Raw genomic sequence first — 70,543 nt, 5'->3', positions numbered from 1 at the left:
AAAGTGTCTTTCACTATATGGGTTAACACTCACAGGTTCCAGGCATTAGCACCTGGGCATCTTTGGGGCCATTATCCAGCCTCCCACAGCCCATATAGTCTTTTTGCACCCATACATTCACGCCCAAGTGTAACGATCCAGTTTTCTCTCAAAGAGTTCTCCGGAGTAGGTTTCTACCATAGATAGTATCAGGCACTTATGTAAAAATGAAAGGCTAGGTTTACCACATAATTCACAGTCAATCTGAACAAACATTCTATCTCATGATCTCATTGTTTAAATAAATGAAACCTCTGAGAATTAAGTTGCTTCTGGTCATCACAACATAAAACAAAGATTTGGCAATTACCTAGAGAATTCATCAATGTGGACATCAGATCCCCCGATTTTATCTGGTGAGGCTGTTTATTTTACCCAATCTTTTTCTCCTTCACTGTCACAGGGCCAACTGGCCCTGAGACAATAACTTTTCATGGTTTCTAATTAGAAATTAGAGCTTAATGCGCTAAATTGATATCATACATAATCTCCTTTATGACCAAATTTTAAGACTTACAGGAAATTCACTAGGCACCAAAAAGAAATTGAATGCAGATGAGCAGATTACCCAGTTGTCTAGATCTCATTTTCTTGATTCTTTACTTTCAAAAAAATCTTATTCTTGATTTAGCCAATTTAAGTATGTAGAACACGGGGGGAGAATTGTGATGACAGCCTAGTTTTAGGGCATTGATTTGATTGTGTTATAAAAAATATATCTTTTCAGAAAGAATGTGTTTGTTCTTTCATTCAGTCAATATATATTTATTAATTTTATTGCTATGCCAGTGTCTTAGTCCATTCATGTTGCTATAAAGGAATACCTGAGGCCGGGGTGGTGCCATGTTGGCTGGGGTGGTGCCATTTGGCTGGAGTGAGCAGAGAAAGGCATGTCTGAGAGGCGACTGAATGAATGAGAGCACAGGCTTGTACACATCTGGGATAAGACCAAAGAGACCTGAGGATTGAGCCACGGGCACCAGGAAACACAACAGCCCTGAGGCAACTGTGCTTAGATTTGAGGAGCCGTAGGCCGGGTACAGTGGCTCATGCCTGTAATCTCAACAAGTTCGGAGGCCGAGGTGAGTGGATAACTTGAGGTCAGGAGTTTGAGACCAGCCTGGCCAACGTGGTGAAATCCCGTCTCTACTAAAAATACAAATATTAACTGGGTGTAGTCGCACACGCCTGTAGTCCCAGCTACTCAGAAGGCTGAGGCACAAGAATCACTTGAACCTGGGAGGCAGAGGTTGCAGTCAGCTGAGATCAAGCCCCTGCACTCCAGCCTGGGTGACAGAGTGAGAGTCTGCCTCAAAAAAAAAAGATTTGAGGAGCCGCAAGGAGGCCAGTGTGTCTGGAACTGGAGTGATGGGAGAAGCTCATGTACCATTTTTATATCCTTGCCTAATGCCATCCTATGCTCTGTCAGTTTAAAATTATTTTAGTGTGCCCAGATTTTTTTTTTTGAGACAAAGTATCACTCTGTCACCCAGGCTGAGGTGCAGTGGCATAATCTTGGCTCACTGCAACCTCTACCTCCAGAGGAGTTCAAGCAAGTATCATGCCTCTGCCTCCCAATTATCTCCGATTACGGGTACCTGCCACCACGCTTTGCTAACTTTTTGTATTTTTAGTAGGGCCAGATCTGCTCCCGTGTGCATCCCCATCACCTGGCACCAGGCCTGCCCATGTTCAGCCTCCATACAGTTGTTGGACTAGAAGGTGACATAGGGTACTCAATTTCTCCCAGTCATATGTCTTCATGAACCAAATGGCAGTGCAGAAAGGGAATGTCTGCAGTTTCAGAGGGTCTTTCTGAGGGCACTGCAGGGCACACTTCCCCAATCAGGCCCTTGGTGGACAGAGGAGTGGGAGGTGCAGAATGGGGTGTCTCCAGAAGCCACTTCCAGCAGCCGCTACCACCAAGGGTGGCTCTGAAGGTCTGGTTTTAATGAGTCCACTAGGGAAGTGCATGTATGACTGATTCGACCATGATGTTTCTACCTTGGCAACTTTCCATGTGACTGACTCAGACCTAATAGCAGGCTGCTCCATGAGCCAAATACATTTTCTGCTCATTATAAATTACTCAATCTGGCCGGGCATGGTGGCTTATGCTGTAATCCCAGCACTTTGGGAGGTCAAGGTGGGCAGATCATGTGATCAAGAGATCAAGACCATCCCGGCCAACATGATGAAACCCTGTCTCTACTAAAAACACAAAAATTAGCTGGGTGTGGTGGTACATGCCTGTAGTCCCAGCTACTTGGGAGGCTAAGGCAGGAAAATCACTTGAACCCAGGAGGTAGAGGTTGCAGTGAGCCAAGATCTTACCACTGCACTCCAGCCTGTCAACAGAGGGAAACTCTGTCTCAAAAAAAAAAAAAAAAAAAATTAGTCTGCGGTTTTCTGTTAAAGTAGCATAAAACAGACTAAGACACCATTCCAGAGATATGCAAATATTCAACTGCAAGTCTCCAAAAATGAGATGGCAAATTCGAGTTCAGCTCTGACAGAAGCGACAGGAAGGTACACACGATGAACATCAAACACATCTCCCACCTCTGGGCACACATGGCCCACATCTAGCTGGTCTCCCTGAGCCAGCGGGTCCCAAAGCTGTCTTTAGATCATTGCTTCTCCACAACAGTTTCTGCCAGCTCTTCACTGGCCTGCAGCGCTCCTTTCAAGTAAATTCCTGACTGCCCTTTGAGGGACAATCTGGGCCCAGCGTGAGCCCCTGGTCATGAGGCCAGCAAGGCCAGAGAAGCAGAAAGGAGGCGTCAGGCACAAGCGTTTAGATTCTTCAGCTGCCAAAAGTGCAGAGCACCGCTTGTATTTTTTATTACTACCTGCTATGGACTGAACTGTGTTCCTCCAAAATTTATAGGTCATAGCCCTAATCCCCAGTGTGATGGTATTTGGAGTTGCAGGGCGCAGGGGCTTTGGGAAGTGATTAAGGATAAGGTCAAGAGAGATGGAATGAATGGCTTTATACCAAGAGGAAGAGAGACCAGAGTTCTCTCTCTCCCTTCCCTGCCTTCTCCCCATCCTTTCTCTCTGTCTCTCTCTCTCTCTGCAGTGTGAGGACGTAGCAAGAAGCTGCCATCTGCAAGACAAGTTACAGCATCCTCACCAGAAACCACATCTGCTGCACCTTGATCCTCGACTTTCCAGTAAGAAATAAATGTCTGTTGTTGAAGCCACTCAGTCAGTGGCTGAACCCAGTTCACAGTTATTTTGTTATGGCAGCCCAAGGAGACTCATATGTTCTCCACGTGAAACTCAATTTTCTTTCTTTTTTTTTTTCACACTGATCATGACTTTATTTAAAAATTAGCAAACAATACTGTAGAAACATTGATATGTAATTTTCTAAAATGCTGCATCTTAGATTTAGTTGGCAAAGACCACATTTAGCAATAAGCATGAGTTTAGTCTTCCATGTAGAAACCAGACACACTAAACTGTAAGAAAAAAAATAATAATTTCCTATTGTGTGAAAATACCAGTTTAATGTAAGACTGTAAAAATGCATAGATTTTTGCATAAAAGAACTGGCTGTACAAGAGTATGCCCCTTTCATAGTATTCCTTTTTACTTCATATGCGAGTTATTGGTTATGCTGTAGGATTTAACTGTTACAGCAGTGAAAGGCAACTATTGAGGGAAGAGGCAGAAAAAGGAATGTATGTAAGGCAATTTTTCTTAAAAGTACAATAAGCTTGATAGTGTTTTAGGAAGACAAGATAAAACTTACTCGAGGCTAGCTTGATTCTCACTGGATAAAAACAATGGGCTAAATACCGAGCTCCTTCTGTGTGGCTCTCATAATCAATGCCTTGGTCGCTATATTGGTAATCTCTGGGGTGGTCACCCTGGTACTCGCCATGATACTCATCGGGGTATTGTGCCTGATAATCACTATCACTGATTTCCAAACCATTTGTTCCTGTTCCTTGGCTTCCGTTGTGAATGACAGGTTCTGTCGGAGCAGCACAGTATTTGGGATCATATACTTGCTGCCCAAGTCCATACACACTCATTCCTTTCTGGGAAGCAACTTTGTTGGTACCCATCTGTAGAGAAATTGTTGAATCGTCCACTGGCTGTAATGTTAGCTTCTGATCATAGAGATCGCTTCTTATACCTGGTGCTAACATCCCTGCCTGGCTCATTTGTTAGTGCCCATCTGCAGGCTAATTGTGGTCTGGTCAAAAGGTTTGTCAGTTTGCATTTTGGGATCATAAAGATGCCTCCTAGTCCCATAAGCTGTCATACCTGCCTGGGTGGCACATTTGTTGGTTCCCATCTGCAGACAAATTACACTTCGGCCAGCTTTTAATTTTCCTTCATCAAAACGTCTTGTCTATTTTTCTGCATACTTAACTCCAATGTCAATGGTTGTATGGAATCCTTTTGTTTTAGCCAGACCTGCTAGAGCCACCAGAGTTGTCTGAACCTGGGTCATGTTTCCATTCTCAAAAAGATCATTTGCTTCAAATATGTCATGTGGCTTCATTCCATAAGCCTGAATAGCTTTAATAAAGTTGCCAATATTCTCCAACTGAGGCCAGTTCAACGAGGACTCACTGATCTTCTTCACTGAGCCTGGCTGTAGCTTGTTTATGAGTTTGCAGAGGATGATGCCATCCTTTAAGCCCAGTTGGAAGTTGGTGTCAATGCTCATGCCTGTCACCTCTTCTATCCAATTGCGAAGATCTTCTTCTGCCTGATGATCATACTTGGAAGCAATCTTGTTCTTGACCTCGGCCAAGAGCCCGTAGGAAGGGCCCTTGTTGAAGTGGGTCATGGTGGTTCAGGCAGCAGGAAGAGACTGCGCTGGGGTCCCAGGTCTCTCGCACTTCGCTTCCCCCATCTTTCTTTTTTTTTTTTTTGAGATGAAGTCTCGCTCTGTCTCCCAGGCTAGAGTGCAGTAACACGATCTCGGCTCACCACAACCTCTGCCACCCAGATTCAAGCAATTCTTCTGCCTCAGCCTCCTGAGGAGCTGGGATTACAGGCACGCACCACCACACCCAGCTAATTTAATTTTTGTATTTTTAGTAGAGACAGGGCTTCACCATGTTGGTCAGGCTGGTCTTGAACTCCTGACCTTGTGATCCACCCACTTTGGCCTCCCAAACTGCTGGGATTACAGGCATGAGCCACCACAGCCGGTGAACTGAATTTTCAACAATGGTAGATGCAAACAAAATACCCGAACAATTAGTCATTCATATTGATTGTCACAGACCCCCAAACTGACAGAGGTGGATTGAGAAACACATACGCCCATTGTAAGAGCAAACTATAAAATGTAGGAGGTACAAGTACAATGTCCTGCTGCCCTGGCCAGAACAGATATGTATCGGTAGAAAAAAGAAATTTAAAAAGCTGTTGGCAGAATTCCCTGGGGAAGGAAATGTCTAGCAAAACACCTGTATAGCCTATTTAATTCTGAAAAAAAGCCCAATGGCTACAAGTTAGAAAAAAAGAACTAGAGGCCAGGCGCGGTGGCTCATGCCTGCAATCCCAGCACTTTGGCAGGCTGAGGTGGGCAGATCACGACGTCAGGAGTTCAAGACTAGCCTGGCCAACATGGTGAAACCCCATCTCTACAAAAAATACAAAAATTAGCTGCGCATGGTGGCGTGCGCCTGTGATCCCAGCTACTCAGGGGGCTGAGGCAGGAGAATCACTTGAACCTGGGAAGCAGAGGTTGCAGTGATCTCACCACTGCACTCAAGCCTGGGCTACAGAGCAAGACTCCATCTCAAAAATAAATAAATAAATAAGAAAAAAAGAACTAGATCATGCTTTCTAGAAAACTAGGAGGGCTCCACTCAGAATAAAAAAAGGGAAGGAGCAGCTGGAGCGACACCTCTGAGGTTGCGGGACAGTGGGAAAGAGAAAATTGACCACAGAGGTTCTGCCAGTGGGGATGGCCTGCGGATTTCAACATCCCGATTTGTGATATTCCCTTGTTTAGTTATTTTCTGGTCTGTGAGGCCATCCTCCTCCATTACATCAACTGAACAACTGTTTTGTTGTTCAGACAAAGTTTCTACAATCAAAGATTCCTGTCAGTGATGTTTTTTTTTTTTGAGACAGGATCTCACTGTCATCTGGAGGGCAGTGGCGCGATCACGGCTCACTGCAGACTCGACCTCCCAGGCTCAAGAGATCCTCCCACCTCAGCCTCCCAATTAGCTGGGAGTGGGGGGCCTGGATGTGGGAAAGCTGGGGGGCACAGATGCGGGAAAGCTGGGGGGGCACAGATGCGGGAAAGCTGGGGGGGCACAGATGCGGGAAAGCTGGGGGGGCACAGATGCGGGAAAGCTGGGGGACACGGATGCGGGAAAGCTGGGGGGCACGGATGCGGGAAAGCTGGGGGGGCACGGATGCGGGAAAGCTGGGGGGGGCACAGATGCCGGAAAGCTGGCGGCATGGATGTAGGCAAGGGAGGAGCAGGGCTGGAAGGAAATCGAGATGGTGGCCATCATTCAGCCTGCCTTGCTCAGTGCCTCCTGTGTGAAATGAGTTAAATGGTACCCACTTCTTAAAGTTATGCAACTATTTTCTATATCCCCCCATCTTCCAGTCCTCTCCGCCTCTGTGACATTTGTCCTAAGGACAGGGAAAGTAGCTCCCTGTGTTCAGCAAGGCCTAGGCAGGGCCTGACAGCAGCTTGACCAACCTGTAGCTGCCGTCTCCAGATGCAGCCTTTCCAGCGGGTGCTGGCTTTAGTTTCTGCTTTCTCTCTTCACGGGCCAAGGGGCTGGCTCCCTCTCTGCCCAGCACATGCTACTGGCCTCTCTTTCATGGCGTTCCCTCCTTCCAGCTCTCTGAACACATCAAACTCACTCCTTGGGGCTGTTGATGGCTTGCTTTTTCCTCTGCCCAAGAAGCCTTCCTCCCAGATTTTGGTGCGGTCAGAGCTTTTTCACTGTCTGAATCACTGCTCAAATGTCACCTCCCTAGAGAGGACGTCGGACCCACCAACCTCAGTTCCCTGTTCCCAGACACTTTCTATCACATTCCTGCATTCTGGTTTCCCCAAAGCTCTTATCTCTATGGGAAATTATCTTGTGTGTTTGTGTGATTGTGATTGTCAGTATCTCTCCATCAGAATGCATGTTTGCTCACTGCTGTATCCCCTGTGCCTAGACCCTAGGATCACAGATCACTGTAAAATAATAGTCATTCAATTAGCCAAAGTGATAATTCCAAATTTTCTTTCTCTCTTTTTCTTTCTTTCTTTTCTTTTCTTTTCTTTTTTTTTTTTGAGAGACGGGATTAGGCTCTGTTGCCCAGGCTGGAGTGCAGTGGCTTGATCTCAGCTCACTGCAGCCTCTACCTCCCAAGCTCAAGCGTTTCTCATGTCTCGGCCTCCAGAGTAGCTGGGATTACAGGTGCATCACACACATGGCCAATTTCTGTATTTTTAGTAGAGATAGGGTTTCACCATGTTGGCCAGGCTGGTCTTGAACTCCTGGCCTCAGCTGATCCTCCTGCCTTGGCCTCCCAAAATGCTGGGATTACAGGTCTGAGCCACAGGGCCTGACCTAGCTCCATTTTTATTATTAGCTCCATTTTACAAGTCGTGGTGGGGGTAGTACACAGAAAGATTGCGCAGCTAAAAAGCAACAGGGTTAGGAGTGGAAAGCAGGTTTGTGTCCTCCTCTCTCCTTCGGCTCCCCAGTTGCCTTAAGGAGTTCCCACCAATGCACCCCAAACCTCCTGGTCATCAAAATCAACGGGAAACATCAAGAGGGTCCAGGGCTCGCCCAATTCCTATTGAACCAGAATATTTGAGTGCCGCCCAGAAATCCGTGTTTCTTAAAAACTCTTCAGATCCCCATACTCAGCGGGGACTTGGAAACCACGCACTTTACCAGGCTATGAAGCCACCCAGCAGCTGGAAAGCGTCCTAGGAATGCGCTATGCCCCTGACTGCGGTCATTCCACTCTTCCCTGCCCGGCTGCTGCAGCAGCGTGTCCGCAGCGCCCTCTGCCGGACACTTGGAGAAACCGTAACTGCAGCCAGTCTCCTCTGCGGGGTGTGTAGGGGCGTCAAGCCGTGCTCCCTAGCCCCCTTTGTCACTTGGGAGAATGCAATGCAGCTCCCTCGCCGCGATGTGGAGGTGAGTACTAAATACCCGCTGACTGAGAAAGTGCAAGGTCATCCGATTCTATTAATGGGCCAGGCGCCGTGGCTCATGCTAGTAATCCCAACACTTTGGGAAGCCCACGTGGGAGGATCCCTGGAGCCCGAGTTTGAGACCAGCCTGGACAAGATAGTGAGATCCCTGTCTCTATCTTGTAGATAAACATTAAAAAAAAAAAAAAATGCAGGGGAGGTGATAGCATTGCTTTCGCGTAAATTATGTAATGCAAAATTTTTAAATCTTCACCTGAATACTTTTTAATTGTTTTGTTTTGAATGATCAGCCTTCGACTTGAGATGTATGAAGGCTTTTGGTCTCCCTGGGAGTGGGTGGAAGCAGCCAGGGCTTACCTGTACACTGACTTGAGACCAGTTGAATAGAAGTGCACACCTGAAAAAATAAATAATAATAGGCCAGGCGCGGTGGCTCACACCTGTAATCCTAGCACTTTGGGAGGCCAAGGTGGGTGGATCACCTGAGGTCAGGAGTTCAAGACCAGCCTGGCCATCATGGTGAAACCGCATCTTAAAATAATTAATTAATTAATTAATTAATTAATAATAAAAGGCCCGGCACAGTGGCACGCCTGTAATCCCAGCACTTTAGGAGGCCGAGGTGGGTGGATCACTTGAGGTCAGAAGTTCAAGACCAGCCAGCCTGGGCAACAGGACGAAACTCTGTCTCTACTAAAAATACAAAAAATTAGCCAGACATGGTGGCAGGTGCCTGTAATCCCAGCTATTCCAGAGGCTGAAGCAGGAGAATCGCTTGAACCTGGGAGGCGGAGGCTGCAATGAGCCGAGATTGTGCCATTGCACTCCAGCCTGGGCAACAGTCCGACTGGCTCAAAAAAATAAATAAATTATATTAATGAACAAACAAGAATTTACTTCTAGTTAGAACACTGCATACTAGCAAAACACACATAGGGAAAAACAGATGGCTACACACGTTGTTTAATCAGTAGCTTTGGCCACTAGGTAGAGAGTTGCTTCCTCAGGAGTTTCCCACACTTCATTCATTCATTTACTCATTCTTTTCTCCCCCAACAACTATTTATTGAATGCTTAGTAAATACCAAGCATTCTCTTTTTTTTTTTTGGCAGTGAACCAAAACAAAAAATTCTCCCCTCCCGAAATTTATAGCCTAGCGATAGAGACACGTAGTAAACAGATAAATATCTACTTAACAACTGGAGGCCAGAGCTGTGAAGGAAAAGAGCTAGGTTTTGAGAGCTCTATTTTAGGAAGATGGGCAAGGATGGCCTCCTTGGAGCTGACCTGAAGCGAAGATCTGAAATTGAGACAGAATGAGCCAGGCAAAGCAGAGGGATTCCAGGTGGCTTCATGAGTTCTCAGGCAAGGGCCTGCGAGGAAGGCAGTGTGTGGAGCTCAGGAGTGGTGGGGTGTGAACTGTGGTGAGGTTAAGGAGGCGGGGGTGGGCAATAAGCACGTGGGGTGTGACAGGCACCGCCCACTTGCTTCACAGGCATTATCCCATTTGGTCTGAGAAGTAGATAACAGTGTCATTCATTGAATTTTATAGATGAGAGAATTGAGACACAGTGAGTATTTGCCAGAAGTTCTAGTAGATAGTAGGTCACAAGGCCAGGCACAGTGGCTCAGGCCTGTAATCCCAGCACTTTGGGAAGCCAAGGTGGGCAGATCACGAGGTCAGGAGTTTGAGACCAGCCTGGCCAATATGGCGAAACCCTGTCTCTACTAAAAATACAAAAATTAGCTGGGCATGGTGGTGCACACCTGTAATCCCAGCTACTTGGGAGGTTGAGGCAGGAGAATTGCTTGAACCCAAGAGGCAGAGGTTGCAGTGAGCCGAGATTTCACCATTGCATTCCAGGCTGGGCAACAGAGCAAGACTCCGTCTCAAAAAAACAAACAAACAAACAAAAAACCATACGTGTGGGAGAGGAAGGTGTCAAGGAAGGCACTTAGCTCAGGAAACTGGGTTCTGGTGGTACCACTGGCTGAGATGGAGCAGGGAGAAAGTTTAGGAGAGTGAGTAGAACTCAGGTGTACAAACATTGAGTTAAATGAGATGCCAGTGATACAGCTAAGTGAAAAACCAAGAAGGCTGTTGGATAAATGTGGAGAGTAGAAAAATTCCTTTTTAAAGTTTCCTTTCTTGTTAAAGAATAAGTGTGCTGTAACTTTGTTAAGCCCTATCCTAAGTCGCTGTTAGACATATCATGCTTACAGGCATGTAGTACATTCTATGTTCTTTTACTTTAACCAAGATATCTGTGCTGGACGTGCTCACAGGCATGGCCTAGCTCTCCAATGCTTTTACCTGTTTAGAAAAGTTTTAAGTTGTTAGCCAATTGGGTTTTAGCTTAGATTGTGAGGTCTGGCTCCAGCCAACGGAGATCAGACACAGCAGTAAGGATGACCCCAAATGTGTAAGGGATACATTTGTGTGTTTTCCTTTGTTCACTGTACTCTTGTGGCACGATGGCTAGCGAGGGTACCCTTCCTGCAGTCCAGGAAGTAAAAATTGCGTTGCTGAAAGATCCTTTAAAGTCTCAGTACTAATTTTTCTTTGCAGCACCAAGCATCTATTTCCAACAATAAATCACCAGCATTTCAAACTGAAGGTGTAAAAAGGTGAATTATTCATTTACCCTATTCTGAAATTCAGAGACATCTAGGCTAGAAATGGAAATGTATTTTTTTTTTTTTTAGCATTATGAGTGCTATTTAAGTCACTTATAGACGATACTATCTAGGGAGAACATATAAACAGAGAAGAGTCCCAAGAACCAAACCCTAAGGAACTCCAACATTGGGAGGGTGGATCTAGAAAGGAAAGGCAGGAGCCAAGCGCGGTGGCTCACGCCTGTAATCTCAGCACTTTGGGAGGCCAAGGCCAAGGCACGTGGATCACGAGGTCAGGAGTTCAAGACCAGCCTGGCCGATATGGTGAAACCCCATCTCTACTAAAATTACAAAAATTAGCCAGGCATGGTGGCATGCGCCTGTAGTCCCAGTTACTCAGCAGGCTGAGGCAGAAGAATTGCTTCAAGCCAGGAGGTGGAGGTTGAAGTAAGCCAAGATTGTGCCACTGCACTCCAGCCTGGGTGACAGAGTGGGACTCTATCTCAAAAAAAAAAAAAAGGAAAAATAAAGAAAGAGAAGGCAGGAGAGAGAGGAGAGAGTGCCAGTACCTGAGGGGAGCCAGAAAGGAAGGATTCACAGGACAAACACTTACAATGTAAGAACTGTGCTTACATTGTGCTCCAGAAAAGATATAGACACCAGATTCCTGCTTCCTGTTTCCTTATGTGAACCCAAAGTATCTGAGACAGGTCTCAACCAATTTAGAAAGCTGATTTTGCCAAGGTTGAGGACACGTGCCGGTGACACAGCCTCAGGAAGTTCTCACGACATGTGCCCTAAGTGGTGAGGGCACAGCTTGGTTTTATACATTTTAGGGAGACACAAGGCATCAATCAGTATGTGTAAGATGAACACTGGTTGAGTCCAGAAAGGCAAGACAACTCAAGCTGAGGGAGGGGGCTTCCAGATCATAGGTGGATAAGATCTAACAGTTGCATTCTTTTAAGCTTCTGATTAGCCCTCCCTTGTGGAATTAGGAATTTCCTTGTGGGCAAATTATGAGAAAGTTAGGTGGCTTTTTTTTTTTTCTTTTTTTGAGACGGAGTTTCAGACTTGTTGCCAGGCTGGAGTGCAACAGGTTGTTGTGTCTTGGTTCACCACAACCTCCGCCTCCTGGGTTCAAGCAATTCTCCTGCCTCAGCCTCCCAGTAGCTGGGAGGCATGCGCCACCACGCCCAGCTAATTTTGTATTTTTAGTAGAGACGGAGTTTCTCCATGTTGGTCAGGCTGGTCTCGAACTCCCAACTTCAGGTGATCTGCCCGCTTCAGCCTCCCAAAGTGCTGGGATTACAGGCGTGAGCCACCGTGCCTGGCTGCTTTTTTAAATTCTTTGTAGCTATCTTATTTAGGAAATAAAATGGGAGGCAGGTTTGCCTGAAAGTTCTCAGCTTGACTTTTCCCTTGGCTTAGTGATTTTGGGGTCCCATGATTTATTTTCCTTTCACACTTGTGGGAGGAAGTGGCCCAGACTGGTGGAGTCTCAGTGTCAAAGTCCAGGCTGCTACAGAGGGAGCCCATGTGCTTGTCTAAGTCTACTCATTTCTCTACACTAGCAGGTGGCAGGTGGCTGGGCGTGGTGGCTCACACCTGTAATCTCAGCACTTTGGGAGACTGAGGCAGGTGGATCGTGAGGTTAGGAGTTCAAGATCAGCCTGGCCAGCATGGTGAAACGCTGTTTCTACTAAAAATACAAAAATCAGCCACACGTGGTGACGGGCACCTGTAATCCCAGCTACTCGGGAGGCCAAGGCAGAAGAATTGCTTGAACCCAGAAGGCGGAGGTTGCAGTAAGCTGAGATTGTGCCACAGCACTCCAGCCTGGGTAACAGGCTAGAGCAAGACTCCACCTCGAAATAAATAAATAAAAATAAACAAACAAACAACATATCTGGCAGCAATTTTCAAGCACTCAAAAGAGATGTGAAAGAAAAAAGTTTAAATCAGCGTATTAATTGATGAGGACATTTTATTATCATGGGATTATGGAGGCAAATGATTGCTAAAATCATAATGCTTTCAGGGGGGAAGATAAGAAAGTAGAAAGAGAAGAAATGGGTGAAATCAAGGGAAACCAGAGAGAGATTTAAAAAAAACCACAGCAGGAAATGAGAGTAAGAATATGACTAACAATGCCTGAGGCCCCCCCACCCCTCCTGAGTAGCCTCCCTCTGTCAAAGGCTTCTGGGCATCTGTCCACGAGCTGACTCACCCTGTTCAGTCATCACGGATCACTGCAGTCTCATGCTGTCTTGACCTCCCCGGCTCAGGTGATCCTTTCACATCAGACTCTCAAGTAGCTGGGACTACAGGCATGAGCCAGCACACCTGGCTACTTTTTTTTTTTTTTTTTTTTTTTGAGACAGAGTCTTACTCTGTTGCCCAGGCTGGCGTGCAGTGGCCGACCTAGTCTCATTGCAACCTCTGCCTCCCAGGTTCAAGCAATTCTCTCCCTCAGCCTCCTGAGTAGCTGGAATTACAGGCACCTGACACTACGCCCTGCTAATATTTTGGGGTTTTTTGCTTGTTTGTTTTTTAAGATGGAGTTTTGCTCTTGTTGCCCAGGCTGTTTGTTTTTTGAGACAGATTCTCACTCTTTAGCTCAGGCTGGATGGAGTGCAGTGGCACTATCTTGGCTCAACAACCTCCGCCTCCTAGGTTCAAGCAATTCTCCCTCCTAAGCCTCCCGAATAGCTGGAATTACAGGCACACACTCCTACACCCAGCTAACTTTTGTATTTTTAGTAAAGATGGGGTTTCACCATGTTGGCCAGTTTGCTGTCAAACTCCTGACCTCCAGTAAGCCACCTGCCTCCGCCTCCCAAAGTGCTGGGATTACAGGGGTGAGCCACCATGCCCGGCCTGCTGCCGGATATGTTTAAGAGGATTTTGTCTCTATGGTGGGGAGAAGGGAAGAGGAATCCTCACCCTAATGCCCAGTAGTAATTCAAGGAGGTACAATTCTATGCAGAATGGTGTCTGGCGTCTAGCCCAACAGGCCAGAAATACAGGTAGCTGACTCATTGGGGAAGTCCTCCTATTTAAAAGAAACTATCCTTTTCCTAATTATAAAATTGTATTTTATTTTATTTATTTATTTATTTTTGAGATGGAGTTTTGCTCTTGTTGCCCAGGCTGGAAGGCAGTGGCACAACCTCAGCTCACTGCAACCTCCACCTCCCAGGTTCAAGCAATTCTCCTGCCTCAGCCTCCCAAGTAGCTGGGATTACAGGCATGCGCTACCATGTCCAGCTAATTTTTTTGTATTTTTAGTAGAGATGAAGTTTCTCCATGTTGATCAGGCTGATCTTGAACTCCCGACCTCAGGTGATCAGCTTGCCTCAGCCTCTCAAAGTGCTGGGATTATAGGTGTGAGCCACCGCGCCCGGCCATAAAAGTATATTTCATTGTAGAATTGAGCTCCTGAAACTTGAATGAACATGTGACTTCCCTGGGGGGCTTGTGAGGCGGCAGTGTCTGACTCAGGAGGGCTGCGGTGGGGCTGGGATGCCGCATTTCTAACAAGCTCCCTGGTGGTGCTGAGATCACTGGCGGACAAACCACACTTCAACTATCAGAGATTTAGCAAACAAACAAAAAACAGCTAGATTGCAGAAGCCGGCTGTAAATCTGCATCCTCAAATGGGACATTGCTTTCCATTCCTCTCTCTATGCCAGACTAGCTCAGGGCTCCGGGCTTCCCCCTCCAAATCACCCAGAGCATCTAGAGAGAGAACAGATAGAGAAGAGGATGTAGAGTCGCTGGGGAGGCCAGAGGTTTGGAACGAGTGAAACAACAACCCATACAGAAGACTCAGGTGGAAAGATCAGGATAAAAAAAATAAGATTGACATACAGAACAGAATTCCTGGAATAGATTGACTCAGCCAAGAAAAGAATTAGCAAAAATGAAAGATCAATTTGAGAAATTCTGATAGACAGGAAGGAAAGGATAAAAAAAAAAAAGAAATATTTTGAAAAGTTAGAATCATGAAGGACAGACACAGAAGTGTTAATATCCAGGTAACAGGAGTTGCAAAAGGAAAGGGAAAATATGGAGGGAAGGTGATATTCAAAGACCGAATGGAGGTTAGTTTCCCAGAATTAAAGAGAGATGAAAGATCTCAGGCTGAGAGAACCCACAGAGGCAGCAGGGGAGAGATGAGGAAAAACTGACATCTACGCAAAATATTGTGAATCACAGAATGTCAAAGACAAAGTCCTTAAAGTATTCAGAGAAAAGGAGCAGATCTGACAGACACCCCGCGACACACACAGCTTACTACGTGAACAAATCAGAGGGTCCTTACACAGATAGGGGCAGGGAGAGAGGACAGCAGTGGGTGGGAGGGCTGAGGGGGCTCCCAAGGAATCCCTGCTTGCTGGCGCCACGAGCAGACCCCAGGATACAGGAATATCCTGGGAAGGGCTGTATGGAGTGGAAGGGCCACCTCCTTACAGACCAAGACTGCACTCTTGGCTATTCCTGACATCAGTACCTCCTGGGAAGGAAGGATGAGCGATTATCTTTTTGAAATTGGGAGTGCCCATGTGGAAATGTCTCAGACAGAAGCTGCTGGCTGCTCAGGGTTACCACTGACAGGAAGCTGGTCCTCAGCTTTGCAAGTCAGGGCCCTGAGAGAGGGTCCACCTCTGGGTGACTGGCACTTACTCAAAGGAGCTGGGGATGGGCTTGCCTCTGGAGAGCCCCCTTCTGTTGGTGGCCAGGGAAACTTCTGGCTTCCTTCTCCCCGCAGCCCCTAGCCTTTGCTGATTGGGGTGGGGACAGAGGGATGGAAAATGGACACTTGACCCAAGTGAAGTGGATTTTCCCTTCCTGGGACATGGAGAGTTGAGCCCGTGGACTGCTTTGAGCTGAGCGGAACACGAGAAATGGGACCAAGATGGCGCCATGGCAAACCAAACACTGAGGAAGCCAAGAAACAGAAAGGACAGTGGAGCAGAAGCATGGAGGGAAAAATAAAAGGGAAGAGTTCCTCTAGCCCCGAGGCAGACAGAGAGCATTCTCAGATTCTGACTCTGCTTTGCTCACTCATTTCCTCATCACGTGCCATGTGCCAGGCACTGTTCTAGGCTCTGAAAATGCAGCATGGAACCAGACAGCCAGAACCTCTGCCTTCTAGTGGAGGCAGAAAAGAGATAAATATACAAGCAAACCTACAAGAGCATGCCAGCCTGTAATAGCAGGGGCTGTGGAGCAGCCACTGCAGAGGGGATGGTCAGAGAAACCTCTCTCTAGAGGGAGGAGGAGGATAGACTCTAGAGCAGTAGGAGTGGAAACAGGAAGAGCTGTTAGGACAGAAGTCCAGAGAGCAGTGGTGACAACTTCAATCAGAAGGTGCAGGCAAGCCGGCAAGAAGAGGATGGATTTTAAATATGTGCGAATGGTCTCAGTGACAGGACTTGCTGAAAGCTCAACTGAGGAGCCAAGAAAGAGGGTCTATTAAATGATGACTCCTAGCTTTGAAGTCTATGCAACCAGAAGGAATATAATGCATTTACTGAGATGGGGAAGTTTGGAGCAGGGGAGAGGATCAAGAGTTGACTTTTGAGATGCCTGTTTGACATCCACGAAGGGACATCAAGTAAGCAGGTAAGTATGTGAATCTGGAGCACTTGGAAGAAACCAGGGCTGGAAGTGGGAATCTGGGCGTCACCAGCACAGTGACTCACCCTGAAAACCTAGGGCCAGATGATGTCACCAGGAAGGGTGTGGCATAAAAGACTACCCACACAGAGGTCTGGGGCATTTCAAGGCACCTGGAGTAGAGCTGGCAGAAGAGTCTGAGAGAAGAGGCCAGCGAGGGAGGAGGGAAACCAGAGGATGTATTTTCAAAGGAAGAAGAAAGTGCCTTAAGCAAAAGAGTGTGGCCCAGGCACAGGAGCGCAGGCCTGTTAATCCCAGCACTTTGGGAGGCCAAGGCTGGTGGATCACTTGAGGCCAGGAGTTCAAGACTAGCCTGACCAACATGGCAAAACCCCATCTCTACTAAAAATACAAAAATTAGCCAATCATCGTGGTGTACACCTGTAATCCCAGCTACCCGGGAGGCTGAGGCAGGAGAATCACTTGAACCCAAGAGGTGGAGGTTGCAGTGAGCTGAGATTGTGCCACTGTCCTACAGCCTGGGTGACAGAGTAAGAGTCTATCTCAAAAAACAAAAAGAAGGGGAGAAGAGGGGGACAGGGAGGAGGAGAGAGAAGGGGAAGGGAAAAGGGGAGGGGAAAGGAAGGGAAGAAAAGGGAGTGGTTAACTTGCCACATCCCCCACATTAATCCATCAGCAAATCTGGCCTAGAGTCTCTACCTTTGAAACCCACCAGAAGGATCAGGTATGGTGACTCACACCTATAATCCCATGCTTTGGGAGGTGGAGTGGGGAGGATGAGGCCAAGAGTACAAGACCACCCTGGGCAACACAGCCAGACTCCCATCTCTATTTTCATTTTATTTAAAAAATAGGCCAGGCGTGGTGGCTCACTCCTGTAACCCCAGCACTTTGGAGGCCAAGGCGGGTGTATCATCTGAGGTCAGGAGATCGAGATCAGCCTGACCAACATGGTGAAACCCCATCTCTCTACTAAAAATACAAAAATTAGTGGGGCCTCTAGTCCCAGCTACTCGGGAGGCTGAGGCAAAAGAATCACTTGAACCCAGGAGGCAGAGGTTGCAGTGAGCTGAGATCACGCCATTGCACTGCAGCCTGGGCAACAAGAGTGAGACTCTATCTCAAAATAGATGAAAAATAAATAGGCTGGGCACAGTTGTTTTTCTTCTTTTCTTTCTTTTTTTTTTGCTTCTATTTTTTCTGTTTTTTTTTTTTTAATTTTTTCTTTTGTTTTAGTTCCTTAATTCTCATAATTTCCTCCAATATTTGGTGACAACTCTCCAACTAAAAACAAAAGCTGCCCTGTTCATAAAGCCCTAGAAGCTGAAACTAGATGGATTTAAGGAACAAGCCTTGGCCAGGCGCAGTGGCTCATGCCTGTAATCCCAAAACACTTTGGGAGGCCAAGGCAGGTAGATCATTTGAGGTCAGGAGTTCAAAACCAGCCTGGCCAACATGGTGAAACCCCGTCTCTACTAAAAGTACAAAAATTAGGCTGGGCTTGGTAGCTCACACTTGTAATTCCAACACTTTGGGACGCTGAGTTGGGCGGATCACAAGGTCAGGAGATTGAGATCATCCTGGTCAAGATGGTGAAATCCCGTCTCTACTAAAAATACAAAAATTAGCTGGGTGTGGTAGTGCATACCTGTAATCCCAGCTACTTGGGAGGCTGAGGCAGGAGAATTGTTTGAACCCAGGAGGCAGAGGTTGCAGTGAGCCGCGATCGTACCACTCCAGCCTGGCAACAGAGCAAAACTCCATCTCAAAAAAAAAAAAAAATACAAATAAAAAAATTAGCCAGGCTTGGTGGCATGCACCTGTAATCCCAATGACCTGGGAGGCTGAAGCAGGAGAATTGCTTGAACTGGGGAGGTGGAGGCTGCAGTGAGCTGAGATCACACCACTGCACTCCAGCCTGGGCGACAGAGCAAGACTATCTCTCAAGAAAAAAAAAAAAGGAGAGGTGAGTCTTGCTACATTCTTGAAACCCTGGGCTCAACCTATCCTCTTGCCTCAGCCTCCCAAAGTGCTGGGATTACAGGCCTGCGCCACTGCGCCAGACCAATTTAGACGTGGCCCATCCTTTGCTTGGTTCGGGTATATATGCTTATTTCTTTAATGCATTTTTCTTATATATTGTCTATATATAATATAAATACTTCCCCATACTTTATTTGCATTATTATGTTTGGTATCTATGAGAAAAAGAACATTTTGGATATTAAATGTGAAACATTATTGGGGCAAATATGCAAGCATCACAATTAATGCTATAGTTCCCTTTGACCACTCACTTTTCCCCAGCTGCCTCCCAGAATTAGCCACTGTTATTAGTTTAATACATAACCTTCTAGATTCTCATGTCTGCTTTTGTAAATATATACACATATCTAGAGCAGTATATTGATTTTTCTCGTGTATCTGGGTGATAATAAAGGAGTGCTGTACATGTCGTGCTGTTCTATAACTTGCTTTTTTGATTTAACTATGTCTTAGGCCACTTTTCCTCCTCCCAGGGAAGAGAGAGCTCTTTTCTATGTTTGTTTGTTTTTTGGTTTTTGGTGTGGCTTTTTTTTTTTGAGACGAAGACTCACTCTGTCATCTAGGCTGGAGTGCAGTGGCGTGATGTCAGCTCACTGCAACCTCCACTTCCTGGGTTCAAGCGAATCTCCTGCCTCAGCCTCCTGAGTAGCTGGGACTACAGGCGCATGCCACTACACCTGGCTAATTTTTGTATTTTTAGTAGGGACGGGGTTTCACTATGTTAGCCAGGCTGGTCTCAAACTCCTGACCTCAGGTGATCTGCCCACCTTGGCCTCCCAAAGTGCTGGGATTACAGGTGTGAGCCACCACACTCAGCCTCTTTTCTATGTTAACTTACCAAACAGCATCTTCTGGCCACTAGCTACTGTTCATCCATCTTTATTTTTCAGTCAATGGTACTGCAAAAAAAAGTCAGAAACTCTGATTACACAACCTTGACTAATTCAAGAGTGTTGCTGTGTTGGAACATGGTGCAAAACCAACCTTAGTTACTATCATTAGTCTTGGTCCGCAGTTCATTCATTTGACAATTGTTGACTGGCTATCTACTACGCACTGTTTCTTTTTTCTCTTTTTTTGAGATTGAGTCTTACTCTGTCACCCAGGCTGGAATGCAGTGGTGCAATCTCAGTTCACTGCAATCTCTGCCTCCCAGGTTCAAGCGATTCTCCTGCCTCAGCCTCCCGAGTAGCTGGGACCACAGGCGCGCACCACCATGCCCAGCTAATTTTCATATTTTTAGTAGAGACGGGGTTTTATCATATTGGTCAGACGGGTCTTGAACTCCTGATCTCGTGATCTGCCCGCCTCAGCCTCCCAAAGTGCTGGGATTACTGGGGTGAACCACTATGCCTGGCCCTTTTTTCCTTTTTCTTTTTGAGACAAATCTCACTCTGTCACCCAGGCTGGTAGTGAAGTGGCACAATCTTGGTTCACTGCAACCTCCACTTACCAGCTTCAAGGATTATTGTGCCTCAGCCTCCCGAATAGCTGGGATTACAGGCACATGCCACCAGGCTTGGCTAATTTTTTGCATTTTTAGTATAGACTGGGTTTCGCCATGTTGGCCAGGCTGTTCTTGAACTCCTGATCTGAAGTGATTTGCCTACCCCAACCTCCCAAAAGTGCTGGGATTACAGGCATGAGCCACTGCACCCGGCCATAGGCACAGTTTCATGAACTGGGAATACAAATGTGAGCAAAAAACCTCTCTCTACCTCCATGGCACTTACATTATCTGGCGGGGAGACAGAAAATAAAGTAAGTATAAGAAATAACATGTTGGTTAACGATTAGTCACACAAAGAAAAATTAGAGAGAAAAGAAGAGCCAGGCGTGGTGGCTCATGCCTGTAATCTCAGCACTTTCAAAGGCTGAGGTGGGCAGATCACTTGAGGCCAGGAGTGCAAGACTAGCCTGGGCAATATGGTGAAACCCTGACTTTACTAAAAATAGCAAAATTAGCCAGCCATGGTGGCACGTGTCTGTAGTCACAGCTACTTGGGAGGCTGAGGAGGAGGCGGAGGCTGCAGTGAGCTGTGATTGCACCATTTCGCAGACTGGACAACAGAATAAGATACCATCTCAACAGGAAAAAAACAAACAAAACAAAAAACGAAAAACAGGGATTTCCAAGAGGCAAGGATTGTAATTTTAAACATGATGGTCAAGGATGGCCTGTAGAGAGGGTGGCCATTTGAACTAAGTCTATGCCTTTTATTACTATAGACAGTAGCTTCTTTTTCAGAGGAAGAGAAAACTGAGGTGTTTTCAATGATTTTCTTTTTTTTTTTTTGAAACAGAGTCTCGCTCTGTTGCCCAGGTTGGAATGCAATGGCGTGATCTTGGCTCACTGCAACCTCTGCCTCCCGGGTTCAAGTGATTCTCCTGCCTCAGCAAATAGCTGGGATTATAGGCGCCCGCCACGACGCCCAGCTAACTTTTGTATTTTTAGTGGAGATGGGGTTTCACCATGGTGTCCAAGCTGGTCTCGAACTCCTGACCTCAGGTGATCCACCTGCCTCAGCCTCCCAAAGTGCTGGGATTACAGGTGTGAGCCACCGCACCCAGCTAACAATTTTTTTCCCATAGAGATGGGGGTCTCGCTATGTTGCCCAGACTGGTCTCAAACTCTTGGCCTCAAGTGGGCCTCCCACCTTGGCTTCCCAAAGCGTTGGGATTATAGGCATGAGCCACCGAACCTCGCTTTTTTCCCTAGTCAAGGACAGTAGTGAAAAAGGAAAGGGAGAAAAATACATTTTCTGCAATTTCTTTCTTTTTTTTTTTGAGACAGAATCTCACTCTGTCACCCAAGCTGAAGTGCAGTGGGGCAATCTCGACTCACTGCAACCTCCACCTTCCAGGATCAAGCAGTTCTCAGGCCTCAACCACCAGAATAGCTGGGACTATAGGCGCCTGCCACCATGCCTGGATAATTTTATTATTTTTAGTAGACATGAGGTTTCAACATGTTGGCCAGGCTGGTCTCAAACTCCTGACCTCAAGTGATCTGCCCGCCTCCACCTCCCAAAGTGCTGGGATCACAGGTATGAGCCAGCTCGCCCAGGCTGTTTTCAGCAATTTCTTTCTAGCCATGCAGCCCTCCTGCAGTTGCCTTGACTTACTTCCAAGACCTGACAGTTGAGCAGTTTCCTCCTAATAGAGGTCAGAATGATCACACTTCTCTAGGCCTTATACAGCACGCCAGATCTCCACGGGCTGTTTTCTCTTCCTGGCAAAAATTGTTCAAATGAGCTAGAGTCAAATGTAAGTATTCAGAAAATATTGGGGTCATTTAAAAAAATCATTTGCTGAAATTGAACAGTTTATGCTGCCAAGTAATATATTTGAAAAGAAAATTTGCCCAAGTCAATGGATTTCAAAATGCTTAACTTGGCTGGGTGCGATGGCTCAAGCCTGTAATCCCTGCACTTTGGGAGGCCAAGGCAGGCGAATTGCCCAAGGTCAGGAATTCAAGACCAGTCCGGCCAACATGGTGAAATGCCGTCTCTACTAAAAATACAAAAAAAATTACCCAGGCATGGTGGCGTGTGCCTGTAATCCCGGCTACTCAGGAGGCTGAGGCAGGGGAATTGCTTGAGCCAGGGAGGTGGAGGTTGCAGTGAGCCAAGATTGCCCCACTGCACTTCAGCCTGGGCAACAGAGTGAGATTCAGTCTCAAAAAATAAAAAATAATAATAAAACAAGTTTCACAAAATAATACCTTTACTGTGATTCACCTTTATATGTGATTTTTCTTTTCTATCCTAGCTTATTTCATTTTAAATAAAGTTCTTCGCTGTTCACTAAATTGTGTCTCAACTGTCTGTTTATTCTTGTGGTGTGGGCGTTCAAGATCTTTTATTTTCAGAGCCTGCAATTTTAGCAATAAAGTTTTTGTTGTTGTTGTTGTTGTTTGAGACAGAGTCTCACTCCCTTGCCCAAGCAGGAGTGCAGTGGTGCAGTCTCAGTTCACTGCACCCTCCGCCTACAGGGTTCAAGTGATTCTCCTGCCTTAGCCTCCCGAGTAGCTGGGATTACAGGTGCCTGCCATCAGGCTCGGCTAATTTTTATATTTTTAGCAGAGATGAAGGTTCACTGTGTTGGCCAGGCTGGTCTTGAACTCCTGATCTCAGGTGATCCACCTGCCTTGGCCTCCCAAAGTGCTGGGATTACAGGTGTGAACCACCGCTCCTGGCCAAAGGTAAGATTTTAATCTAAGGTGCCTTGACTCTAACTTCAGTACATTTTTTTCACCACAACTGTATTTTTATAAAACTTGGGAGCAGTGTGAAGAAGAAGAGGCGAGAATGACCCCCGGACCGACCAAAGCCCACATGCCACTGCATCCCGCGCCCAGCGCCTACGTCCCGCCGCCGTCGCCACCATGCCCAAGAGAAAGGCTGAAGGGGATGCTAAAGGAGATAAAGCCAAGGTGAAGGACGAACCACAGAGAAGATCCGCGAGGTTGTCTGCTAAACCTGCTCCTCCAAAGCCAGAGCCCAAGCCTAAAAAGGCCCCTGCAAAGAAGGGAGAGAAGGTACCCAAAGGGAAAAAGGGAAAAGCTGATGCTGGCAAGGAAGGGAATAACCCTGCAGAAAATGGAGATGCCAAAACAGACCAGGCACAGAAAGCCGAAGGTGCTGGAGATGCCAAGTGAAGTGTGTGCATTTTTGGTAACTGTGTACTTTTGGTGACTGTACAGTTTGAAATGCTATTTTTTAACAAGTTTTATAAAAATGCAGAATTTTGTTTTACTTTTTTTCTTTTTTTTAAGCTATGTTGTTAGCACACAGAACACTTCATTGTTGTTTTGGGGGAAGGGGCTTATGTCACTAATAGAATGTCTCCAAAGCTAGATTGATGTGGGGAAACGCCTTACCCTTCTAGTTTTGACAGACTTCCTCTTGGCTCCCAGGAGGAGGGATTCCCTGACTTTGACACACATGGCCGTCTTGGCACACAAAAGCCTTGTGGTATGGAAAAACAAATTCGTTTTTATGTCCTCTTCTCCCTTTCCGTTTTTCAGCATAGACTTAACTCCCTTAAGCCCAGACATCTGTTGGGACCTGACCCCCAGTCATTGGTTACCAGTGCGTCAGGCAATCTGGACTTGCCAGTGATGCCACTGAGATGGCACCTGTCAAAACAGCAGTGATTCCATTTCTAGATTGTGGATCTTCAGATAAATTCTGCCATTTTCATTTCACTTCCTGAAAGTCAGGCTCAGCTCGAGAAAAGTTGTTAAACAACATGCTAAATGTGAAATGTCAACTCTCACTCTAAACTTTCCCTGTTCAGAGCAACAGATGAAGACTTCATTGGGTTTTATAGTGGCTTTCTGATTTTTGGTAGGCCATCAAAGAAGGGAGTTTGAAAGTTGTTGTATACTGTTAACGATTGTCTGCCCATGTCTTGCCTGAAATACCATGATTGTTTATGGAAAGTATCTTTAATAAAGCTGGATACAGTTTGACTTGGAAAAAAAAATTGGGAGGCCGAGGTGGGTGGATCACAAGGTCAAGACATTGAGACCATACTGGTCAACATGGTGAAACCCCGTCTCTACTAAAAAAATACGAAAAATTAGCTGGGCGTGGTGGCGCACACCTGTAGTCCCAGCTACTTGGGAGGTTGAGGCAGGAGAATTGCTTGAACCCAGGAGGCAGAGGTTGCAGTGAGCCGAGATCATGCCATTGCACTCCAGCCTGGGTAACAAGAGCGGAACTCCGTCTCAAAAAAAAGAAAAAAAAAAAAACTTGAAGAAACGTTTTGACCTGAATATGAGACTGGATAGTTGAGAGTAACGTTTGAGAGTACTGCATGGATCAATGACAGTATTTCTGAATAGTCTGGAAATATTAAAACTGAGGAAAATAATTATACTGTGCTACATCAGGAAAAAGATACATTCACACAATATTAATGTGTGATAATCATCTCATTCATTCCAGAAATAAGAGGTTTCAGAGAGCCTTCACTGACCATGTGTCAGAAGATATCCATTTATTTTCAGATTCCATTTTTAGCTTCTTCCCAGTTGCCCAATGTCCTCTGGAGTTTTCCATCCAAGATCCCTATCTTGAGGTTCATTTCTTGGCTCTTCCATTTGACTTCTCCATCATTCCAATCGCCATCCTGTGTCCTGCTCTTTCCCAAGGGTTGCATTCTTACTCAGCTAAATGCTACATTATTGGCTTTATGAACAACTGTTGATGTATTAAAATTGTCTGATGCTTTGAGTTTACTAGAATGAACACTTTTATGAGAGTAAGACTGGATCGAACTTGTTCACAATTGGGACCTCTGTGCAAATCCTAGTTCTAAGGGATACAGAGCCCAAAATACCTGTGAAATGGAACAAGCTTTCATACTTCATACTGGCATACATCTTTGCCTTATGCCAAAGACGTGAGGATGCGACTAAATAAGGAAGTTATGTTTTGTTTTTGAGCCAGTCTTGCTCTATCATACAGGCTGGAGTGCAGTGGTGCAATCATAGCTCATTGTAACCTCCAACTCCCAGGTTCAAGCGATCCTCCGAGCTCAGCCTCCCTAATAGCTGGTATTACAGGCAGGCACCACCGCAACCAGTTAATTTAAAAATTTTGTTTCTGTGTAGAGACAGGGTTTCAGTAGTTGCCTCCCAAAGTGCTGGGATTACAGGCATGAGCTACCATGCTGGGCCTGTTTTGTTTTAATACTTTGTAATTGGGTGTAAACTCCTTCGAAGAAAGGTGGGGCAGGTGAGAAACTCCCTTTGTTTGACCCTCTAGCACCAGGGATAAAATTTCAACTTCATCTTAAAGTGACAACGTACTTTTCCAAGACCAAGTGCGAAACAGTAAAGGGAAGAGCTAGCTCAGTAGCTGTCCGCCACAGAATGCCACAAGCTTTCAATTGTGGGGCAAAACTGGAACACATGGAAACCTTGGGCAAACTCCCGTGACAGCTTCCCTTCTCCCCAAGTCCCCTCCCACAGATCCTGCGCCTCCACAATTATTCCCCAGGGCCCGAGCGGGATGACTGGGATCCCACTACCCGGACTCAGCTGTGCCCCAGACAAAGGCATCCGAAAACTCCAGCTGGGGCAGCCCCGGGGCAGATGCTGCAAAGTTCTCAGAGGCCCTGGGCAGCTCCGAGGTCTCCCCCAGGCCAGAGAGCATAACCCTCCCTAAATGAAATGCTCCCCTACATCTGTTGATACTCTGGTTCCCAGAAAACGGTGGAACCTAGGCTGAACGTGGCGTAGGGAGAAAGTTTAAACAGATTTCATCTAAGCCCCACCCAGCCCCCAGCACCACTCCGGGTGGCCCCGTGGGTGGGGAGCGGCCGGGACTATCAGACCCCGCTTCCCCTGCTCCGCCCACCCAGGGCTCGGGAGTGCCCCGAGAGCTTACCTCCTCCCCGGCTGCGCGCGCACCTCCCCGCCCCCATTCCCACCACTTCGTGTGCCCAGTGGAACAGTCTTGTGTCTCCACCTCAAGTTCCCGGATGCTCGCTTCCTCAACTCGCCCCCGCTGTGGCCCCGCCCCCGCGCGGCTCTGCGTGCCACGTCACCGCTGCGTCGCTTCCGGAGGCGCAGCGAACGATGACGCAACAGACGTGCCCTCTATATGAGGTTGGGGAGCGGCTGAGTCGGCCTTTTCCGCCCGCTCCCCCCTCCCCCCTAGCGCCGCTCCGGCTGCACAGCGCTCGCTCCGAGCTTCGGGCTCCTGCTAAGCTAGCGCCGCCGTCCTCTCCCGTCAGCCGCCATCATGATTATCTACCGGGATCTCATCAGCCGTGAGTCCTCACTGCACTACCCTTACTGCCGCACACTGGGTCCTGGGGTGCGGGTGGGGGGTGGGGAAAGCGCAGCCGTCTGGGCCTAGGGGATGCCTGCGACCTTAACCGAGTGCGCAGGGATCGGTACCGGGCTCGCGCTAGGCTCTGGAGCCCTCGCGAGGGGCGGACGCCGCGTGCGGACGCCGGCGCGGGAAATGCGGGAAATGGCGGCGCCGGCTCGGGGCCTCCGGTGACGGGCGGCTCTGTGTATTCGGCAGACGATGAGATGTTCTCTGACATCTACAAGATCCGGGAGATCGCGGACGGGCTGTGCCTGGAGGTGGAGGGGAAGGTGAGTCGGTCGGGCCTGCGCGTGGGGGAGGTCGGGGCGGACCGCGCCGGGCAGGCTCGGGTTTCCGCCGCTCCCCCGCCTGAGGTTGTGCAATCCTCCCCGCCGCCTCCTGGCGGAGGAGACGCTCTTTCCGGGCTCGGGTTTTTCTAGAAAACTGGAGGCGGAGCTGAGCCTGGAAATAGGCCCGCCGCTTCGGCGCCCATCCTCCTCCGGGGGTTGTCTGGGACACGCTGTCTCCGGTTTAGGAGCCCAAACCCTTTCGTGTTTACCCTGCCCCTACTTACCAACCCGAGGCACTCGATGCCCGCAACTGGAAACAACTTTTTAATGATCCCATTTTGTTCTGGCCAACAACGGACAACTCTTATTTAAGTTAGGTCGTTTGGGGAAATCCACAGGTCACAACTTTATTCCCAAAATGGTGTTTTTTTAATTTTCGTCAAGAACTAAGAATGTTTCTTAACTATTGGCGTGGAAGGTGCTTTGAAGATGCGTTTGTATCTTTTGCAACTATATTGCTTTTTGTTAATGCAGATGGTCAGTAGGACAGAAGGTAACATTGATGACTCGCTCATTGGTGGAAATGCCTCCGCTGAAGGCCCCGAGGGCGAAGGTACCGAAAGCACAGTAATCACTGGTGTCGATATTGTCATGAACCATCACCTGCAGGAAACAAGTTTCACAAAAGAAGCCTACAAGAAGTACATCAAAGATTACATGAAATCGTAAGTGATACTGGCAGCACCTAGCTGATGTCTAGAATCTTAAGGGATTTAAAGATGGGGTAACTTTTGAGGTTCTTTTGAGTGGTGAATATACTTGCCTTTTTTATTAATGAGTTCACTGACAAGAGTGGTTGCTTTTCTCTGTGAGCATACTGAAGCCTGCAGTCTGGTTCCGTTTAGAGTTAGAATAGTACTTTGAAAATAGTCAACAAGAAATGTCAGAAATGTGAACAGTCTTGAAAGATCACTTAATGTGAACAGGTGCTGGGATTACAGGCTTGAGCCACCGCGCCCAGCTGTGAATTAGTAATTTCGTAACAGCTGGTTGCCTTTTTCAATGTTTTTATTTTTTTTAAGCTTGGGTATTTTTTTACTTTAAAAATTGATTTTACTGAAAATTCGATAATTTAACCAGTTAAATGAAATGTTGTTTTAGAATCAAAGGCAAACTTGAAGAACAGAGACCAGAAAGAGTAAAACCTTTTATGACAGGGGCTGCAGAACAAATCAAGCACATCCTTGCTAATTTCAAAAACTACCAGGTAAATGCCTTAAGTATTTGGATCAAAGGATTGTACAATTTTAACTGCAAGAGCAAAAATTAAGTTCATTAATCTTCAATTCTATACTAGTATTCCAGGTGTAGAAAGTAGCTTTCTCAGCTCTCAAGTGTTTTCAAATCCTGCCTTCTGATGGAAAACTTCTTTCCCAGATGACATTTCTTCAGTTTTTCTTCTCCTCAAAAATTGCTTAACCTTAAGTGTTCAGCTTTCTGTTTACATTTCTAATGTGTCTTATTGCTACTGGTCCTCCTGATGTATCTGAACTTGTTCTACTTCTGGAAAATGTCAGTGGCTTTCGTTTACCTCTAATTATCCAATTTCATGCATCCCCTGGCCATAAGATACTTCCAAACTATATGATATATTCTGTCACTGTCAGCCTTATGTTGCAATTGTGCTTGACTATATAAGCACACTTTAGGGTCTGAGAAAGTAAAGGTTTCCATAAAGTCTAGTGTTCCTGTATTGCTCTGTACTCTATTTAGGTCACTATTAAGGTGCCTAATTGAATGAACAAATGATTATGGTAAGTGGGTATCAGAGCTTTTGGGTACTGGAATTCTCCTGATTTTGTACTGTAGTTAGTTTTGAATGGCATGTATTTGTATGTAATGGTCTAATTCTAGGTATTTCGTTTGCTTCCCAAGTTCTTTATTGGTGAAAACATGAATCCAGATGGCATGGTTGCTCTTTTGGACTACCGTGAGGATGGTGTGACCCCATATATGATTTTCTTTAAGGATGGTTTAGAAATGGAAAAATGTGTAAGTACAAAGGAGTGGGTTAAAATCAGTAATGTAAAAAATAAAGATATTTTAGATGTGATTCCAGTTGTTTTGTGCCACTGGGATAGAATGTTTCACGTGTAAAAGATTCTTAGGGTATAAAAAGGCTTAGAATCTTACTTGTGGAAACACTTGAGTGCAGATGGGGCATTATAAAGTACAGTTGCACGGCGTGGTAGCTCACACCTCTGATCCCAGCACTTTGGGAGGCCAAGGTGGGTGGATCACCTGAGGTCAGGAGTTGAGACCAGAAAAACACAAAAATTAGCCAGGCATGGTGGCAGGTACCTGTAATCCCAGCCACTCGGGAGGCTGAGGCAGGAGAATCACTTGAACTTGGGAGGGTTGCAGTGAGCTGAGATCCCACCACTGCACTGGAGCCTGGGCGACAGAATGAGGTTCTGTCTCCAAAAAATACAGTTTAAATGCTGAGGAAGATGGAGAACACCATTGATTTTCCTCTAAACAGACCTCACAGGTAGGCCTTATTTTCACTTCATCATGTTTTGCTATATACATAAGGATTAATTCATATCAGTGTTTTTTACTTTGGTTTACTGATAATTGGCAGCTGGTTATTGAAAGCCTACTGCCAGTACTAGCTTTAGTAAATAGTGCTGACTGCTAAACTGGTATGCAAATTGCGTTAGTAAATATAAATAAATATCTGCTATGCCAGGAAACTTCTGGAAACTGTACAGAAACTGAGGCATTCATTATCCTAGTTTTCATAGACTTCTGTATAAATTAGGAAGAAGATAAACATAAGTCTATACTGAACAAGTGAGATTAGAGTCAACAATAGACAGAAATTACTTAGAACTGTGTAAGATGACTTACCAAAGGGTTTATTCAGATGGTATCTGAGGTTTTTGTTGGTAAAGCAGGGTGTGGGTGGCACATGCCACAGACTTCTGGAAAATGATCTGCTGATTTGGTAAGGGTCTTCTGCATCCACTGATAGACCTTGAACAATTGGCTGTTGTTCTTTTGGTTTGCACTAGGATGCAAAAGAAAGAAATCCCTGCGCTTTCTGTCTGTCTTTGTGGCGGCCCAGATTGAATTGGGGAATACATCTGTAGCCTAGAAATGTAGGCTTACATGTTTATGATAATGTAATTTTTGTTATGTAGTGTTTGAAGAATGGTAATGTAATTTTTGTTTTTACAGTAACAAATTTGGCAATTACTTTGGATCTATCACCTGTCATCATAACTGACTCCTGCTTGTCATCCACACACCAGGACTTAAGACAAATGGGACTGATGTCATCTTGAGATCTTCATTTATTTTGACCGTGATTTATTTGGAGTGGAGGCATTGTTTTTAAGAAAAACATGTCATGTAGGTTCTCTAAAAATAAAATGCATTTAAACTCATTTGAGAGAATGCCTTTTAGTTTAATACATATTTAAACTAAATTCATCCTGTAGTGTTCGTGGAGAAGCTAGAGCCTGGTTGTAAGCTACTACTAGAAAGAATAAGACTCATCAATTAACTTCTACAGTGGAAACAACTACTGGGACTGGAATATAAAAAAAGAATCAAAGGTTTTGATTGTGAGTTGCAATAAAGGGAGAGACTATGTTCATAGCAGTGCCAACATCTGAAGTGGAGCCTTACCCATTTCATCATCTACAACGGAAGTAGTAACTGGAGGAGATTACCAAGAGAATAAAAAGAGACTAATTCAGTTGGAAGCAACTTTGTCTCAGCTTATTTAACAAAGAGAGCCAAGTCTCTTGGGATGAATGTTAAACTCCCTGGTAACTAGAACAGGGACTGGCAAACTAGCCTGTCCAGCCACCTGTTTGTACACTTAAAGGTGGTTGCATTTTTAAATGGTTGAGGGGAAAATACCTTGTGGGATGAAATTTAAATTTGTGTCCAGTTTTATTGGAACATGGCTATGCTCACTCATTTATGGATTGACTATGGCTGTTTTCACTGCACAAGCAGAGTTGTGCCTGACACGGGCCTGCAAGTTTGCCAGCCCGATTTAAAAGATGAAGTTATACAGAATGTGGGCTGGCTGGTGGGCAGAGGGGTAAAAATGTTCTTTATATTGTATCTGAAAAGATGGTGTCAGAATGAGTATGAAAATGCATCTATTTGACAGACCTGGAGCAGTTACTATCTGCTGCTAAGGTTTCCACTACAGATGCAAGAAAAACACGTCCTTGCGCTTTCCGTCTGTCTAATTGTGGCAGCTGAGATTGAATAGAGGAATACAGGGTAAAAACGGGAAGAGAATATTGAGACAGCTTGGTCACCAGGCTTGGAGTGCAGTGGCACAAGTGGCTCACTGCATCTGCCTCTTGGGCTCAAGCCATCTTCCTGCCTCAGCTTCACTAGTTGCTGGGACTACTGGCATACACCCCTATGCCCACCTGATTTTTGTAGAGGCCTGGTCTTATTTGTCCAAGCTGATCTCAACTGAGCTCCAGATCTGCCCACCTTGGCCTCCTAAAGTGCAAGCCCAGCCTGGGAGGAGAAATAGTCCCCACCACCCTTATCTCATTGATTTCATTTGTTAAAGGTTAGAAGCAAGCCAGTGACTGGTCTGCTTGAACATGTGAATCTAGTGATTGAACAATCTGGAGTTTGCCCTAGTGTCAAATCTGAGCCAGACACTGTGAACATCCCCCAAACCCCTGTGATTTGAAATACATACTGGGAACTTCAGACTTGGTAACAATTTTAAGCATTCTGTTTTATTTATTTTTTATCAGCGACTGCATCTGCAACAATTTTAAGCATTCTGATAGTTCTGGTTTTTTTGTAGAGACAGTCATGCCATGTTGCTCAGGCTGGTCTCAAAACTCCTGACCTTGTGATCCTCCAGCTTCAGCCTTCCCAAGTGTTGGGATTACAGATGTGCGCCATTGCACCTGGCTCAGCATTCTGGTTTCGGACATTTTAATGACAAAAGTATGAGTCTGATCTACAGGGCCTTTTGTCCTCTGAAACTAGCAGGAAGGGAATTTTCAGGCAGTGGTCAAAGCTGGGAAAACAAGAATAATGGAGAGGGGCTTGAGGTGAAACATGGGGGCTGATTGGTGAACTGGCCTTGGAAGTCTGAAACAGCAGACGAGTAGCAATTCAGAGGCTTTGTGGGCTCCATTGCTCCAACTTGTTTTGAAAATTGTCAGTTCTGCAGAAGAGCCCTTACTTTTCCCAGTTGTCCTTGCAGTGCTCTTAGCTGTTTTTCCAACATCCAGATCCAACCAAGGTTGGGTTAGCATTTTGTCATGTCTATTTAAGCCAGAAGTGATGAACTCCAGCTGTTTACCTCATGATAAACCTTTGAAGATTCCAAATAGAACTTCTCACACTTTGAAGACTGTCTCATATCTTTTTCTGGTTATTCCTAGAGTCAGGATGTTTGGGGCAAGAATAAGGATGTGCACATGAGAACTCATAACTTTGATGCTAAAGTGTAATACAAGCATGTTTTAGTAGCCTGCGGGCCCTAGGGTTTGTTAACGTGTGGAGAACAATTGAGTGGAGCAAGAGGACTTTTCTAGGAAAGTCCTTGTAATGTGACTTTTTTTTTTTTTTTTTTTTGAGACTGAGTTTCGCTCTTACCCAGGCTGGAGTGCAGTGGCGCGATCTCGGCTCACCGCAATTTCTGCCTCCTGGGTTCAGGCAATTCTCCTGCCTCATCCTCCTGAGTAGCTGGGATTACAAGCACGCGCTACCATGCCCAGCTAATTTTTTGTGTTTTTTAGTAGAGACGGGGTTTCACCATGTTGACCAGGATGGTCTCGATCTCTTGACCTCGTTATCCACCCGCTTCGGCCTCCCAAAGTGCTGGGATTATAGGCGTGAGCCACCGTGCCCGGCCCTGTAATGTGACATTTTAAAACAAATGAAGGTGTGGAAGTAGGCCATGTGGGTGTCAAGACAGACCATTCCAGGCCAAGACAGCAGTCTTGGAATGTGGTATGTTCTGGGAACAAAGTGGCCCCTTTGCTAACCCAAGAAGATGTAAGGGTTGTAGAGCCGTGTGAGTGCACGAGGAAGGAAGACCAGACCTCAAGAAAGCCATTGGAGCTCTGAGCAGAAGAGATACATGATATGACTTAAAATTTACAAGGCTCACTTTGGCTTTCAGGTAGCAGGGTAAAAGCATAGAGTAATTGTGTATAATGTGTTAAGGCAAAGAAGATAGTGGCTTAGTCTAGGGTGGTAGACTGAGGGGTTAGGAAATGAAGATAGAGACAAGATACACTGATGGGTTGAGTGAAGATGGATTTAATATCAAATATTTTGGTCTGAGCATCTGAAAGAAAGGAGTTGGCACTGAGATGGGAAGTCAAGAATTTCGTTTTGGATGTGTTAAATTTGAGATGCTGATTCTTCAGAGAAGTCTAAGCTGGAGAACTCATGTAGACAGTGGGAAGATCTCAATAGATGACATGAGAAGCCATGATACTGGATAAGGTCATTTGGAGAGAGGATAGACTTTGTGCTCCAACAGGAGATTGGTTGACAAGGAGAAGCCAACAAAGGTAATTAAAAGGAGCTCCGCCTGCCACCACTGCACTTGCACTCAGAAGGCTAAGGCAGGAGGGTTGTTTGAGGCTAACCTGGGCACCATAGGGAGACCCCGTCTCTAAAATGTAGCCAGGCACCGGGCTCATGCCTGTAATCCCAGCACTTTGGGAGGCTGAGGAGAGAGGATCACTTGAGCTTAGGAGTTTGAGACCAACGTGGGCAATGTAGCAAGACCTAAAAAAATTTGTTAGGCATCTGTAGTCCCAGCTACTCGGGAGACTGGGCTGAGAGGATGGCTGGAGCCCAAGAGCTTGAGGCTGCAGTGAGCTGTGATCACACCACTGCACTCCAGCCTGGGTGACAGCAAAACATCTCAAGAATAAAAGTTTAAAAATTTTAAAAAGGAACTGCCCCTGAGGTAACCAAGGGAAGGCCTTCCAGAGGTCAGGTGGAAAAAAAAGTTTTAGGAAGGAGGAAGTAGTCAACAGGGTTACCTGTTGCAAAATGCTTAAGTAGTGTGAGGCCTGATGGTAAACTTAACTATTGTTGGATTTCACTAGTGGGAAAGAAAGTCTAATTAAAATGCACTCGAGACTAACAGTCACAGGCATGAAACATAATACAGGTACATGGTTTTTTAGTATGTGTGCAACTGCTTCAGCATAGGTGTGAATTACTCATTTGGATCATCAGGAGTTTCAAAATCTAGTTAAGTCACTTAAATTTGTGTTGATGTAAATTCTATCATTCTGAACTACAGGGATTGTCAGTAACTTACTGCAAACCAAACTGGTGGTGATTATGGTAAAATTGCAAGACTAAATCTCACCAACTTGAAAAAACACTGATAAAGCATCCTTAAGGATATATGTGTGTGCACACAGGTGGAGTGGAGTGACTTTGGCTGGCTGCCAGAATACTCAGTAAAACGGAACTAAAACCAGGAGGATTTGAATTAATGGGATCAGTGATTTATAACTAGTGGGTTACTACTACACTTTGTGGCAATTGGCATGTGTTTCTAGAGACTATCCGTAAGAACTGTGGGTGCAACTTGAGGATTCTAGAAACATTTAATATTTCATTCCAAAAGAAAAAGCCTTGCTTAAAGTGTTTTTTTGTTTTATTTATTTATTTAGAGACAGAGTTTCGCTCTTGTTGCCAGGCTGGAGTGCAATGGTGCGATCTCAGCTCACCGCAACCTCCACCTCCTTTGTTCAAGCAATTCTCCTGCCTCAGCCTCCTGAGTAGCTGGGATTACAGGCACTCGCCACCACACCCAGCTAATTTTTTTTGTATTTTTAGTAGAGACAGAGTTTCACCATGTGGGTCAGGCTGGTCTTGAACTCCTGACCTCATGATCCACTTGCCTCAGCCTCCCAAAGTGCTGGGATTACAGATGTGAGCCACCACGCCCAGGCAAAGGGTTTTTAACAAGCAAGTAAAGAAAAAGTTGCCAAGGCCGGGCGCGGTGGCTCACGCCTATAATCCCAGCACTTTGGGAAGCCAAGGCGGGTGGATAATGAGGTCAAGAGATCGAGACCATCCTGGTCAACATGGTGAAACCCTGTCTCTACTAAAAATACACAAAAAAATTAGCTGGGCATGGTGGCGCGTGCCTGTAGTCCCAGCTACTCGGGAGGCTGAGGCAGGAGAATTGCTTGAACCCAGGAGGCGGAGGTTGCAGTGAGCCGAGATGGCGCCATTGCACTCCAGCCTGGGTAACGAGCGAAACCCCGACTCAAAAAGAAAAAAAAAAGAAAAAGTTGCCATGGCTAGGCACGGTGGCTCATGTCTGTAATCCCAACTACTTGGGAGGCTGAGCAGGCCAGGAGTTTGAGATTCAGTGAGTTAATGGCTGCAACACTGCACTCCAGCCTGGGTGGTAGAGGGAGACCCTGTCTCTTAAAAGAGAGGAAGGTGCTATGATAGAATATATTGTTTGCTGGGAAGAAAAAGAGAAAAGAAGGTGCCGCATACCTTCCATTGAATAAAAGTTGGCTGCTATACTAGCTATCTCAATTAGCTAGACTCTAAATGTGGAGTTTGCAGAGAAGTTAAAAATCATAATAGTGCTGATAGTTTCTATGTATCCCACTGAAATCCTCCAAGTCTATCCCTTAATGCAGCAATGATAAATCAGGCCCCTGTGCCTATCAGCAGTTCAAAACAGACTTTACTACTTAAGGCATATTTTTAACTACCAGAACATTCCACTTTATTTTTTTGGGAGACTGTAGAGTGGTTACACATACTTCCATATAGTTGAGCCTGGAAGTTGTCATTTACCTTTCCTCCATATGCAGGGCCATGAGAACCTTTGGGACTGGATGCGGTTTTAGCTGGAGTCAGTAAAATTCAATGAGAAACATCAAATAGGAGTTTAAGGGAAGATTCTTTACAAACTAACTTGTGTGGTGACGCTTCCCTCAATTACTTTCTCCTCCACTGATTTACATTTGCATTCCACTCTCCTCTGAGTTCATAGGGAGAGCAAAGAGCACAAGTTGGGGACAACACTGGTGATATTTTGTGTGTGAGTCACAATCTTCAGACAAAGGGAAATTGAGACATCAAGGGACTCACTGTAGTGGTCTTCTGGGAGGGACACACAGGCTACAATTATTAGTTAAGAGTTATAATACAGTGTTTTTAATAATAGGACTGTAGAGCTACTAGCCACCATTTATTTACTCCTGAGTTTCTGGATTTCTTGTCTTCTCGATTTTTTTTTTTTTAATTCTGAGATGGAGTCTCGCTCTGTCATCAAGGCTGGAGTGCAGTGGCGCCATCTCGGCCCACTGCAACCTCTGCCTCCCAGATTCAAGCGATTCTCCTGCCTCAGCCTCCTGCGTAGCTGGGATTACAGGCACGTGCCACCACACCCAGCTAATTTTTGTATTTTTAGTAGAGACAGGGTTTCACATTTTGGTCAGGCTGGTCTCAAACTCCTGACCTTGTGATCTGCCCACCTCGGCCTCCCAAAGTGCTGGGATTACAGGCATGAGCCCCCACGCCCGGCCAAGTTTCTGGATTTCTTTTCTTTTTTTTTTTGAAAATCAGGGTCATGCTATGTTGCTGGAGCTGATCTCAAACTCTTGGCCTCAAGTGATCCACCTGCATTGGCCTCCCAAAGTGCTGGGATTACAGGTGTGAGTCACCACATCTGGCCAACAACTAGATTTCTGGTAATTAAATGTTAGAAAGGACTAGGCCAGGTGTGGTGGCTCATGCCTGTAATCCCAGCACTTTGGGAGGCCGAGGAGGTCAGACCACTTGAGCTCAGGAGTTTGAGACTGGCCTGGGCAACATGGTGAAATCCCATCTTTATAAAAAATAGAAAAAAAAAACCTACTTGTATACTTGTTGATTTCCTCCATGTGTAAAGAAAGCAGATAAGCCCTAGTTTATTATCAAATGTGGCTTGCCCATGACCTCATCTAAAGCACAGGGTTATCAAATTGGTAGAAATTTGGCAAATCACAGAGAAAGTTGGTATTTTCTGGACATCTATTCAAAACAGCTATACATGTAATTTTCTTTTCCTTGAGTATATTTGGGAGTTGTCCTTAAGAACTACCAATTTGCTGGGCGCAGTGGCTCACGCCTGTAATCCCAGCACTTTGGGAGGCCGAGGCGGGTGGATCACGAGGTCAAGAGATCGAGACCATCCTGGTCAATATGGTGAAACCCCATCTTTACTAAAAATACAAAAAATTAGCTGAGCATAGTGGCGCGTGCCTGTAATCCCAGCTACTCAGGAGGCTGAGGCAGGAGAATTGCCTGAACCCAGGAGGCGGAGGTTGCGGTGAGCCGAGATTGCGCCATTGCACTCCAGCCTGGGTAACAAGAGCGAAACTCTGTCTCAAAAAAGAAAAAAAAAAAAAAAGAACTACCAATTTATCATGTAAGTCAAACACTCAAACTAGTATTCAACCTGGGGTGGTAGGGGGGAACCAGCAGTTAAAGGAAAATTACTGCACATGAAATTAAAAAGAAAAAATGAATACCTCTTGACTACTTCACTAAGGTGGAAGAATGTGCATCAACAGATGGCAAGTATAAAATTGGAAGCTCAGCAAACTCAGATCATGGGCATGATGCACTGTAACCTTTTCTTCATTATGTTCCTAGCACTCTATTCTTCTATGCCTCTCCTACTGTATTAGCTTGAAGGGACTCAATCCACAGCAGTGGGTTTTGTCAGATGGAACACAGGCTGTGTGTTAGAACCCTTGGTGATTGCCATTATATCAGCATGGTGGTAATACCAACTGCTGGCATCTATTAAAAGTAAAAGTGACTAAGCTTCTGAAATTTGGTTAAGTAATGTGCAACCTGTTCCTCTCTGTTCCATAGACCAGGGAGGAGGAGGAGGAGGACTGGGTGTTGAGTGTGAGAGCCACAGATATTTTCGTGTAGGGGAGGAAAGACTGCTTTCCACACCCATCACTACGTTCATGACTGAGGCCCCTATAACAAAAGACAGATCAACAAAAGCAAAGCATACACATTTTTAAAATATGTTTTCTTTGACATGGGAGCCTTCATAAGGAAATGAGAATCCAAAGAAACCAGTGAGCTTGTGTATTTTTATGTTTTGGTTTCATGAAGAGTGGAGAGTTGTGCAGAAGTATTGGACAAAGGGTACAATCTAATGGTAAACTGGGGGAACTTAGCAAGGCCTGTTTGTTCAGATTCTTCTGTGTCTCAGTGTCTTCAGAGATGAGAATACTTATTTCCCCAGGGTATATGGAGGGTACCTCTCGAATGAGAGTTATTTATTTGAGACAGGGTCTCACTATGTTGCCCAGGCTGAAGTGCAGTGGTGTGATCATAATTCACTGTAGTCTCAAATTCCTATGCTCAAGAGATCCTCCCACCTCAGCCTCCCAAAGTGTTAGGATTGCAGGCATGGGCCACTGTGCCAAGCCTACACCACACCTATTGAATCAGAATATCCAGCATTTAACTTTTGGGGGTGTTTGTTTGTTAGTTTTTGTTTTTGAGATAGAGTCTCGATCTGTCGCCCAGGTGCAACTTCCATCTCCCGAGTTCAAGCAATTCTCCTTCCTCAGCCTCCTGAGTAGCTGGGATTACAGGCACGCACCACCACACCCAACTAATTTTTTTGTATTTTTAGTAGAGACAGGTTTCATCATGTTGGCCAGGCTGGTCTCAAATGCCTGACCTCATGATCTGCCTGCCTTGGCCTCCCAAAGTGCTGGGATTACAGGTACGAGCCACAGTGCCCGGTCTTGTTTGTTTATTTTTTAGATAGAGTCTCACTTTGTCACCCAGGCTAGAGTGCAGTGGTGCAATCTCAGCTCACTACAACCTCTGTCTCCTGGGTTCAAGCGATTCTCCTGCTTCAGCCTCCTGAGTAGCTGGGATTACAGGTGCGCACCACCATGCCTGGCTGCTTTTTTGCATTTTTTCTTTTTCTTTTCTTTTTTTTTTTTGAGATGGAGTTTCGCTCTTGTCTCCCAGGCTGGAGTGCAATGGGGCAATCTCGGCTCACTGCAACCTCCACCTCCCAGGTTCAAGCAATTCTCTCCTGCCTCAGCCTCCCAGGTAGCTGGGATTACAGGCAACTGCCACCATGTGCCCCGCTAATTTTTGTATTTTTAGTAGAGACAGGGTTTCGCCATGTTGGCCAGGCTGGTCTCAAACTCTTGACCTCAGGTGATCCACCCGCCTCGGCCTCCCAAAGTGCTGGGATTACAGGTGTGAGCCACTGCGCCCAGCTGCTTTTTTGTATTTTTAGTAGACATGGGGTTTCACCATATTGCCCAGGCTGGTCTTGAACTCCTTGCCTCAAGTGATCTGTCTGCCTCAGCCTCCCAAAGTGCTAGGATTACAGGCATGAGCCACAACTCTCCCAGAATATCCAGCATTTTAAAAGCCCCTCTGAGATTTCAGCTCCCTGCTGAGGGTGGAGAAACCACTATTGTAGCAGGAACCATGGGAAGGAAATGAGCTCATGAGATAAAGGAAAACAGCCCAGGCAGCTGGCTTGTGGTTACTGCCTTCTTGCTAAAGTAACATATAAAGTGCCAGAGTGGAAAGGAATCTGATGCGCCTGTCCAGTGCTCAGGGCCCTTGACTTACATCTGTCTTAACCACAGTGCCGAAAATGCCCTGCAGTGCCCCAGGTGTGGCTTGGCCTCATTTCCACATGCTCTGTTAATGCAATCATATTTTAATGCAGCCTAAACTGACATTTGCGTTTTTTGGTAATATCAGACAAGAGACTTGAGTTTCTGCCAGCTAAAACTTGTCTTCATGCTTGCTGCTGAAACCAGGTCTGCCCCATTCACACACCGGTGCAGTTGGATTTTGGACTCACACACAGGACTTATACTGTGATACCTGTTTCTCATTTTGCATACCAGATGTCTCAGCATCTGATTTGTACTTTAGATTATTTTCCTTCCTAATTCCTTTTTCTTTTTTAAAATTCTATTTTAGCTCAGCTAAAACAAACGAAAGATGATAACCATCTGCATCAATTTGGCAGACTTACAGGAAAAAAGGCATTCTTTCAATTTCGGCATGTGGAATTAGTACTATGCAGTGGTGGTGTTTTGAAATCTGGGTTCTAATAAAAGCCCCACCACTTGCTAGCTGATGGTGAGAACTACAGCATCTTAACCTCTCTAAACCTCAGTATCTCCATCTAGAAAACATACTCACTTCATTGACTGATTTGGTAAGTAGAGGCTATCATAGGAGTGCCTTCACCATGAGAAATTCTTACAGTATTGGTCTCTACTGTGAATCCGTGGAAAATACAGGATGCCTGTTCACATTCTCTGACTTTTGTGTAGCCTTGGGAAACTGCATCAAGAATATGTTTTAGGGCAGGACATGGTGGCTCATGCCTGTAATCCCAGCACTTTGGGAGGCTGAGGTGGGTGGATCTCCTGGGGTCAGGAATTCGAGACCAAACTGACCAACATGGAGAAGCTCCATCTCTACTAAAAAAAAAAAAAAAAAATAGCTGGGCATGGTGGCATGTGTCTGTAATCCCAGCTATTCCGGAGGCTGAGGCAAGAGAATCACTTGAACCCGGAAGCAGAGGTTGCAGTGAGCCTAGATCGCGCCATTGCACTCCAGCCTGGGCAACAAGAGTGAAACTCCGTCTCAAAAAAAAAAAAAAAGGAAAAAGGAAAAAGTTTAGATTTTAACCCGATGTCTTTTGACATTTTGGGCTGGATGAAAATAAAAATAAAAAGAATATGTTTTAGGCCAGGCACAATGGCTCACACGTGTAATCTCAACACTTTGGGAGGCCAAGGTGGGCAGGTCACTTGAGGTCAGGAGTTCCAGACCAACCTGGCCAACATGGTGAAACCCTGTCTTTACTAAAAATACAAAAATTAGCCGGGTGTTGTCACAGGCACCTGTAATCCCAGTTACTTGGGAGGCTGAGGTGAGAGAATTGCTTGAACTAGGACCTGGGAGGCGGAGGTTGCAGTGAGCCAAGATCATGCCACTGCATCCAGCCTGGGCTACAGAGTGAGACTCTGTCTCAAACAAACAAACAAAAAGACCCATATGAGGCTGAGTGCGGTGGCTCATGCCTGTAATCCCAGCAGTTTGGGAGGCTGAGGTTGGTGAATCGCTTGAGGTCAGGAGTTCAAGAGCAACCTCGACAACATGGCAGTGAAACCCTGTCTCTACTAAAAATACAAAAATTAGCTGGGCATAGTGGTGCGTGCCTGTAATCCCAGCTACCTGGGGGACTGAGACAAAAGAATTGCTTGAATCTGGGAGGCAGAGGTTGTATTGAGCCCAGATTGCACCACTGAATTACAGCCTAGGCAACAGAGCAAGACTTCGCCTCAAAAAAAAAACATTATCATCTGAGCTACTCCTAGATTCTTCTTCAGGGTTAACAAGCAGTTTTGTTTTATTTTGTGATGGAGTCTCACTCACTGGAGTGCAGTGGTGCGATCTTGGCTCACTGCACCCTCCGCCTCCTGGGTTCAAGCAATTCTCTGCCTCAGCCTCTTGAGTAGCTGGGATTACAGGTGTCTGCCACCACACCGGGCTAATTTTTGTATTTTTAGTAGAGACAGGATTTCACCATCTTGGGCAGGCTGGTCTTGAAGTCCTGACCTTGTGATCCACCCACCTCGGCCTCCCAAAGTGCTGGGATTACAGGCGTGAGCCACTGCACCCGGTCCTGATGTCACTTTAAAATGGCGACTCATACCTTCCCTGTGCCCTGTGAAACTTTTCTCTGTGTGCCTATATTCTCTTTTTTCCCCCAAACAACATTGCAGGGTGGACCCTAGTCTTGAAAGTTTGGTCCTTTCCTCTTGGCCAGTTTCTGGAAGAAATGCTCATGAGGTGAGTGAGAGGCTGATATGTACTGCTGTACCTGGCCCCACCCTGGGGCTGCCAGATGACAGCACCGCAGCATTTTCAATAGGTGACCCGTCTGGGAGGAGGAGGGACAAATGTGCCACGGCCATTATGGAGAACAAACACCTATGCAGGTGGAGAATGCTAAAGACACCCAAGGGTGTCATCCTCTCCCTCCTGAAAGAAGCTAAAAAGATCCAGGCTTAGAGTGCTACAGAAATAGAGATTTTGGATAGAAAAAAAAAAAAAAGGAAGGATTTCCTATCACCAGGGCTATCAGCTATTGATATGACTTATTTGTGAACAGTTGTATAGAATTATTATGTGGCAAAGATGAAGATCATGCTGGAATGTCTTTCATGTATCCCTTGGTGGAGGCAGTGGGCAGCGTGAAGGCACAAGATAACTGGTGAAGTCTTTAACCTTGTGGCCTGGAGGCTGCATGATAGGGTGGCAGTGTCTTGTTCTTCTCTGCATGCTTGGGCCCTCATTCTGTTTTCTCACATTCATTCCATTCTAGTGTATTCTTGGATTGTCTCCTTTCCCTTGAGATTCTGCTTCTAACTAAAGCCAAATATCAGACCAACTTTACCTGTCTCATTATACCAATCGCAGGTAGATCCTTTATCTTTCTTCTTTTTGAGACAGAGCCTTGCTCTGTTGCCCAGGCTGGAGTGCAGTAGTACAATCACAGCTCACTGCTGCCTGAAACTCCTGGGCTCCAGCGATCCTCCCCGCTTGGCCTCCCAAGTAGCTGGTACTATAGGTATGCCACATTATGCCTTGCTTAATTTTCTAATTTTTAGTAGAGATGAGGTCTGCTATGTTGCCCAAGCCAGTCTCCAACTTGAAGGCTCAAGTGATCCTCCTGCTTTGGCCTCCCAAAGTGCTGGGAATATAGGCATGAGCCAGTGTATCTGGCCTACATTTCTTTTTACCTTTTACTTTTTTGAGATGGAGTCTTGCTCCCGTCATACAGCTGGAGTACTGTGGCGCAATCTTGGCTCACTGCAAACTCCACCTCCCAGGTCCAAGCAATTCTCCTCCTGAGTAGCTGGGATTACAGGCATACTCCACCATGCCTGGCAAATTTGTGTATTTTTAGTAGAGATGCAGTTTCACCATGTTGGCCAGGCTGGTCTTGAACTCCTGACCTCAGGTGATCCACCTGCCTTGGCCTCCCAAAGTGCTATGATTACAGGTGTGAGCCACCGCACCTGGCCACCATTTTTTAGACAGGGTCTCGCTTTGTTACTCAGGCTGGTGTTCAGTGGTGCAATCTTGGCTCACTGCAGCCTCGACCTCCTGGGCTTAAGTGATCCTCCCACCTCAGACCCCCAAGTAACCGGGACTACAGGCGTGCACCACCAGGCCCAGCTAATTTTTTTTTTTTTTTTTGTAGAGACAGGGTTTTGCCATGTTGCCCAGGCTGATCTTGAACTCCTGAGCTCAAGCGATCCACTCACTTTGTTCTCCCAAGGTGCTAGGATTACAGGCACAAGTCACCCCTCCCCGCTACATTTCTTTTTAGAGAGAAAAGATGGTTCATTAAACTTCAATATAGCCAGGTTGAAAATGTTTCAGATGTGAGACATGCAATAAACTGGTTGCACTAATGGCCCAAACAGTCTCCTTGTATCCCTGCCTTTGCAATGCGGCTCTGCAGCTACTCCCACCAAGGGAGAAATCTACTTCCCCCTCCTTCACCACCAGCCCTGTGACTTGCTTTGACTGTGAGAATGTGACAGAAGTTTTGATGTGACAGTTCCAGGTCTAGGCTTCAAGAGGCCCTGAGCACTTCTCTCTCTCCAAACACTGCCTCTACTGGGAACACAGTCCTGGTCCGGCTGCTGGAAATGGGAGACCAGGTGAAGCAGGGATGAATCATTCCAGCTAAGGCCATCCGAGAACAGTCAGCTGCCCTGACAGCTGACAGCAGAGGCACGAGAAAGCCTGCCCCAGATGACCCAAGACCAGAACTCCCCAGCTAATTAAACTCTGCCTAAATTGCTGATCCCCAAAATCTTAAACTAAATCAATGGTGGTTGTTTTAAGCCACTAAGTTTTGGGGTGTGTTGGAAACAGATGCTCAGTGCTGCAAAGAAAAATTAGCACACAGACAATAGATTTTTTTACTTCCTGGACTGCAGGAAGAGTACCCTTGCTAGTCATTTTGCCAGAGTACAACGAACAAAGGAAAATCAGACATTTTTATCCCTTATGTATTTGGGGTTGTCCTTACTGCTGTGTCTGATCTCTGTTGGCTGGAGCCAGACCTCACAATCTAAACTAAAACCTGACTGGCTAACAACTTAAAACTTTTCTAAACAGGTAAAAGCAATGGAGAGCTGGGACATGCCTGTGAGCACGTCCAGCACAGATACCTTGGCTAAAGTACAAGGACACAGAATGTACTACGTGCCTGTGAGCGTGGTATGTCTAACAGCTACATAGGATAGGGCTTAACAAAGAGTTATTAGCACACTTATGGTTTATTCTTTAACAAGAAAGGAAACTTTAAAGAGGAACTTTTCTACTCCCCACAAGGTGGGTTTATGTAGCATAGTTCTGGTAGTAGGTAACTGTTTCAGGAGAAGACAGGAATGGTTCTGATAATCAGAACCACAATGACTCCCATATTTATGTCACCAACCAAGACTTCTCCCTTGAATTCCAGACCCAGGTATCCAGCCACCAACCCAACATTCTATAATCAGAACCAAGCTCTTGATAACACCCCAAAATTTACTCCTCCTATAGCCACAGCCTGTACTGTCTTGATAAAATGGAGAACTTTCCATTTCCAGGTGCCTAGGCCTAATCCTTGCACCCTTCTTTAACATTTCTTTCTTTTACATTCCATATCCAGTTTCTTAGCAAATCCTGTGGGCTCTACCTCCAAAATATATCCAGAATCTGCTCACTTTTCACCAACTCTATGGCTACTACTATGACCCAAGCCCCCATCATCTCTTGACTGATTATTCCAGCAGCCTCTTATTCTTTTTGTTTCCAAGTTAATTGGGCACCTTGTATGTTGCCTGGCAACCCTAACCAGGCATCTTCCACTTCACAGCCTCTGCATCTGCCCAAATCCTCTTCCCAGATAGCTGCATAGCCCACTCTCTGACCACCTTTAAGTTTCTGTTCAGATGATATCTTGTCAATATCAAGAGATCTTGCTGGCCAGGGACGGCGGCTCACACCTGTAATCCCAGCACTCTGTGAGGCCCAAGGTGGGTGGGGTCAGGAGATTGAGACCAGCCTGGCAAACATGGTGAAACCACATCTCTACTAAAATACAAAAATTAGCCGGAAATGGTGGCATGTGCCTGTAATCCCAGCTACTCGGGAGGCAGAGGCACAGAGAATCACTGGAACCTGGGAGGCAGAGGCTGCAGAGAGCCAAGATCACATCATTGCACTCCAGGCTGGGAGAGAGAGTGAGACTCTGTCTCAAAAAAAAAAAAAAAAAAAAAAAGGCCTTCCTGGACCACATTTCACATTCATTCATTCATTTAATTTTTTGAGACAGAGTCTTGCTCTGTCACCCAGGCTGGAGTACAGTGGCATGATCTCGGCTCACTGCAACCTCTACCTTCTGGGTTCAAGTGATTCTTGTGCCTCAGCCTCCAGAGTAGCTGAGACTCCAGGTGCACATCACCATACTCAGCCAATTTTGGTATTTTTAGTAGAGACAAGGTTTCACCACGTTGGCCATGCTGGTCTCAAACTCCTGCCCTCAGGTGATCCTCCCGCCTCAGCCTCCCAAAGTGCTGGGATTACAGGCATGAGCCACCACACCTGGCCAACCACCACATTTAAACCTACCTTCCCACCATGGTATGCCCAACCCTCTTGTTTATTTTTTCTCCATGACACCTATTACCATGTAACATACTAAGTATTTTACTTACTTGTCATCTGTCTCAACGCCAATCCCATGCAAGCTTCAAGAAGGCTTGGTTTTTCTCTATTTTGGTTTGCTCACTGCTGAATCCTCAGTGGTCGATTTTCCATGTCAACTTGACTGCACCAGAGGGTGCCCAGATTAAATACTGTTTCTGGGTGTGTCTGTGAGGGTGTTTCCAGATGAGATGAGCATTTCTGGCAGTGGACTCAGTGAAGTAGGTGGCAAGTGTGAGTAGACATCTTCTAATCCATTGAGGGCCTGAATAGAACAAAAAAACAAGAAGGAGAAGTTCACTCCAATTGCTGCCCGCCTACCTGCTTGAGCTGGGACATTGATCTTCTCCTGCCCTTGGAATGGGATTCATACCATTGGCTCTCCCGGTTCCCAGGCCTTTGAGCTTGGACTGAATTACACCACCAGCTTTTCTGGGTCTCTAGCTTGTAGATGCCAGATCATGAGACTTCCTAGCACCCATAGTTATATGAGCCAATTTCTCACCTGAATGCCACATCCCCTTTTTCCATCTTGGTGAAACAGCTCTCTAACAGTTTGTTGAGAAGCTACTTTTTTTTTTTTTACCTGGGTGTGGTGGCACACACCTGTAGTCCCAGCTACTAGGGAGGCTGAGGCAGGAGAATCACTCGAACCCGGGAGGCGGAGGTTGCAGTGAGCCGTGATCACGCCACTGCACTCCAGCCTGGGCAACAGAGTCAGACTCCATCCCCCCACCTGCCAAAAGAAATACGTTTTTATATTTATTTATTTCATTTAACATGGGTCAGAATCTCAGAAGAGCTTCCTTAGCTGCCTCCATAGAATAGTGAGTCTGGACCTGGGCAGACTGGGAGACTTGAGTCTTAAGTTACCAGACCTGGAGAAGATAACCTGCTCCCTACATTAAAAGGACTGTGTTCTTACTGACTGTCTTTTTGTCTCTGTTTTTTAGATGGAGTCTCGTTCTGTTGCACAGGCTGTAGTGCAGTGGCATAATCTAAGCTCACTGCAACCTCTGCCTCCTAGGTTCAAGCAATTCTCCCGCCTCAGCCTCCTGAGTACCTGGGATTACAGGTGCCCACAACCACATCTGGCTAATTTTTGCATTTTTAGTAGAGATGGGCTTTCACCATGTTGGCCAGGCTGGTCTTGAACTCCTGACCTCAAGTGATCTGTCTGTCTCAGCCTCCCAAAGTGCTGGGATCACAGGCATGAGCCACCATGCCCAGCCTGTCTTTTTGTCTTCAGAATATGTCTGCATTCCTATGTCTTGGTGCATTCTGCACTGTCATCATAGGCACCAGTGCATCATGCCCTGCTCATGCACTGTGTGTATTGTAAAAGCGAGGCAGCAAGGCACAGAAGGAGGGTGTGTGTTATTATATAACATGATGCACTGTTGGGCACAAAGCCCAAACCCTGCCACCCAACCCAGATGGGAGTTATTACACAGTGACATTTCCCTGCAGTGTCTTGTAACATTAGACTTTCCTTTTCTTTCTTAGAATTCTTTAAAACACACTTCCCTTGTATATAAATAACTTCTTAAAATATTGGAAAGTAGCTTTCCTGCCAGGTTATAGCAGGAGGTTAGCAAAAGAAGAAAGCTTCAATTTCCTCCCCATTATTTTGTTCTTCATTTATTTAATAGCAACCTAGACTTTAATCTGAATATTGTACAAGGTTGAGGGGACACTGCAGGAGTCTGAAATCAATAGTGATGTCATTAAATTGTCACTTTAAATCTGCTCACCCTGGCTGCTGACGCCCCTTCCTCTCCCTGGGCAAACTACAGATTCTTTTTTTCTTTTTTTTTTGAGACGGAGTTTTGCTCTTGTTACCCAGGCTGGAGTGCAGTGGCGCGATCTCAGCTCACCGCAACCTCCGCCTCCTGGGTTCAGGCAATTCTCCTGCCTCAGCCTCCTGAGTAGCTGGATTACAGGCACGCGCCACCATGCCCAGCTAATTTTTTTGTATTTTTAGTAGAGACGGGGTTTCACCATGTTGACCAGGATGGTCTCGATCTCTTGATCTCGTGATCCACCCGCCTCAGCCTCCCAAAGTGCTGGGATTACAGGCGTGAGCCACCGCGCCCGGCCCAAACTATAGATTCTTAACAATCAACCCTTGCTTGGCGTGCGTGCTCTCTCTTTCTCTAATCTAACCTAAACTGTAAGAGAAAACTCTTGCTTTGCATTTTCTGACTTTCCAAAGTATCTGTGGTAAAGGATTAGTTTTCTTTCTTTTTTTCTTTTGAGACAGAGTCTTGTTCTGTCACCCAGGCTAGAGTACAGTGGGGCCATCTCAGCTCACTGCAACCTCAGCCTCCTAAGTTCAAGCAATTCTCCTATCTATCTCAACTTCCTGAGTAGCTGGGATTATAGGTGCCCACCGCCACAACCCGCTAATTTTTGTATTTTTAGCAGAGGTGGTGTTTCACCATGTTGGCCAGGCTTGTCTCAAACTACCAACCTCAGGTGATCCACCTGCCTCTGCCTCCCAAAGTGCTGGGATTACAGGCATGAGCCACTGCGCTCAGCCTGTTTTTTTTTTTTTTTAGTATAGATGGTATTTCACCTGACCTCAGGTGATCTGCCCACCTTGGCCTCCCAAAGTGTTGGGATTACAGGCATGAGCCACCATACTTGGCCTGACCTGACTTGCAAAACCTCCACAATATTCCCCAAATCTACTTTTTAAAAATTATCAGAAAACTCAGTTTTCTTTCTCTCTCTCTTTCTCTCTTTTTTGAGATGTAGTCTCCCTCTGTGGCCCAGGCTGGAGTGCAGTGGTGTGATCTCGGGTCACTGCAATCTCCACCTCCTGGGTTCAAGCGATTCTCCTGCCTCAGCCTCCGGAGCAGCTGGTACCACAGGCACGCACCACCATGCCTGGTTAATTGTTTTGTATTTTTAATGCAGATGGGGATTCCTCCATGTTGACCAGGCTGGTCTGCAACTCCTGACCTTAGGTTACCAGCCCACTTCGGCCTCCCAAAGTGCTGGAATTACAGGCATGAGCCACTGTACCTGGCCAGAAGACCCAGTTTTCAAAAACAAATAAATAAATAATAAAAATCAACATTATTGTGGTATAATTTATATACAATAAACTGCATCCATTTACATTGTATACTTTGATGAATTTCTATAGCTCTGTATGCCCATGAAATCACCACCACAATCAAGCTACAGAGCATTTCCATCATTCCCAAAAAGTTCCTACTACCCCTAGTTCTAAGCAGCTACTTAGAACCACTTAGAAAGCTTTCGTTGGCTGGAGGTGATGGCTCATGCCTGTAATCACAGCACTTTAGGAGGCTGAGGAGGATGGATCATCTGAGGTCAGGAGTTCAAGACCAGCCTGGCCAACATGGTGAAACCCCGTCTCTACTAAAAATACAAAAATTAGCCAGGCATGGCGGTGGGCACCTGTAATCCCACCTACTCTGGAGGCTGATGCAGGAGAATTGCTTGAGCCTGGGAGGCAGAAGTTGCAGTGAGCCAAGATCTTGCCATTGAACTCCAGCCTGGGCAAGAAGAGCAAAACTCCGTCTCAAAAAAAAGAATGCTTTTGTCACTACAGATTAGTTTTTCATTTTCTTTTCATTCATTTTATTTTATTTTTTGAGAAGGAGTTTCGCTCTTGTTACCCAGGCTGGAGTGCAATGGCGCGATCTTGGCTCAGCGCAACCTTCGCCTCCTGGATTCAAGCAATTCTCCTGCCTCAACCTCCCAAATAACTGGGACTACAGGCGCGCGCCACCATGCCCAGCTAATTTTTCTGTATTTTTAGTAGAGACGGGGTTTTACCATGTTGACCAGATGGTCTCGATCTCTTGACCTCACGATCCACCCACCTCGGCCTCCCAAAGTGCTGGGATTATAGGCGTGAGCCACCGCGCCCAGCCTCTTTTCATTCATTTTAATGATTTTGAGATTCATGTTGTTGGATATTTCAGTAATTTTTCTCTGTGTTGCAGTGTAATATTCCAGTTGAATCCTGTGTTCTTAGTTTTTGTGAATGAAGCTGCTATGAACACTTACGCATAAACCTTCGAATGGAAATATATTTCATTTCTCTTGGGTAAACACCTAGGCGTAGAATGGCTGGGATGAATCATAGATATATGTTTAACTCCAAACCCATTTTTCCAACTCTGTTTCCTACTGTTCTTTTTACCCATCTTTGAGTCAAACTGAACTATTTACTTTTTCTCAGCTATGTCCTAATATCTCCTGCCTCCTGCCCTTCATGGTATTCCTTTGGCTTAAAACATCCTTTTTCAGATCATTCCAGCTACATTAGCTTGGTTCAGGTACCATCGCCACAAAGGCCTCTTTCTTCCCCTCAGTTAATCATGACCAAGTTAAGCTACACCATTCTTTTGGAGATAATCTCTTTTAATTTTGGTTGAGTTCTTGTATCTTCTTCTAGGTCCTTAGTATCTTTGCTCATAGGATCTGTATCCAGTTCACTTTGGTGGCTCCCACATGGCCTACCTTGTTTGGTTCTTTGCATAAGGCACTCGGTAAATTTTTTTTTTTGAGAAAGAGTCTTGCTCTGTCGCCCAGGATGGAGTATAGTGGCACGATCTTGGCTCACTGCAACCTTTGCCTCCTGGGTTCAAGCGATTCTTCTGCTTCACACTCCCAAGTAGCTGGAATTACAGGTGTGTACCACCACACCTGGCTAATTTTTGTATTTTTAGTAGAGATGGAGTTTTGCCATGTTGGCCAGGGTGGTCTTGATCTCCTGACCTCAGATGATCCACCCACCTCAGCCTCCCAAAGTGCCCGGCCACCGATATATTCTAGATTAATAAGAGATTTAAAAGATCAACCAACCACAATGTATAGACCTTATTTGTGTTACCAGAAAGGGGTCCCAATCCAGACCCCAAGAGAGGGTTCATGCATCTCGCAGAAGAAAGAATGCAGGGCAGTCTGTAAAGTGAATGCAAGTTTATTAGGAAAGGAATAAGGAATGGCTACTCCATAGAGTAGTCCCAAGGGCTGCTGGTTGCCCAATTTTATGGTTATTTCTTGATTATTTGCTAAACAAGGGGCAGATTATTCATGCCTCCCCTTTGTAGACCATACAGGGTAACTTTCTGATGTTACATGGCATCTGTAAACTGTCATGGCGCTGGCGGGAGTGTAGCAGTGAGGATGACTGGAGGTCACTCTTGTTGCTGTCTTGGTCTTAGTGGGTTTTGGCCGGCTTCTTTACTGCAAGCTGTTTTATCAGCAAGGTCAGTATCTTGTGTTGACCTCCTATCTCATCCTGCAACTAAGAATGCCTTAACCTCATGGGAATGCAGCCCAGCAGGTTTTAGCCTTATTTTACCCAGTCTCTATTCAAGATGGAGTTGCTCTGATTCAAATACCTCTAACATTTGGATCCTGATTGAAACAAACTATAAAAAAAGAAATGTAAGACATTGATGATATTACAGGTATCTTTTCTAATCTTTTTTACCTTTAGTTTCTTTTTTTTTTTTTTACTTTTATTTTAGGTTCAGGGGTACATGTGCAGGTTTGTTATATAAGTAAACTCGTGTCACAGGGCTTTGTTGTATAGATTACTTTGTCACCCAGGTTTTAGGCCTAGTGCTCAATAGTTATTTTTTCTGCTCTAAAGTCTTAATTTTTTCGAAAACATTGTTTCTTGAGATTTGTTTGAAAGCAATACAGGAAGGGAGAAAGTGAGTAGTGAGACAGAGGAAAGCAAACTGGCCCTGGTTGATAAAACTGAAGGGGGCGGACAGGCGCACAGGCTCATTACATTCTTGAAATTTTCCATAATTAGAAAAGTTAAAATTAAAAAAATAAAATAGACTGCCCCTCAGCCAAGTCTTCCACACTCCAAAGGGCCTTTTAAAAAAATGTTAGCCCTCGCAGTGGGTTAATGTAGTAACAAATTATTAATCATTAACATTTTAGTCTGTGATGGTTTCTCACAGCGTCAGTGAAATGCCTGCCTCCCACAGCCCCGCCTTTCACCCTTCAGCTCACCTCTCCAGCTTCTCTCTCCCTTAGCCCTACAGCCCCAACATCCCCTCCACTTCCCGGCACCCATTCCCTTGCTGCTGCTGCCATTTTGCTTACTGGAATGCCCCCTCTGCCATCCTCCACCTGGCAGAACCTGCTTATGCTTACCAATCCAGATAAATGCTGCTTCCTCCGTGAGAGTATCCTCCTCCTCCCCCTTCCCTCCATCTTCTTCCATCTCCTCCTCCCCCTCCATCAGAATTCATCACTCCCCACAAAGAGCTCTGATTCTACTGCTCTTTCTATATACTTAGCACCTTATGTTACATGTTACATTTTTTCTTTTTCTTTCTTTTTTTTTTTGAGACGAAGTCTCACTCTGTTGTCCAGGCTAGAGGGCAGTGTCTTGATCTCAACCTCTGCCTCCCAGGTTCAATCTCCTGCCTCAGCTTCCCAAGTAGCTGGGACTACAGACACATGCCACCATGCCTGGCTATTTTTTTGTATTTTTAATAGAGACAGGGTTTCACCATGTTGGCTAGGCTGAACTCCTGACCTCAAGTGATCCTCCTGCCTTGGCCTTCCAAAGTGCTGGGATTACAGGCATAAGTCACCACGTCCAGCCTTTATGTTATATTTTCATATAATATTATGAGGTTTTCATATAATATTCCAACTTAAATTAAGATGGTAGATTTTTGGCAGATTAACTATTTGGGCTAATCTTTTTAATCTACTCTAACCTCAGTCAAGGCTGAACAACCTTCATTTAAAGGCACTTTGGCCTTTGGCTGGAGTTCAGGCAGGCCACACTCAGGCTGGATGGGCTGCAGGGCTGCAAACTTCAAACAGCTACAGGTGCCGACAGGCCGAGCAGCCAGGGATAGACTGGCACAAAGGAATGCATATGCCCTCGCCCAGAGTGGTGCCCATCTCCCAGTGCTGGGCACGTGGACCCTAGATTAGGGCTCCTTTAAATGTTCATTCTCGCACCTCACTTTGGATTCATTATTTTATGTTCGTTTTCTTAAACAGGGCCTCTCCAATGGTATCAGCTTAGGCCGTAGAAAACCTGGGCTCCCTGGCTGTGCTTGTAATCTAGCACTTTGGGAGGCCAAGGGGGGTGGACCACTTGAGCCCAGGAGTTTCAGACCAGCCTGGGCAACATGGTGAAATCCCATCTCTACTAAAAATATGAAAAAAAAACAAAAAAACAAAAAAACTGGACATGGTGGCCATTGCCTGTAGTCCCAACTTCTAGGGAGGCTGGGGTGAGAGAATCTCTTGAACCCAGGAGGTGGAGGTTGCAGTGAGCCGAGATCACGCCACTGCACCCCAGCATGAGTGATAAAGCAAGATCCTGTCTCAGAAACAAAAAAAATCATACAAAAAAACTAACAAGAATGTTGACATCGAGCAAAACGATTCATCTGAAAATAAGAAACTCTGAGTATGGCCGGGTGGGGTGGCTCATGCCTATAATCCCAGCACTTTGGGAGGCCAAGGTGGCAGATCACTTGAGATCAGGAGTTTGAGACCAGCCTGGCCAACGTGGTGAAACCCTCGTCTCAACTAAAAATATTTTAAAAAATTAAAAAATTAGGGGGGCATGGTGGCACCCGCCTGTAATCCCAGCTATTCCCAGCTACTGGGGAGACTCAGGCAGGAGAATCACTTGAACCCAGGAGGTGGAGGTTGCAGTGAGCCGAGATCATGCCACTGCACTCCAGCATGGGAGAGAGAGTGAGACTCTGTCTCAAAAATAGAAATGGTGGGGAAAGGCCTAAAATCTGCAAATCCACACTTCTGTAGGAGATTATTGTTGTTGCTGTTGTTTTCGAGACTGGTCTCTGTTGCCCAGGCTGGAGTGCAGTGGCATGATCTCGGCTCACGACAACCTCTGCCTCCCAGGTTCAAGGGATCCTCCTGCCTCAGTCTCCCAAAGTGCTGGGTAGCTGGTACTATGCCCAGCTAGTTTTTTACATGTGTTTTCAGTAGAGACAGGTTTTGGGTATGTTGGCCAAGCTGGTCTCGAACATCTGATCTCAAGTCATCATGTTGCACAGGCTGGTCTCAAACTTTTTTTTTTTTTTTTTTTTAAAGATGGGGTTTCACCATGTTGGCCAGGCTGGTCTTGAACTCCTGATCTCGGGTGATCCACCCACCTCAGCCTCCCAAAGTGCTAGGATTACAGGCATGAGCCACCACACCTGGCCTTGGTCTCAAACTCTTGAGCTCAAGGGATCCGCCCGCCTCTGCCTCCCAAAGTGCTGGGATTACAGGCGTGAGCTACCGCGCCCCGCCTGCAGGCAAAGTTTTTCAGCCTCCCCCAACGTTCTCAACAGGGTAAAAGGCCCCTGGGGACCATCCCATTGCTGCTAGCCGCTAGGAGCCACTCATTTCAAGACATTTGGCTGGAAAGATAACCATTATTACGGTGATACTTCAAAGGTGTTTATCTGTGTGCTTTTTGGTGTAGTGTCAAGTCTCCTGGTAAACATGCAATAAACACACACAGACTTTGGGGGTGGGGGGAGGACTTGTGGCTTGGCCCCTTCTGCGGATCACCCTAGAGAAAATTCAAACATCATCGTTTAGAGCCGCGCCCGCAGAGCTAGAAGAGATTTCTATGTGAGGACCTGGCGACGCTGGGCAGTGCTGCGGCCAGAGACCCCCGGCCTTTGTCTCCTGCGGGTGCGGCCACCCTTCCCGCCCAGGACTCGCCCATGCGCCCCCTCTGCGGGGCTGCAGAGAGCACAGGGGACCGGGGTTTGGCAACAGGAACCCAAAGACAGCGAGCGCTCCCCAGGCGCTGAGGTCGCTCCGCGGGGCCTGGCCTCGCCCGAGGACTGCGGTTCGCTCCGTGCCCATACGATTCGGCAGACGCTGCCTTCTTTCTAGCTTCTCCTCCACTGCCATACAGAGCGGAATGTACCCAAACATGCCCAAATTAAAAAAAAAAAAAAAAGTAACTCATCGGCATTTCCCATTTCCTCCTCCTCCTCAACCCTGTCTTCGGGGGACCGTGACAGGAGGCGGCACTGCCTGATGACAGTGTGGGCCACTGCGGTCGCAGCTATTTTATAGACCAAACGGCTGCTCGCTTTGGCCTGGGAACATAAAAATGACCCCCAAACAAACAAACAAACAAAAAAAAAGACGCTTTGTGATTTGCTGCCCTGCTGAGAAGCCCTGCCTCTGGCCTCTGCCCGCGCGCTCACAACCGGGAGGTGCCGCCGGAAGGGGGCGCCCGCGGCTCTGAGACGCACTAAAGAGCCAACTTGTCTCTATTGGGAGCGGTTCGGGGAAGGAGAAAAGGACAGCAGGAAGCAACCATACAGAGCATCTTTGGGGAACAGTCACGTTTTTTTCAGAGCTAGGAGAATGAGGCAGACATTTATACAGGTGTAGTCTAGCACGAGCCCCACACGTTGCTTAGCGACGGAAGCCAAAGTGTTAATAAAAACCGTTAGGGTGAACGCTTTGAATAAAAGGCAGGTGCTACAAAGTCAATGGATGCAGCCACATCTCATTATTGAAATGCTTGCTAGCAAAGTGGAAGGAGAGGCAGTCTTGCTTTCAAATTGGCCTTTGCAGAAAGATAACGAACACTCCGCTGGGGATGGAAGTGGGGCTGTTGGTACATTAAGTCTGATGCTGTTATTATTGTGTAGGCATTCTAACATGGCCTAAGTGATTAGCATGTGTTTATGAACTTATTCTTTCAGCAGTTAAGTACGTAATGTGCAAAACACATGTGTATCGTCACAACTGTCTTTTATTTAAAGTTCTTCATATATGCATCTGCAGCCACCCTTTTGTATCTTCTTGTGACTACTTTGCCCTATGACTGCCGTCTCCTACCCAAAAGACAGACAAAAGGCAGGGAAGAGGATGAAATAGTGGAGGCTAGGTGGGGAGGGTGAACTGATAGGTCCTACCTGAAATCTTGCCCCAGGGGCTTCTGAAACCAGCAAACATGAAAATAGGAGTTGAGTCAAGCATTGATATTATAGCTCTCAAGCCAACTTTAACCAATTTTTCAGCCACTTCTCTAACGCTTCCCAAAATTAGACTGGGTGATGAAATTGTAATGATTCTATTAAAACGTGTACAATGAATCAATAACCCTAACCCATTAGTTGCACCCTGTTAAGATACAGAGAAAAGAAATGCGGTAAAGAATGAAAAATATCCGGATCAGGGGCAGTGGCTCACTCCTATCCCAGCACTTTGAGAAGCCAAGCTGGGAGGATCGCTTGAGCCCAGAAGTTCGGACCAGCCTGTGCAACAAAGTGAGACCCCCAACTCTGTAAAAAAATTCATACAATAAATAAATTAAAAAGAAAAATATCTGCAACTGGCTAAGAAAAGTATGTAGGTACAGGTTTTCTTTTCGGAAACCAGCTGCTGCATCTACCGGTACGTACAGAAAAGGGACTTCAACAATTTAACTCATATATGGCTAACCTATTAAAATAAAGGGCCCTGTAATGTTTGGGTGGTGTAGTTCATCAGAAGGCCACCAGAGGGCGCCCAAGTTTGCTTCCCACAGAATCCCAGGGCAATTTGCAGTTCAAAAGACTGTGGCACTCAGCCCAGCATGGTTTCAACACCTGGAGGTCCCGTTGCTGGAAAGCATCGTGGAAACACAGGACTGATAACTTCCGTCCCACGGGTATGAACTGGAAGATGGCTAGGCTAATGCTTACTTTCAGATTCGAAGTCTTGACTTTGTTTTCAGTTGTGTTTGGGGCTGCTTAGTAGGAAGGTCCCTCTCCCCGCTCTCAGCTTGTCTCCCTCCTTCAACATTTTTATAATAATCGTGCACAATGACAATCCCTGAAATAGTGTAATTACAGCCCAGTGCATAGAGCGATATGGATGAGGGGGATGCGTATATCCACAGAGAACAATTAGTGAAATCAGCCCTACCTAATCAACAGAACTTCGTCATATGTTCTAAAGGTTAAAAATTCTCAATACTGGGAACTCCCTTTTCTCTTTCTTGTTTTTTCTTTTGAGACGGAGTCTCACTCTGTTGCCCAGGTGGTACGATCTCAGCTCACTGCAACCTCCGCCTCCCAGGTCCAAGCAATTCTCCTGCCCCAACCTCCCAAGTAGCTGGGATTATAGGCATGCACCACCATGCCCGGCTAATTTTGAATTTTTAATAGAGATGAGGTTTCTCCCTGTTGGTCAGGCAGGTCTCGAACTCCCAACCTCAGATGATTAGCCTGCCTCGGCCTCCCAAAGTGCTGGGATTACAGGCATGAGCCACTGCGCCCATCTATTTTTAAATCCACATTTGAATCTCTTTCGCCTTGTTTACTGAGTCACTGAATCAATTATCTACTGCTGTATTACAAATAACCCCCAAATATAGTATTTTAAGATAATAATAAATATATATTACCTCAAAGTTTCTGTAGGTCAAGAATTCAAAGCCTCTTGGTTAGATGGTACAAGCCTGGGTCTCCTTCATGAGGCTACTGTGCAATGCTGGCTGGGTCTGCAGTCTGGAGTCATCCGAACACCTGACTGGGCTGGAGTATCCACTTCCAGATGTTCACTCACATGGCTGCTGGAAGGAGGCTTCAATTCCTCACCCTTGGTTCGGTCTCCCCCATGATATGGTAGCTGCTTCCTCCAGAGTGAGAACTCCAATAGAAATAAGGTGGAAGCCACAATATGGTTTAGGATCTAGTTTTGGAAGTTGCACAACATAATTTCCTCAATGTCCTAATGGTTGCATGGTCAGCCCTCCTCAATGTGGGAGGGGACTGACTACCCAAAGGCATGAATACCACGTGCTGGGGATCATAGGAGACCCTCTTGGAAGCTGGCTGTCACTCACCTTGTTTTCCAAATGCATATTTAAGCCTCCTTTCACATGTACAGTTTACCTTATTTATTTATGTTTTGAGATAGAGTCTCACTTTGTCGCCAGGCTGGAGTGCAGTAGCAGGCTCTCGGCTCACTGCAACCTCCACCTCCCAGGTGCAAGTGATTCTCCTGCCTCAATCTCCCGAGTAGTTGAGATTACAGGTGTCTGCCACCATGCCCAGCTAATTTTTATATTCTTAATAGAGACGGTGTTTCACCATGTTGGCCAGGCTAGTCTTGAACTCCTGACCTCAAGTGATCTGCCCGCCTCAGCCTCCCAAAGTGCTGGGATTACAGGCATGAGCCACCTTGCCTGGCCCAATTTACCTTTTTTAATGTAATCGTTCCTAAGAATGCATACATGAACCACTTTTTAAATGCATACCAGAAGTTTATTTTCCTATGAATACAAATTGCTCCCTCTTCTGTACATCAGAAGTAATTTCTTAAGAGGTGTATGTTGGGGATGGGGAGAATGTCCTATCTTTAATAATATATGTGTGTTGTTAAACATATCTCTCTCTCACAACTGTAAAATTTATGTGTTAAGGAGAAGTTTGCCACCTTCTGGTTGGGAATGTTTTCCTCATTTCTTTCTGCAAACAGACTTGCTAGCAAGTGGCAAGTTATATTAAACAATAAAAATCAATAAAAGTCATCAGGGAGTTACTGGATCACTTTGTTTTAAAATTAACAATCCCAAGCCCTTTTCTTGTATGACCTGACACTAGCCAGCTCTGAAAGGGAACTGTGATGATTTTTTTATTCATTATTTTTTCAAAAGTAAGAGCTCCAAGGCAGAAAGCTTTTAAGCAACCTGAGAACTGGAAAATGGCTGAGAACTCAAAGTTCTAACCTGCTGAGTGAGCTTGGAGGACATCAGAAAGTTAACAGAAGGGTTCTCACACCCACTCTGCAGCCTCCATTTCTGTCAACAGCAGAGGCAGTGCCCAGGCATCAAGCGATCTTCCCGCCTCAGCCTCCCAAGTAGCTGGGATTCATATGGCTTTTAGAATTAGAGAGATTTGAGTTTAAATTCTCCCTTCATTCTCATTGGCTGTGTGAGCCTGGATGTTTTATTTAACCTCTCTAAGGCTCAATTCACCCCTGTGGAATATAGCAATACTAGTATTTACCTTCCTGGTTAGTTGGGAGGTGATCTATGTAAAGTGCCTATTATAGTTCCTGACCCTACTAGGTGATCAATATTTGGAGGCCATTATGGAAGGGGGAGAGGAAGGAATATGACATCACAGTGATGTGCAAAGGGCGTCTACAGTCAGCTGTTTCTCTCCAGGTGAGATAATGTAAAACACTGACATTCCATAGTATTTTTCTCTTTAGAAAACTAAATAAACTCTCTGGGGAAAATCAGGGAAGTGAGAATGTGTGATGTCCCAAATTTAGGTCCTCCACATGCTGGCATTTCAGGATTCCCAGAATCACGGCTGGCTTCCCACCTGCTCACCCAAAGCAAAGTCTGTTGGTGACAGATCCTGCCCACACAGAGAACTCCTAATCAAACCTTTCATTTCCTCATTTAAAAAATGTGAACAAATAGGCAAGAATCACCAACAGAGCCTTCAGCACAAAAGACCAAGATGAACGAATAGAAAACAGATATAATGTAGGATACAGAAGAGTACAACAAGGCCGCTAGTTAGTATTCTAGAGAAATCCACAACTGAGCAAACATGAGGCTATAAAAGAACAAAAGAAAAAACATAATTTTTATGTTTTATATAACAAATGTGATGCTATAAAAGAATAAAAGAACAAACATTACTGGCCAAGATAGCAAAACCCCGTTTCTACTAAAAATATAAAAATTAGCTGGGCATGGTGGCACACGCCTGTAATACCAGCTACTCGGGAGGCTGAGGCAGGAAAATCACTTGAACCTGGGAGGTGGAGGTTGCCATGAGCCGAGATCTTGCTACTGCACTCCAGCTGGGGCAACAGAGCAAGACTCCATCTCAAAAACAAAACAAAACAAAAAGACATTGTTTCTAGCAAAAAAAAAAAAAAAAAAAAAAAGCTGGGCGCAGTGGCAGGCACCTGTAGTCCAACCTACGTGCGAGGCTGAGGTGCTACATGCAAGGCTGAGGTGGGAGAATTACTTGAGCCTGGGAGGCAGAAGTTGCAGTAAGCTATGATCATGCCACTGCACTCCAATCTGCGTGATAGAGCAAGACTTTGTCTCAGAAAAAAAAAAAAAAAAAAAAAAAGAATGAGAAAGAAATAAGAAGCAGCTAATTCCCTCATGCAGGAGTTGATTCTAGAGCAAAACTGTGAAGAAAATATATAAAAAAAACAGAAACAGAGAGATTTTGAGCACATTTAAACTCTGAGAGAAGAAAACTTATTCAAAAAGTAAACATCTGATTTGGGCGTGCTGGCTCACGCCTGTAATCCCAGCACATTGGGAGGCTGAGGTGGGAGGACTGCTTGAGCCAGAAGTTCGTGACCAGCCTAAGCAACATAGCAAGACCCTCCATCTCCAAAAATAGAAAATAAAAACACTTTTTTTTGAGACAAGGCCTCTCTCTGTCACCCAGGCTGGAGTGCATTGTCACAATCTCGGCTCGCTGCACCCTTCACCTCCCAGGTACAGGCGATTCTCGTGCTTCAGCCTCCAGGGTAGCTAGAACTACAGGCATGCACCACCATGCCCTTTTAATTTTTGTATTTTTTTTGTAGAGACAGTGGGGGTGGGGTGTAGACTGTGCCCAGCCTAAAATTATTTTTAAAAAGTAAAAGTCTGACCTTGAATAGGTAGAAATAAACCTGTTTGGTGTCAGAAAATTTTCTTTAAGGGTAACGAAAGTTCACGGCATAGATATCAGAGGTGAAAATTGGTTAAACAGAAGTCAAAGAGGTTAGTAATCTCTAGTGTTTATAGGAACTTGGCTCCTCAGGAATTTTCACAGCAGATCTGCAAATACCTTCACTCCTAATGCTTGAGTAGAATCAGGATAGACCCCTGGCCTAAACACACCATGACTGAGACTGTCTGATGATGCTGGCCTCTCCCTCAGGGCCTCCTAAAATGGGTGTGGCCATACAGGCACAGGGATCTTTCGGCAGAGATGTTCCGTGCTGCACTGTTATAAAGTGAAGAACAGAACAAAACTCAAGTTTGGAAACAGCCTAAATGTGTATTAGGAGAACATTTAAATAAATTATGTTTTGTTCATATCATAAATCCTGTGATGGCTGCTAAAAACGGTAAGGCTGGCCGGGTGCGGTGGCTCACTCTTGTAATCCAGCACTTTGGGGGTGGATCGTTTGAGGTCAGAAGTTTGAGACCAGCCTGGCCAACGTGGTGAAACCCCATCTCTACTAAAAATACAAAAAAAAAAAATAGCAGGGCATGGTGGCGCGTGCCTGTAATCACCTGAGCCCAGAAGGAGGAGGCTGCAGTGAGCTGAGATTGTGTCACTGCACTCCAGCCTGGGCCACAGAGTGATGAGACCTTGTCTCCAAAAAAACCAATAAAATAAAATAAATAACATCATCATCACCAAGAACCAACATCTATTTGATGGTTTCTGTTTACTACCAATCTCACTCTTCTGGCCCCTCTCCCCAGTTTCAAGAACTTTGTCATCTCCATCGCTGACTAAGTCCAGACCTCTAGTCCCACGTCTTCAACTTTAGTGACTGGACTTCAGTTTAAACTCGTATGTCCAGATGGAAACCATCAGTGCTTCCCTGTATCAATCCATTGGAAATAAATAAAAATCCATTTCATTTGGGATCTTTCTTCTCTATCTCACATATGCATTATTAACTCTGGTCATTTCTTCCTTCAGAACATCTTTGCTCTACCCTTCTTGTCTATTTCTACCTTAGTTCACAACATTGTTATCAGTGTATTAATTTAGCAAGTATTTATTAAGCGTCTCTGTGTGCCAATCGCTGTGCTACCTAAAGGGGACAAACACTAATTCCAGGCTCTACCTCAGTAGGAGCAGCTCACGGTTTAATGGGCCTCCCCACGGGGCAGCTCAGTGTCTCCCCTCCATCTTCCCGCCCCTGCGCCCCTGCTGACCTGCGAAGATAGGCCTTAGCCTCTAGGCAGTTCCAATCGCACAATTCCCAAAAGCCTGTGAGTTTCAGCAGTACCACTATTTCATAATTCTCACATTTCCCCATAACCTGTTACTCTAGTGCCATTTCCTAAAGAAGAAAATTAAAATATCCACAAGAAAAATTCTCATGAGTCTCCTTCCAACAGAGCATGTTTGCTAGCAGAGTGACACCATGGAGGAGGCAGGGGTCTTGAAGCATGGAGGATGCTAAGACTGGAGAAAGACCGCGTAGGAGACATGCTGTCACCAGGCCTGCAAGTTCTCTAAGTTCAGTACTTGCATCAAATCAGTCTGAATGGCTGGGCACAGTGGCTCACACCTGCAATCCCAGCACTTTGGGAGGCTGAGGCTGGAGTTTGATCACTTGAGGTCAGGAGTTTGAAACCAACCTAGCCAACATGGTGAAACCCCATCTCTACTAAAAATACGAAATTTAGCCAGGAATGGTAGCAGGTGCCTGTAATCCCAGCTACTCTGGAGGCGGAGACAGGAGAATTGCTTGAACCCAGGAGGCAGAGGTTGCAGGGAGCTGAGATCGTGCCACTGCACTCCAGCCTGGGTGACAGAAGGAGATTCCGTCTCAAAAAAAAAAAGTCAGTCTCAAGATGTGCTGTTCTGGAAGCATAAGCTCAGTTCCTTATTGACAAGCCTTCATTAAGTTATAATGTAATAGAATCAACAGTCAACAAATGGGCCTATATACTATGTCTTTGCATTATTTGTCCCTAATATTAAGGTCCATGGGGCAGATTTCTTCTATTTTTTGCTTAGGCCAGTCTGAGTTTTCATCGTTTGCAACTCAAGGGACCCACACTAATAAAAATAAATAACAACAGGTTTACCCTTACGATATCTATGTACAGTTGGTACTTTGGTTGTACGCTTTATAAGGAAGAAGAAACAAAAACTCAGAGATAGAATCTGTTCCCAAACAGCTGACATTTGAGCCAGTTTTCTTGCTCCAAAGCCTATGCCCTTTTTACTAGAAGTCCTTTCGTCTGTATAAGAAGTTTTTTTTTTTTTTTTTCGAGACGGAGTTTCGCTCTTGTTACCCAGGCTGGAGTGCAATGGCGCGATCTCGGCTCACCACAACCTCCGCCTCCTGGGTTCAGGCAATTCTCCTGCCTCAGCCTCCTGAGTAGCTGGGATTACAGGCACGCGCCACCATGCCCAGCTAATTTTTTGTATTTTTAGTAGAGACGGGGTTTCACCATGTTGACCAGGATGGTCTCGATCTCTTGACCTCGTGATCCACCCGCCTCGGCCTCCCAAAGTGCTGGGATTACAGGCGTGAGCCACTGCGCCTGGCCCGGAAGTTTTAAGTAATCTCATTTTTTTTTTTTCTGAGAATAGGTGTGGTTCACATTGTTTATACATGATAAACAGAAGTAGAGTGATTAGAACTACTTATGTTTTCATTAAATTATTTCTAGTCTTTTTTAAGATCATTTTAATTTCTTTCAAATCACTGACATTGGGGCCTGAAAAAAAACCAGTAATTTTGTGAAAAGCCCCCCACTTCCCTTTATACAGTCAAAAACCTTACAGTAATCACTAATTAGCAGCCCAGCCATCCATCCTTCCCTCTCCCCCAAATCTAGAGGGAGGAGCCGTTTCTTCACCCATTATCAAGTCTCCCTGAAGCCAAGTGAAGGGACAGTGTCAGCTGTCAGATAAACAAAATAAGGCTCCTGCAGATCTGACTGACAGTTTCTACATTCCTTTTGCCAGATCCCAGAGAAAGATGCTTAGAAAGACAGCCCCCAGGCTGACCCCGCTGCTCACTCTCAACTGTATGTAATGCTAATTTTCACCATCCAAGCTCCAGGTCAGTCAGCGATTTCAGCTCACCCGCTGGGATTGTATTCTGCCCAATTTAAATTAATTTGGCAAGCCAGTCTTCATGCGCTGTGGCATCAACCACCCTCTCCAAGCCCAAAAGTAGATCCTGTGTAGGTGTAGCCTCCACTTTGGAAAATAACAGAGTTGTGCACTCATTTCAGCTGAGGAAGGAAGGCAGCAAATAGTTGTTCACAAAATAAGGTCTATTCATTATTTTAAAAAAAGATACAGGGCAAGACCCTGACTCAAAAAAAAAAAAAAAAAAAAAAGAGAGAATACATTCTCATATCAAGCTTGTTCAAGTTATGACTAACCAACTGTTACAGGGTACATGTTTGTGTCCCCTTTAAAATGCATGCTGAAATCCTCATCCCCAAGGTGATGGCATTAGGAGGTGGGGATTTGGGAGGTGATTCATTATAAGGGTGGAGCCCTCATGAATAGGATTACTGCCTTATAAAAAAGACCCTAGACAGCTCTCTTGTCCCCTTTCCACCAAGTAAAGACACGAAAAAAAGGCAGTCTGTAACCCAGAAGGGGACCTTCACCAGAACTGACTTCCAGCCTCTGGAACTGGGAGAAAATTTTCTGTTTATAAACTGCTCAGTCTATGGCATTTTGTAAAAGCAGCTCAAATGGGCTGAGACAGCAGCTGCTGCACCGAAACAAAAATGTGCCGGATTTTCTCATTATCCTACAAAGTGAGGAGCTGCCAGTTCAGAGACTTCTCCTTGTGTGTCACAAATACTAAGGCAGAAAACCAGTGAGAACCCTGAGCATGATCTACCTTTATTTTGTTGCCAATATGCACCCTAAGGCATACCTAACAGTGACTGAAGTGCCTGCCTTCCCGGGAGCCACCATGAAGAGGCACTTGCTCCAGCTACTCCCAGTGCTGTTATAGCCTCAGAAGTCAGATCATGAAGGGCAAGGAAATCGGAGCAGATACCGTTAAGAGAAGGAACCAGGGGACCTACAATTTTCAACCAATTAGACTGTTTCTTTCTTCTTTTTGCGATGGAATCTCGCTCTGTCGCCCAGGCTGGAGTGCAGCATGGTATAAACATTTTATCTTTCTGTGTCTGTACAATGGGGTAGAAACAGCTGTTAAATTCTTTGAAATGCTAAAAGTGCTTTATCAATGCACATTAGCCAACACTTAAGTACAAATATCTCGTCTCAACCTTGTCAGAACTAAGGATCATACCTTTTTTTTTTTTTTTTTTTTTTTTTCCTGAGACGGAGTTTTGCTCCTGCTGCCTGGCTGGAGTGCAATGGCAAGATCTGGGCTCACCAAAACCTTCGCCTCCTGGGTACAAGCGATTCTCCTGCTTCAGCCTCCCAAGTAGCTGAGATTACAGGAATGTACCACCAGGCCCAGCTAATTTTGTATTTTTAGTAGAGACGGGGTTTCTCCATAGTCAGGCTGGTCTTGAACTCCTGACCTCAGGTGATCCACCCGCCTAAGCCTCCCAAAGTGCTGGGATTACAGGGGTGAGCCACTACACCCGGCCTGGGATCCTATTTTTAAATTGTTGCTAATAGTATGTGCAAAATAGTGGATTATGATTGCTTTCACTGCAGTTAGTTTCTTCTCTTATCAGGCACCCAATAGCTAAGTCATTTATATGGCCGGATTTGTGTATAAACACACATTCCTCTTTTCTTCTGTAGGTTGCATATTCTGTTCTTTTAGCTTTACATAGGAATCAGGAATTGTAAAACTGGAAGGGCCTTTCCTTCATAATTGTCACTGTTATCTTGAAATTCACTGATGAACCTTTTTTTCAGTGGTCTCTTTAGTTGTGGAACTCAGACCTAGACACAGGTTCTCACTAGAGGGGAGTATGATGGAACCTCAGGGCTCATATTCTTAGAAGAGCATTCCAGAGTAGCTGACTCTGTTCAAGGATACCATGGGCTTTTTCTGGAGTGCCCAGCTAGACACGAACCCTTCCTTGGGAATCAGCCCAGCCCCACAACAACAGCTCCTACTGGCTGTGAACACACATGTGCCCTCCTGTTTTTCTCTAGCCGCGCTGACCTGACTCAAGATGGGGAGCAATCAGATTGGTCTGGGAAATCTGGAAATGGGACTTAGAATGAGTCAGCCTGCTATGGGAAGCCAAGCTGAGAAATCATGTTAAATTGAAGCCAGAGGTGGCACCATATCAAGACAAAGCACAGTGCACGCCAAGTTATGGGAGAACTTGAACTGTGTGGACCCAGGGAAGGCCATCTGTAGAGAGCAGGATGCTGCAGATACACAGAGGCAGGCACCGGCAAAGACCCTGCGTCCCGAGAAAGGGAGGGCCAGTCTCAGTGAGGACTGTGCCTCCTACCTTTGAGCCACCTGGAATGGACTTTTAAAACTTGGGTGTTAAGACAGGGTCTCACTCAGTCACCCAGGTTAGAGTTCTGTAGTGCAATCTCAGCTCCCTGCAACCTCCACCTCCTGGGTTCAAGCGATTCTCGTGCCTCAGCCTCCTAAGTAGCTGGAATTATAGGCGTGCCACTACACCCAGCTAATTTTTTGTATTTTTAGTAGAGATGGGGTTTCCCCATGTTGGCCAGACTGGTAACTCCCGGCCTCAAGTGATCCACCATGCCTGGCTGGACTTTTTAGAGTCATGGTCTTGCTCTGTCAGCCAGGCTAGAGTACAGTGGTGCAATCACAGTTCACTGTAATCTCCAACTCCTGGGCTCAAGCGATCCTTCCACCTCAGCCTCCAGAGTAGCTGGGACTACAGGTGTGTGCCACCACACCCAGCTAGTTTTTTATTTCTTTTGTAGAGACAGAGTCTCACTATATTGCCCCAGGCTGGTCTTGAACTGCTGGGCTCAAGTGATTCTCCTGCTTCAGCCTCCCAAAAATGCTGGGATTATAGGCATGAGGCACCATGCCCAGCCACGAATAAGCTTCTCTTACAACTGACAGGGCCATGCATAGGAGGGAAGTAAGGATTAAGTGATAAAGATAAGCATTTTTGGGTGCATGCAGGAGTGTATGTAGAAGCAGGTGGGCCCGCAGCAGGGGGTAGGTGAGACTCCTGTGAAGCCATGTAGGGAATGGTCTTTTCTGACAACCCACACACTGACCGGTCCTGCCTCCTGTCCACAGCGAGATGTCTGTGAAACTCAGTGTGTGTGTTGTAGCTGAGCCTCTGCCATGTCCAGAGCCTCTGGGTGAGAAGAACCATACAGCAACTCCTCCCCAGCTTAGGCTGGGGGAGGCTGACAGAATCTTCAAACCATAGCAACATTAAAGATCATTTCCACCAATCTCCTGCCCAGTACAAAGATATCAGCTTCACCTCAACCACTTTCCCCAATCCAGGACAAGTTCCTCCATCCCCAGTTACTGATGACAGCAGCGGTCTAAAAACACCCAGCAAAAATAAACATGACATGTGATGGAGAGCTTGCAACCCCAGCTCTAAATTCTTGGCTTCTTTTCTAGTGCACGTGATGCCCCAGTCTTGATCGATACACTCAGTTGTTTTTTTTTTCCATGTGGCAATCAACCAGTTGAGCCACACAGAAAGTATTTTTTCTGTTAATTAAAATAATACTGTTTTTCTTTTCTGTCCTTTCCCAGCTGATAACTTGGTATCCATGTGCAGCATCAGTTAAATACAGCTTGAGACATGAACATGCCGAGGTGTTTCAATTTATTAAGCTTGCAGGCTAAGGTTTGCGGAGCTTGGGATGAATTTTTGTGTAGGTGGGTAACAGAATGTGATCTCAAAGCTGAGTGTTTCACGTTGTTAAGGTTTCACTTGTGATGCTGTCTGAAGGTGATTAAGAGTTGTATTTTTGAAGCAGATAGGAAGCTTGGTGAGTAATAAGGATTCACTATCTCCATAAGCTGTACTTGAACAGAAAAGCCTCTAGCAGCTGCTGGTGCTGCTGTTTTCCAGGCACAAGACCCTGGGCCGAGGTGGCTGACCCAGGCCACGAGTGCAGCATGGGAAGGGAAATTGGGCACCCACCCTCCTTTCAGATCCATGACTCCATCAGATATAAGAAAGGAGACGTTGTGGGGCTAATAATTTAGCAAAAGCTTTGGCTCAAGCTGACCTGAATTCTAGCCTTAATTTTTTCATAGTCGCACCATAGCATGGTCAAGAACATACCTTGGTTTTCTCTGCTTTTAAAAGTTTATCTCTTACCTTCCCTCCTTCAATAGGAAACAGTTACTCAAAATTGCTTTCTCAAACATTTGGTGAATCATCGAGGCAGAAATGGCTTCTCTTTCTTCAGTGACACTCACTTCCCAAATTTACCATAGGCATACATGTTCCTCACTCCATGCATGACTTTTTGTGGATCTTCTTCCAGTGGACTTAATTCACAGCCTCCATCACTGTACAGACTAGGCACTTTCTTCCATTGTGAGATGGAACTTACCTCTGTTGATCCCAGCAGAATCTGCAAGGCTTCCAACATTGTAAGCGGACCCCAACCTGCTTCTCTCCCTGCTTTCCCTGACTGGAGCCACCTGCAGACTCCTGGGTTGTGGAGGACACAGCAAAGTGTGAAATTCAATAAATATCTGTCCAATCACATCTATCCTCTTCTCCCACCTTTAGTCCTCTAGGGGAATGGTTCCTCCTTCATGTCAGAATTTCAGGTGTGTTCAAACCCAAAAGCTCAATGGGGGTACAAATAGAGCATTATGTATTTCTTGGAGTGGCCTTTGGTTTACTTTATAAAAAGCATGCTTGACTGGGGGCGGTGGCTCATGCCTGTAATCCCAGCATTTTGGGAGGCTGAGGTGGGTGGATCACGAGGTCAGGAGTTTGAGACCAGCCTGACCAACATGGTGAAATCCCATCTCTACTAAAAATACAAAAAAAAAAATTAGCCAGGCGTGGTTGCAGACGCCTGTAATCCCAGCTACTAAGGAGGCTGAGGCAGGAGAATCCCTTGAACTTGGGAGGCGGAGGTTGTAGTGAGCTGAGATCAAGCTACTGCACTCTAGCCTGGGCAACAGAGCAAGACTCCGTCCCCCCGCCCCCCCTCAAAAAGGCATGCTCTTCTTTTGGGCTTGATTTTCATATAGAGATGAAAATACCCAAATCATTAACAGATGTATTCTCATTGTAAAAATATACGCATAAAGAAAATGCCCGTCTTGCTTCCTATTCTAGTCTCCTCTTCAGAGGTGGCACTGTTAAGAGTTTGCTATGTTATCTGTTTCCTGTGTGTTTGTATACATATAAGCTCATGTAGCAATAGATACTGTTTTGTTTTTATTAATTTAAAGTGGGGGGCTTACTATTGTTTTGAAACTGGCTTTCTACACTTAAACAAGTGGAACTCTTTCCATGTCAGATACACTGATGGGCCTTTTTAACTGTTGCAGACAGTCCATGACACTGATGAGTCATCGTTTATTTAACCTTTCCCTGTTCATCTACATTCATTTCCAGTTTCCATCCTATTTAATTTTCTAGAGTCAGTTTTACTGAGATACACTTTTGTGAAAGAAAATGAAGTACCAAGGACTGTATTCACACCTGCTGAAGGTCAAACCAAGGAATGTTCCAGTAGACTTGGATAAACAACTGCAGTCAGCATCCGCAGCCTTCAACATCTTTCAGCTGGGAATACCCTCGTTAACTAACCAATCAGAACAGGTTTGCCATTTAGGATTTCTGCCCAGCCAATGACCTCCCTCTGAAAACAGCGTTTTGTGGAAACTCCCTATAAATATCCTCTACTGAGCTTGCCTTCTGGGCTACTATTCAGGACTGCCTTGCTTCAGTGTACACAAATTGCAAATCTTTATTTCCCAAATAAATGCATTTCCCTCCCCTCCTTTTTTCTTTTTATGAGACAGAGTCTCTGTCACCCAGGCTGGACTGCAGTGATGCCATCTTGGCTCACTGTAGCCTCTGCCTCCCGTGTTCAAATGATTCTCCTGCCTCAATCTCCCAAGTAGCTGAGATTACATGTACGCGTCACCACACCCAGTTAATTTTTGTGTTTTTAGTAGAGACAGGGTTTCGCCATGTTGGCCAGGCTGGTCTCAAACTCCTGACCTCTGGTGATCCTCCCGCCTTGGCTTCCCAAAGTGCAGGGATTATAGATGCGAGCCACCACATCTGGACACTTTTTTAGTTAACATTTTTGTGCAGTAAAACTCACAATGTGAAAGTTTTAACACATGCAGTGTCATGTAGCCGCCACCACAATCAGGATTTCCTTACCTGCAAAGTTTCCTGGTCTTTCTTTGTAGTCAACCTCAGGCAAATACCGTCCTGTGTTTTCATCCCTCTGGTTTCGCCTTTTCCAGAATGCCATACACAGGAAAGCACACAGTACATACCACTAAGATTCTGGTTTCTTCAAACCTTGCAGAATGCATTGGAGACTGAACCCAGTTATTGCATAGGTCCTTCATTTTCACTGGTGAGTAGTATTCCATTATGTGACAGTTTGTTTTATCTAGTTACAAGTTGGTGGACATTTGGGTGGTTTCCAGTTTTTGGTGATTAGAATTAAAGCTGCTATAAGCCAGACATGGTGGCTCACTCCTATAATCCCAGCACAGGCAGGTGGATCACCTGAAGTCAGGAGTTCAAGACCAGCCTGGCCAACATGGCAAGATCCTGTCTCTACTAAAAATGCAAAATTAGCTTGAAGTGGTGGTGCATGTCTGTAATCCCGGCACCTCGGGAGGCAAATCTGGAGAATAACTTGAACCTGAGAGGTGGAAGTTGCAGTGAGCTGAGATTGTGCCACTACACTCCAGCCTGGGCGACAAGAGCAAAACTCCGTATTAAAAAAAAAAAAAAAAAAAATTAAAGCTGCTATAAATCCTTCTGCACAGGCTTTTGTGTGCACGTCTTCATTTCTCCTGGGTAAATTCCTAGAAGTGGAATGCTGGGTTGTATATGGTAGTGTGTTTAAATTTATAAGAAACTGCCAAATCGTCTTCCAAAGAACCTGTATCCCTTTGCATTCCATGACCAATGTGTGCGTTCCGGTTGCTCTGCATGCTCATTAGCACTTGACAGTGTCGGGTTTCTAAAGTTTTAGCTATTCTGGCCGGGTATGCCTGTATTGTACATTGCATTCCATGTATAAGACATTCTATTATGGGCTCACGCCTGTAATCCCAGCACTTTGGGAGGCTGAGATGGGTGGATCACCTGAGGCCAGGGGTTTGAGATCAGCCTGGCCAAGATAGAAAAAAAATCCATCTCTACTAAAAAAACAAAAGTCAGTTGGG

At 45.6% G+C, this 70,543-nt stretch overlaps 2 protein-coding genes, 2 long non-coding RNA genes, 2 other non-coding genes and 1 pseudogene across 6 annotated transcripts; 4 read left to right on the top strand and 3 right to left on the bottom strand.

Annotated features, from left to right (window-relative positions):
- Window positions 1–3,534: 3,534 nt before the first annotated feature.
- On the bottom strand, window positions 3,535–5,084 carry LOC105725948 (calponin-3-like; annotated as a pseudogene).
- A 14,295-nt stretch (window positions 5,085–19,379) lies between these two features.
- LOC135273852 (uncharacterized) lies at window positions 19,380–26,001 on the bottom strand. Its single transcript, XR_010341635.1, has 2 exons — window positions 25,917–26,001; window positions 19,380–19,415 (listed from the first exon to the last, which is right to left on the bottom strand). It is a non-coding gene; the product is annotated as an uncharacterized LOC135273852 (long non-coding RNA).
- Window positions 22,856–23,206, top strand: LOC110569382 (non-histone chromosomal protein HMG-17). The gene has a single exon (XM_064373470.1). The coding sequence runs from the start codon at window positions 22,904–22,906 to the stop codon at window positions 23,174–23,176; it is 273 nt and encodes a 90-aa protein (XP_064229540.1). The 5' UTR covers window positions 22,856–22,903; the 3' UTR covers window positions 23,177–23,206.
- A 161-nt stretch (window positions 26,002–26,162) lies between the features above and the next one.
- TPT1 (tumor protein, translationally-controlled 1) lies at window positions 26,163–30,408 on the top strand. Its single transcript, XM_012465185.3, has 6 exons — window positions 26,163–26,301; window positions 26,562–26,635; window positions 27,170–27,360; window positions 27,797–27,902; window positions 28,571–28,687; window positions 29,879–30,408. Exons 1-6 carry the CDS (start codon window positions 26,274–26,276, stop codon window positions 29,879–29,881), a joined length of 519 nt encoding a protein of 172 aa, XP_012320608.1. The 5' UTR covers window positions 26,163–26,273; the 3' UTR covers window positions 29,882–30,408.
- LOC135273888 (small nucleolar RNA SNORA31) lies at window positions 29,657–29,786 on the top strand. The gene has a single exon (XR_010341676.1). It is a non-coding gene; the product is annotated as a small nucleolar RNA SNORA31 (small nucleolar RNA).
- A 402-nt stretch (window positions 30,409–30,810) lies between the features above and the next one.
- On the top strand, window positions 30,811–30,944 carry LOC135273889 (small nucleolar RNA SNORA31). Its single transcript, XR_010341677.1, has one exon. It is a non-coding gene; the product is annotated as a small nucleolar RNA SNORA31 (small nucleolar RNA).
- A 462-nt stretch (window positions 30,945–31,406) lies between these two features.
- Window positions 31,407–69,738, bottom strand: LOC105725950 (uncharacterized). The gene is made up of 4 exons (XR_010341634.1): window positions 64,281–69,738; window positions 56,898–57,142; window positions 45,499–45,752; window positions 31,407–32,078 (listed from the first exon to the last, which is right to left on the bottom strand). It is a non-coding gene; the product is annotated as an uncharacterized LOC105725950 (long non-coding RNA).
- Window positions 69,739–70,543: the final 805 nt, after the last annotated feature.

The sequence above is a fragment of the Aotus nancymaae genome, unplaced genomic scaffold, assembly GCF_030222135.1.
Source record: "Aotus nancymaae isolate 86718 unplaced genomic scaffold, 86718_ANA_hifiasm-v0.15.2.pri h1tg000009l, whole genome shotgun sequence".
NCBI lineage: Eukaryota > Metazoa > Chordata > Mammalia > Primates > Aotidae > Aotus > Aotus nancymaae.
This window is presented reverse-complemented; position numbering and strand designations above follow the sequence as displayed.

Bases quoted from the DNA above. Each gene is read 5' to 3' on its own strand.
- TPT1 (XM_012465185.3), top strand. From the start codon at position 26,274: ATGATTATCTACCGGGATCTCATCAGCC. The intron at 27,361-27,796 runs GTAAGTGATACT...ATGTTGTTTTAG, and splicing joins ATCAAAGATTACATGAAATC to AATCAAAGGCAAACTTGAAG. The intron at 27,903-28,570 runs GTAAATGCCTTA...TTGCTTCCCAAG, and splicing joins CTAATTTCAAAAACTACCAG to TTCTTTATTGGTGAAAACAT.
- LOC110569382 (XM_064373470.1), top strand. From the start codon at position 22,904: ATGCCCAAGAGAAAGGCTGAAGGGGATGCTAAAGGAGATAAAGCCAAG.